Genomic DNA, 65,280 nt, shown 5'->3' with positions numbered 1-65,280 from the left:
CATAAATGCCTTTTAAAAATAGCCCTTTTAAATAGCATGATATAAAATGACAATACCTGGATAAGGTCAGGTGGCCCCGGGGACAGCCACAAGTTGGTGACATAGTGTTGATGGGCCTGGGTGAGGAAGGGACTTTTACCTAAGGCAAAGAGGGCATGTGCTGGTCAGAGCAGAGAGAAACAGATCCGAGACAGGGTAGGGGCTGAATGGCCCAGAACACCTGCAGTGCAGACCCAGTGGCCTGAGGCCCAGAGTGCAGCCCAGCAACACCTGCTGGGGTAACATGTGCAGGACCCCTATGGTAATAAAAATAACACCCACTATTTACTGACAGCTTTCTATGTCAGAACAACTCTACTGAGTGAGGAAGTTAAACCCCTCCTTTCAGACAAGAGGAGACTATGCCTCAGAAGGCTAAATGATTTTGCAGCATCACAGAGATGGTTGGTTGCAGAAATGGGTCAGCTTCATGGGTGTGGGAGCCTATATAGTCATACGGGAATCATGTTCTGCTGCCACCATCTTGAAATCCTTAATGGTTTTTGAAAAGGGCCTTGTATTTTCATGTTGCGTTAGCCTCACAAATTATGTAGCTGGCTCAGGGACGTCTTCAATAATACTAGCTTCTGGGTTTTCCTTCTTCTCTCCAGACTGAACCTGGTGTATATGCCTTATGCCCAGAGGAGCTGCCCAAAGTCTGCTAGCCAATTATGGAAACTTTTTTTTTAAGTTTTTATTTAAATTCCAGTTAGTTAATGTACAGTGTAATATTCGTTTTAGGTGTACATTAGAGTGTTTCACTACTTCCATACATTGCTCGGTTCTCATCACAAGTGCACTCCTTAATCCCCACCCCCTATTTCACCCATCCCCCCGCCCACCTCCCCTCTGGAAACCATCAGTTTGTTCTCTATAGTTAAGAGTCTGTTTCTTCTTGGTTTGCCTCTTTTTTTTTTTTTTTTTAAAGTAAGCTCTACACCCAATGTGGGGCTTGAACTCACGATCCTGAGATCAAGAGTTGCAGGCTCTACAGACAGAGCCAGGCAGGTGCTCTGATTATGGAATTCACCCGGAGGCATTACTAATAGAAAATCGATCACTTCTCTATAGATATTTGAATTTCTTGAATCCCTCAACCCTGCTGGTATTCTGTAGTTTGTGATTGCCTCTAGGAGGGGAAGATGAAAATAACTGTGGTCATGTCCAAGGAGACCTTTATTTTGCTTCTAGTGGTTTGTTATTTTTAAAATAAGTTTCTGGGGGCGCCTGGGTGGCTCAGTTGTTAAGCGTCTGCCTTCAGCTCAGGTCATGATCCCAGGGTCTTGGGATCGAGCCCCGCATTGGGCTCCCTGCTCTGCGGGAAGCCTGCTTCTCCTTCTCCCACTCCCCCTGCTTGTGTTCCCTCTCTTGCTGTGTCTCTCTGTCAAATAAATAAATCTTTAAAAAAATAAAATAAAATAAGTTTCTGATCTCAGAATTGCAAGTGAACCCCTTCTGCCATCTTCTCTCTAAAATACTTACAACATAGAGGACAAAAAAAATCATGGGAAACAAACTGAGGGTTGCTGGAGGGGAGGTGGGGGGGGGATGGGGTAACTGGGTGATGGGCATTAAGGAGGGCATGTGATGGAATGAGGACTGGGTGTTACATGCAACTGATGAACCACTAAACTCTACCCTGAAACTAATTATACAGTATATGTTAGCTAACTTGAATTTAAATAAAAAAAAAACCTGCTTCTGACTTACAGTATGACTAAGAAGGATGATTGTATCTCTTTGGACTCAGTTTTCTTATCTGTAAGGTGGACATAATCACTTTGATCAGGAAACATCCTACACAGGGCTTTGTAATCCATAAAGAGTGTTCCTCTGGGTCCTCGGGGATGTCCAGATTAAAGCCCATCAAGACCGCTAGCCTTGGGGAACTTGTAAGGATCACTCAGCCAGTGTCCTGATCTTCCGAGTGGGAATACTGAGTCAGTAAGCCGCTAGGATTGCCACCGCATGCTCTTTCTTTCCTACCTCAAGTAGCCATCGAACTTGATGGCCAGAGGTCCCCCTTGAAGTGGAGGATCTGGGAGTAAGGTGGCTGCACCATGGTGTGGAAGCTCAGACCTAACGTTCTGTCTGTAGATAGATGGTGGCCAGCGTGGTGACACTGAGGATTCCCACTGTGAGGGGTCCAGGGTGTCCGTTCCCCACACCAGCCCAGAATATTGGGCATTCCAAGCTGAAGCCTGGGTTCTACCACAGATTCTTCTTCATGCCTGGTCCTTCGTGTACCCCTGGCACCCAGAAAAGGGCTGGGCATAGAAAATGAGTTTTGATTAGAGAATGAATAAAAGCACTTGCTTCTCTCTGCATACCCCGTGTCTGTGATTCAGAGTCTGGCCTGGAGGCTGGGAGTCTCTGGGAGCAAAGAGACTCCCTCCCACAGCAAGAATCCTCATACCCCTGGGCATGTTTTCCCCCTACGCTGTATACCTAGAATTCAAATTGCTTCTAGGTTTTTCCTTTTGGCAAGGCTAGGTTGTTCTTACAGAAAACATCAAGTAACTCTGCCAACCGAATGGGCAATTTATACTTCTTCCAGTGGTATCTGAGTCTCTGCTTGCCTGTAACTTAATCAATTAATATGTGGTCAGACTTTAAGTCCCTCTGTAGCTCTATAGCAGAACTAACCTACTTTCCTTGAGATTTGCAGACCACTGGCCTTGAGGAGTGAAGGACCAGACTTTCCCAGAAGATAAGGCCTGACTATATTTGAAAACAGCCCTCGCTGATGCCAGCAAATCTGTTCAGGGTAACGGTGACGTACGACTAACAGCACAGGGAACCTGCTTCTCCTGCACGTAGCCCCCTTCCTTTTTTCCCTGCCTTCCTCTTTAAAACCCTCCAGCTGTCCTGGACTGGGAAGATGGTCTTTGAGATGTTAGTCCACCACCTTCTCAGGTTCCCAGCTTCCTAGATAAAGCAGCCTCTGCTTTCCCACCATCATTCATCTCTCGAGTATCAATTTTCAAGTGGCGATCAGCCGAACCTGAGTTGAGAACCAGTCGTCTGTCCGATAGCCCTCGTGACTATTAGACACCACAGCTTCATTCTCTCACAGAGGAACCAGGTTGAAAAAGGCTGTTAAGGGCTTCAAATACCTCTATCCATATTTGTATCTATATCCATCTCAGATTGAAATTTAAAAAATATCTATTGCCTTAAAAAGTAATGGTAATATATGGCCAGACTTTAAAATCTTTTATCAATTGCTGTATGAAAACTGATGTTCTCTTTCAGTTTGCACACATGATTATTTATGAGGCCAAATATATGTTCGAGCACTCAAATAATCATGATATAATTAATATCCATGTACTTAGTGCTGCATTAGCAAGCAACTGCAAAGTCTAAAGGGCATAGCATTGTGCGAGTTTACTTCCACAGACTCAGTGGATTTGTGGGGATGGTTGAGAGGGCATTCAAACCTTCTGTAAGTTTCAAAAGATCCATCTAGGAAGAGGCGCATAGGGAAAACCCCAGGAGGAAGGAATCAGCTGTGAAGCTCATTTCAGTGGGAGGAGATCTGGCAACTATTGTCATCCATGAGATCACTGGTAGAGAGGGGTGTGGTTGATGTAACCCTCCCTTATTTTTACCCCATTTCTCAGTCTCTATCTTCTGGCCCAATCCAGTAGGTTTCTGTCCACCACCAACTTGTCGGCACCAGCCCACCATCTCAAATGGCCTGCCTGATGGTCGAGGGATCCTCCATTCCCCTTGGAGATTGCTGGCATATTTCAGAGAACCTTTTCCAAATATAAGAAAGAAACACTACAAATCTGGACATGAATGCGTGTCCCCAAGGACTACCATGAATTGGGAAGGCGGGATTGAAACTTGGCTAATGGCTCTTCCTGGCTTCCTTCATTAGTTCATTCAGTGAATTATTCATTGTTTCATTCATTCAACATGTACCGTGTTAGGTTCCTGAACTAAACATTGTCTTTGTATTTTGTATTTATATTGTCTTTGCTTTGTATTGTCTTTGCTCTGGCGAGAACAGTTGCAGTCTACAAGTGGCAGTCATTGAGCTAGGTGCTGGGATATATCTTTCCTGGAAGCAAGACCCTGGGGCAATAATTTGAGGACAAGTAATCTATTTGGGAGTTGATGAAGGAACACTATTCAGAGAATAGGTCTGTGAGACAGGGCAGAAGGAAATTGAAAAGGGCGCGGTACTGAGAATATTGCTGGTATGGGCAATTGGGGCTCAATACTGTTGGAAAACTCTGGAAGGTAGTATAGAACCTGCCTTGGAATTTCCCATCCAGAGTGAAAAAATGGGGTATTTATCCTCCAGCTCCCATCTGTCACTGGCTGGGTTTTCTGCTCCCTGAGGTCTTTGGCTCCCCTCACTTGGGCTGAGAGAAAATCCTCAGACAGGGTAGCCCAGGTGCTTATACTAAATGCCACTGGCAGGTACTGGGATGGTGAGCACCCTGAGATTAAGGACAGGGCACAGCCAGGGTCAGCTATAAAACCTGATGGTAAACCATAGCCAAAACAATTTGGGCTGGAATCAAGATTTACTATAAAGCTCCGTGTTTTAATCTGCTCAGGCTGCTATAAGGAAACATCACAGACCAGGTGGCTTAGGCAACAGAAATCTTTTTCTTACAGTTCTGGAGCCTGGTAAGTCCAAAATCATCGCACTGGCAGATTTGGTATCCAGCGAGAGCCCTCTTCCTGGTTTGCAGATGGACACCTCCTTACTGTGTCCTCACGTGGCAGAGAGAGAAAGAGAGAGAGATCATCTTTTTCATATCTCTTCTTATAACAGCACTAATCCCATTCATGAGGGCTTCACCCTCCTGACCTAAACATCTCTCAAAGGCCCCACTTCCTAATACCACCACAATTGGGATTAGGGCTTCAACATATGGATTTTGAGGAAACGCAAACATTCGGGCCATAGCACTACAGTAATGAAGGCATTGTGGTATTGGCCAAAGGACAGACACGTAGATCAGTGGGGAGTGCAAAAAGAGATTCATGCACATAGAGTCAATTGACTGTTGGCAAAAGTACAAAGAGAATTCACTGGAGAAAAAAACAGTCTTTTCAGCAAATGATACCAGAACAGTTGAACATCCAAACGTAAAAATATGAACCTTGATCCATATTTCACATCGTTTACAAAAACTAACTCAAAATCGTTCACAGACGTAATTGCAAAAATTAGAACTATAGAAAAAAACGTAAGGAAGAAAATCTTTGTGACTTTGGGTTATGCAAAGATTTCTCAGATACAACACCAAAAATATGCTAAAAAAATGATAAGTGGGATCTCATCAAAATTAAAAACTTCTGCTCTTTGAAAACCACTGTTAAGAAAATAAGGACAGGCCACCAATTGGGAAACACTATCGGCCAAATGCATATCTGATAAAGTATTTGTATATAGAATATATAAAGAACTTCAAAATTCAATAACAAGAAAACGAACAACCCAATAAAAATGGGCAAAAAATTTGAACAGACACTTCACCAAAGAATATATACAGATGGCAAATAAGCACAGGAAAATAATCATTTCATCATTAGTCTTTAAGGAAATATAAGGTAAAAGCTCAATGAAATACACTATGTATCTATTAGGATGACCAAAAGCAAGCAAACAACAAAACCACACACACACACGTCATTACCAAGTGCAATCACTGATGCAAAGCAATGAGAACTCTGGTGAGAATCCCCTGCTGGTGGAAATGCAAAATGGTACAGACACTCTGGACATCATTTGGCAGTTTATTAGAATTAACATATGTTACCACACTACCTATCGATCCTACTTTGTGTTACTACCCAAGAGAAATGTCAACCACATGCACACAAAAAACCTGTACGTGAATACTTATAACTGTTTTATTCATAATCACGAAAAACTGGGAGCAACCCCCAAATCCTTCAACTAGGGAATGCATAAACAAACTGGGACATCTCTGCAGAGGCCCCTTTAGGCAAACAGGCTTGAGCAATGGAATCCAGACAGACCCATCAGGCGACCCACCTCAGAATACCCATAGGCCCTAACTGACCAATGGGCTACTTACAACTAGGCACAGTTACCAATAAAGGAAGATTCCATACATGGCCATACCTCCTCATATTCCCCTCCTTTAAAAGCAGCCCCCACCCACTACCCTGTGGCAGACGGCTTCTCCTCTGCTTGTCTTACCCAATGCTCCTTTGTGGTATATTCAATAAACTTCTATCTCCTTTGTTCAGCTGTGGGTGAATTCTTTTGCACCCATGCCATTGGCTTCCACCTGATTATCACCCCACATTTGGGGGCCCCATCCGATCGCGAGACACCCCATTTAGACACCACAATCTCCATCCAACACGATATTGCTTAGCCATAGAAAGGAACAAACTCCTGGGAATACAGACATTCTGCTAAGCATAAGAAGGCAGATTCAACAGGTTATGGCCTGTTCAATTCCACTCATATGACACCCTCAAAAAGGCAAAATTATAGGGACAAAAAACACATCAGTTGTTGCCAGGAGCTGAAGGTGGATCACGGGATCAACTCCAAAGGGTGCGACGAGAATTTCAAGAGGGGAATGGAGCTGTTCTCTCTCTTGGTTGGGGTGGTGGTTATGGGCCTGCACACCTTTGTGACAACTCAGAGCCACACACTAAATTGGGTGACTTTTACAGACAACATACACATAGTCTTTCCTATTTAGGACCTTATCTTCTCATGGAGAAGCATCTTCATAAACTGACACTGACAATCCTCGGTGATAATCATTAAGAGGGTGTTAAGTGCAGGGCAAGATGGGGAACAGAGGAGGGGCTCCCAACTCAGTGAGTCTTATGTCCAAAGGGACCCTATTGAAAGAAGAATAACGTTTAGTGCTTTACCTGGATGATTATACATCTTCATGGTAAGCTAAGTGAGATAATAGGCTTTCTTTTTAAATAACTTTATTTTTATCAAAGTTATACATGCCAGTAGACTCAAGAGTCATATAATCTCACAAAGCTTATTGTGACAAACAGCATTTGCTTACTAACACCCACCCCCAGAGGAAACCACTTTTAGTCTAGATAAGACATTGTCACTTATCTCCCTGTCTCTAAGTAATATTCACGTTATGTTACACTTGACTTTGCAGTTTTAGATATAATCTACTGACTTCCCATTACTGAAGATGAGATTTTTGTCCACTGCTTTCCTCCCCACACCTCTAGTATACAGACTCACCCTTCCATCTCCTCCCTCCCATTAGTTATGTGACAGGTTTTCTTTAACTAATTTATTTATTTTAGAGAGAATGTGAGTGGGGGGAGGGGCAGAGGGAGAGGGAGAAGCAGACTCCCCACTGAGCATGGAGCCCAATGCAGGGCTCAATTCCAGGACCCTGAGACCGTGACCTGAGCCGAAATCAAGAGTCGGACACAACCTACTGAGCCACCCAGGCACCCCATTTTTTTAGAAGCTGTATTTATTTTAGAGAGAGAGAGAGTTATGTGACAATTTGATGAGATCAGCACTGCTGTTTACCTCACTATGACTATGTGGACACTCATCATGGCTGAACTAGGTAATAAACCAAACTACTTTTCCTTTCTGGCACAACTTTTTCTTTGACATGAAAAATTGTCAGGTTTTATGTTTGCTTGGTTTTCTACTTACATATCACTTTTCAATCACAAACTCTTCATTGGTTGCCAAAACCTCCTCCCCGTGTTCATATGCACCAAATGTGCTATTAATTTCACCTTCCAGAAGGTGAATTTCCTGGAATCCCGTGACCCTTTCCAGTTTGGACTGGCCACCCTGTGTTTCTGGCACTCCGCTGTCACTCTGGGACCTTCTGTTACCCCATCGTGGAGGCTTCCTTCTTTTCTCCCCTACATTCTGGTTTCTCTATCTCCTGCATTTTTTCCTTGGTTACACTTTAATAGGCTTCCTTTTGATATTTAGAAATGTTCCACATGAACTTCTTGCCACTTAGCCAACGCTCAGTTGATGAGAACCTTCATTATAATTATGAAAGCACAGTGGGGGTAACTTGGGGTGTGGGAAAATTTTTGAGCACGACAAAGGGCGCGCTTTGCTTACCTGGTTGACCAGCTGACTGCTGGGAAGTGTCCTATCAGTTCATCTCAGGGAAAGGGGCTCAAATGTGGCTTCCCATCCATTTCGCTCCCCCCCCACCCGCCCCCCCACCCCGTCGCTCTGGGGCCCGTGTTCACTCTGTTCAATGCCCTTCCACCCCCTTTATCTCCGATCCTGCTCAGTGACCCAGGCAGGTAGGACTACCCCCACCTCACAGCCAGGGAGCCGAGGCCCGAAGTGGTTTGGGTTGCTGTCCGTTCTTCACCAGTCATGTCACACGGGCTCCTAGGGAAACCGCCATGGGATTGGCAGAGTGCCCAGGACTGTGGGTTTTACGTGGACACAAGTCCAGAGTGAGCAGGCGAAGGCGTCACCTGAAATCTGGGAAAGGCAGTGACGCCGGGTAATCAGTAGCCAGTCCAGGAGTGTGGGAAGGTCGAGGCAAGTAGAGAGGCTCATTTGTAATGACCTCTGGTTCTGCGTTGTAGGCTCCCTTCCGGGCCCCTCCCCAGCTCCCCCCGCAAAGACCCACGGCAGGTGCTTCCAGAATGGCCTCCCAACCAGCCTGCTGACACCTCCAAGTTCCACAAGTCCCTTCCCAGGCCTCAGGCTCCTGCCATTGATACTCGGGGGGGCGGAGTTACTGTCCTCCCCTGAATTTCCCGCTGAGCAGGGAGCAGCGGGGAGGGCCCCCAGCACTTCTGCAGGGACCACACCCTGGGAGGGTTATAAAGGGAAAGGCCAGCACTGGCCACCACCGCCCCACCTGCCGTCACTATGAAACCTGGCAGCCTCATCACCTTCACGGTGCTCCTTGCCCTCCAAATCCTCACATCCTGGACTGTGGAAGGTGCCAGCAAAGGTGAGTTGGAGACTCTCCGGCCATATCCAGGTGCCAGGGTCCATGATGGCTCAGCATGGCGGTAGCCTCCTCCTCTTAGTCCAGGGGCTGACCTTGAAGTCACCTTTCCCGTGGTCTGGCCCATGGCCCCTAATTTCAAGCATCTCTCTGAGGACTTCAGCTAAGAGCTTCTGAGCGTCCAGAAACCCACCTTTTGCCAGATGGACCTGGTGACCCCAGCCCCTGTATTGCTTATTGTTCTCTCTCTGCAGCTCGTTCTCTATTTGGTCTTTGGCTCTGTCACATTATTTGGGTCTCTGTTTAATTTTCCAAAATGTTCTCTTTTTCTCTTACTGTTTCTTTTTGAATGGTCACTCTGTCTCAATTGACTTGTCAGTTGATCTGCAATCTTTCCTTCAGGCTCTGATGACTTGCCTCTCCTACTACCGCGGTCCCTCTCTGCCTCCCTCCCAGTCAGCCGTGGGCCAGGAGCACCTGACCGTGAGCTCTTTCCAGCCGTGTGCTGGGGCTGGCTCACAACAGCCGAGGTGTACACTTTTCAAGACTTTTGTGGGCTAGTGGACATCACGTTGGTAGCTTGGAATCAGCCACGGGAGCAGTATTTACACCATGGCAATTGGCAAATACCAGCACACCACCATCTATACCTTCTTTCCTGTGCCATTGACTCCCTCTTGGTTGAGTGGCTGGCTGAGCCTGGCACCGCCCCACACCTGCCTTCAACCTGGAACCCTCACAGCTCCCTCTCTTCCTTTGGGGTCAGCTGCCTGAGTTAGTTTTCTCTCCCCTCCTGGGAAGCTGATTCTTTGTCTGGGATTATAGTCATGACTCAGAATCAGCTCCCTCCTCCTCCTTTGTTCTCACCCTTAGGAAAAGCCAAGCATGGAGTCTGCCCCTTCAGGCCTCAGGTGATGTGCTTTAGATTTGAACCCCCTCAATGCCAGAGCGACTGGCAATGTCCGAAGGAGCAGAAATGCTGTCCCGACTATTGTGGCATCAAATGCGTGGATCCTATAGACCCATCAAAGCCAGGTGAGGAAACATAGCCCGGGAAGAGGGGACCCGGGGGACTTTAGCTTGAGGACACACATGTCGGAGAAGTGGCGGGGGCTCCCCGGAACTGGGCTGGGGGTGGGGCAGAGCCACGGCTGACTGACTGCTATTCCCGGCGAGTCAGTCCAACAGCTGGGAAACCAGTCAGTCAGTTAGCTGCTCATTCAGCTCATGAGTCACTCCGCCTCTCAGACACTTACAACACTGGTTGGGGCCCCCTCGGTGGAACGGGGGCTCCATCAGGACACGCACTGGCCTCGGTTTGGGTGCCAAGGTAGAGAGGAAGTGATTTACACGCACGGGTTAGAGATAGGGTAGGAGTAGGGGTGATGCCTAGGGGGGCAAGCCTCTGAGTTGTGGCCCCATTCTCACCAGGTAATGTCAATCCTGGGAAGTGTCCAGTGGTCACTGGCCAGTGCAAGAGGCCCAACCCCACAGACAGCTGCTTGAATGACGGCCACTGCCTGAACAGTCTCAAGTGCTGCAAGGGGGTGTGTGGGAATTCATGTGTCAAGCCAGTGAAAGGTAAGATCTGGCGCAGATCCACATCCCCGGTGTGGTGCCCTGCCATGAGAAGGAGGGTGCTTAGCATCTCCCTATGCACCACTCGCCCCCCCACAAGTAGATCCACTGCCCCTTAATACCATTCACCCCCAGTTTCTAAGCAAACAGTTCCCAGGGTCACCTGTGACTAATAATGCTGGGTCGTGGGAGGAAAGGCTTCTTGGAATGAGTCAGAAGAAAGAAGCCATGATACAAGAGGCAAGAATTTTATCTTTTCATATCACCTCTGCCTCTGACCCACTGTGTGACTATGAGCAACTGACTGAATCTTTCTTAGCCTCAGTGTTGCCAGCTGTAAAATGGACACAAGTATATCCACTGGGATACTACATGTAAAAGCTCCTGTTAAACCTCAAAGTGCTGTGTGCATGGAGAGAGTGTTGCTGAGGTGATGGCCTTGATTGGCTAGGTTATCCGGAACCACAAGAAACCCCAGGGTGATGCCCAGATCGAGAGGCCATTCCAGGATGATCTAGCCCAATGCCCGGATTTTACCAGAATGAAGATGGGAGCAGTCCAAGAACAACCTGGTTTTGTTCTGGAGTCCTAGACCAAAGACCAGCACTGTTTTGACTATTCCAGCTCCATGTTCTCTCTCTTCTTATCCCAAGGGATGTAGGGCCCACTGACAGGGGGACCATCTGGCTGGAAGGAATGTAAGGCTCCCTGGGATTGTTCCTGTGCCGAGGGTCTGTTTTATTTTCTTTCCACAGATGTATTCTTGCCAGTTCAACGAGATTAGGACTTCCCGGTATGTGTGGTCTGAGGATTCCTTTGTTCCCCAAGCCCGAGAAAAGCAAGTGTCTTGATGAAGGTGTGGCTCTGTGACTAACACCTCCAGAGGGCTAAGGTTGGGCCTGTTTTATCCGTGTATGCCCAGCATCCCGCCTGAGGCTTGACACACAAGAGGAAATGACAGTTGGCTAGTGAATAAATAAATACACAACGTTTTCTCTGCATTTCCAACTTCCTTGACTCATTGCATCTGGTCTAGGATATGAGGGGTGAGGTGAAGAATGACATGTCTGCATGTGTAGGGTTTCTCACCTAAGCTAGGAAGTGGAAAAAGAGAACATTTCAGGGCCAAGCAGGTATGGTTTTGAATCCTGCATCTGTAGATCACTGGCTTTCTAATTTGGGACAAATTTATGGGACTTTGTCCCACTGAGCCTCAGTTTTGTTACCTGTACCATGGGGAGTAGAATCGCAGTGCCAATTCCATGAAGTTGAGGATGAGAGGTATAACGTGTGAAATGATGAGCCCAGTGACTGTCACCTGATGACAGGAAGAGATGAAGAGCTGCTCACGAATGGTGAGATCCCCCCGCACCTCGCCTTCACTCCCAACCTAGCTGCAGGGGTCCCACAGTCAGGCGTAAAGCCATCAGGCAGAGAATGAGGGGATCCTCATCTGGAAAAACTGAACTGATCCAGAGGACAGATCCCGCAGCAGGAGACAGGGGGCGCTAAAGATAACTAATCTTAGCGAGCACCAGTACCCACGGTGTCCACTCTTCCCTGGGCACACGGCTAGGCTGAGTTGTTCACCTCCCTTTTCAACTGAGTGTAGCTAGTTGTGCGCTCTGGTCAGTGAAATGGGAGCGGGAGTGATGTGTTTCAATTCTGGATCTGGCCCATCAAACTCTTTCAGCACCTGCTGACACCATAGAGAGGACATCAAGGACCTGGAGGAAGGAGCCCGGGGTTCTGAATTCCTGGGTGGGTCCAGCGAGTCCTCCACACTTGCCTGGGACTATGACATGAGCAAGAAATACATGTGTACTGGGTTAAGGACCTGAGATTTGGAATTTGTGCGGGACATGAATGGTACAGTTCCTGACCACTGTTTGGAGTCCAGTGTCAGCCCACTGGATGGCCTTGCTCCATTTCCTGCCTTTGAGTTCTTCGTGATGCCTCAGTTCATCATGGATCCCCTATGAAAATGTTTCGAGTCCATCTCTGGGTAGGGGTTGAGGGTGGGAAATGAAGTGAGAAGAATCTGAAACCTCAGTTTTGCTCTCTCTGGCCAGATGAAGAACTTTCCTGATGCAAATTTATGCGCCATAGACCCTGACCAGGGTTAGACATTCTCACGCAGGCTTTTCCATCTGCAGCCAGGCAGAGCTGCTAGAGAAGAGCAAAAGTGTCTTGATGAAGGTGTGGCTCCGTGACCAACACGTCCAGGGGGCTAAGGTTGGGCCTGTTTTATCCGTGTATGCCCAGCATCCCGCCTGAGGCTTGGCACACAAGAGGAAATGACGGTTGGCTAGTGAACAAATAAATACACAAGGTTTTCTCTGCATTTTCATCTTCCTTGATGAAAGGAAGGAAGGTGCTCACCTCCTTGCTCTCTTAGACTGTAGTGATGTCCCTGCCCCCTGCTCTGGGTTCTGGGCCTTTTGGGGTATCTCTGTGGATCATCCCCAGGACTCTGGAGGATTCTCCAGATGTTCCTTCCTTCCCAGCTCTCCCCCTTCTCTTCAAATCCTATTCCTTTCTTATACAATTCTTTTCCCTGTGCCTCTACATCCCCTTTTCCTGGAATGTGCCAACCCTCACTACAGGAATGCCATGTATCAATACTTTATCCGCACTCCTGAGTCCATTAAACAGCAAGCAACTTTCTCAAGTTTGGTGGGGAAGTGCAGGGCTCAAATTTCCGAGTCTGTTGATTCTGTGTGGTGCAGCGGAGATGGTCTGGAAGAGCGGAGGGAGAAACCAATCTTTTGGGGGGTGGGTAAGGTAAAAAGGTGGCAGTCTTCCACCCTGGCTCAAGCTCACTCTCGACCAGCTTATCTAAACTCAAATATCTGGACCACAAGATTAATTTTTCCCTGAAAGTCTAAGGTTTATATGAAGGAATCTGATCTTATTACGTGGGATCTATTCATTCTGACCTTATTGTGCTAAGAGAGCGTCTGGCCCTCCCCCATTCTGGATACATTTTGAAATTGCCCTACACTGACTGACAGCTCTGTACTCAAGTCACTTCTTTCCTGTCCCTTGGTTTTTCCCATTCTTAAGAAGAGGATGGAGAAAATCTTCTCTCATCCTGACCCTTTTCAAAGAGATCTCCCTTCGTGGAAGTTAGCTTGAGGGGGTATCTCTTTCTTCCAGCCAGTAAACCTTGACTCAGTCTCTCGAGGTACAGGCAGCAGGGACATTGAGAAATCACCCGGCCAGGTCTCAGGAACAGTGGTTGTCCCCAGCTCGGCTGTTGGCTCAGTGTTGACATTGGGCATGACCTCTCATTTGTGTAATGAAGGGATGGTTCAGCCAACTTCCAATGTCCCACTTTGTTCTGCTGTTTTACAAACTAATGATTCACAGATTACTTTGGAAGGAAAGCCCTGGAAAGATAGGCTACCTCATCTTGTTCTAGGAACTCCCTGAATTCCATGAACTCTCTCAATCTCTTGGCCTCGCCTTAGCCTCATCTTCTCTGGTGGCTCCGGCCAGCTTCCAGAGCACCTGCTTGCCTGCTGATTGTGACTCAGGAGTGTCCCAGTAGCCACAACTAGAAAGTCAGAGACCGTCTGTCTAGTAGCACCTTCTTAGGGTACAGATGGGGAAACTGAGGCCCAAGGAGACAATGTGCCCAAGATCACACAGCAAGTCAGTGGTGAGACTCAAAGCCCTGCATTCTTTTTCTTTATTTTTGAGTTTATGTTTTCCAGATGATATAGTGGTTGCTGTGGTGTGTTGTCCAGATCCTCCCACAGGAATGGGGCACCCAGATCTGCAGGCCCTGAGAGGACTGGCTGCTGACACTCCCAGCTGAGTCCCTCCTGGGAATTTCCCCGGCCAAAGTGAGCTGCTACATCTGAGGGTACACCCCATTCCCAGGGCAACCTGGGGAACTGTGCTGACTGGTGGATGTTGGGGCACAGAGGTCGAGCTCCCTAGTTCGATTAGGGACACCTCTGAAGGGCCCCTGCAGCTCCCGAGCTCCCGGTGGGATCGGCTGAGCCTTTGTTGTAACCGCGTCCCACATCCACTTGTCCTTCTACACAGTCCGCTTCTTGTACCTCTCTGTTGCTCTCCAAATACTCCCCAGGAAACCTCTTGCACATAAATTGCTGCCCCTGACCCATTTCCCAGAGCAGCTGACCTAAGGAAGATAATAAAAAAGACACATCCGATTAAGACGTTTACCCAAAATATACAAAGAACTGTTTAAAAATCAACCACCAAAAAACAACTCAATTAGAAAATAGGCCAAAGACCTGAACAGACACCTCACCAAAGAACATATACAGACGGCAAATAAGCACAAGAAAAGATGCTCCGCGTCCTATGTCGTCAGGGAAATGCAAATAAAAACAATGAGATGCTTTAGACACCTGTTAGAGAGGCTGAAATCTGGGACACTGGCAACAGCAATGCTGGGGAGGATGTGGAGTCATAGGAACTCTCATACGTTGCTGATGGGAATGAAAATGGTACAGCTGCCTTGGAAGACAATTTGGCAATTTCTTACAAAACTAAACATACTTTGACCATATGACTAAGCAGTCATGCCCCTTGGTATTTACCCAAAAGAGCAGAAAACTTATGTCCACACAGAAGAACTGCACAAGGATGTTTATAGCAGAGGTGTTCATAACTGCCCAAATTTGCAAGCAGCCAAGATGCCCTTCAGTAGGTGAATAAATAAATTGTGGCACATCCAGACAATGAGGTATTTTTCAGAAGAAATGAGCTATCAAGCCATGGAAAGACAGGGAAGAAACTTCAATGCTTATTACCAAGTGAAAGAAGCGGATCTGAAAAGGCTACATCTTGTATGATTCCACTGTGTGACATTCCAGAAAAGGCAAGGCTATGGAGACAGTAAAAAGATCAGAGGTTGCCAGGGATTGGGGAGGGGGAAATAAATAAGTGGAGGATTTTTATGTATAATACCATAATGATTTTTGAGCCCTCCACCATAATGATCGATATATGTCATTATACATTTGTCTAAACCCATGGAATGTACAAACACCAAGAGTGAGCCCTACTGTAAACTCTGGACTCCAGGTGATTGTGATGTGTCACAAGCCCAGGTCCATGGATTGTAACAAATGTACCATTCCGGTGGGGAATGGTGATAGTGAAGGAAGCTGTGCATGTTGGAGGGGGGGGAGAAAGTATACAGGAAATCTCTGTACCTGTCTCTTAATTTTGCTGGGAATCTGAAACTCCTCTAAAAAAAATAAATAAATAAAAACAAAAAAGCATGTCTTTAAAAAAAAAGAATCAGGGAATCAAATATAATTTCTGAACTCTTCCAATATTTTTTAATTCATTGGTAAGAGTTTCATTTTTTTTTAAAGTAATCATTATCCAAACAATTGGAGAAGAAAAGTAGAAAGACAAGGAGAAGAGCCAAGCACCACACGTGTTCTGTGTGCAGCCCAGAACTTTCTCTCCTTTCAGGGCTCAGCCTCCCCCTCCTACAAGGTGATGCACGGGCATATCTCGGCACCCTATTTCCCTGCGTCTGGGCTCCTCAGTCTGGAACCGCCCCTGCTAGATGGTCTAGGAGGTCTTTGGCATTCCAAGTTTCCCCAAAAGATCCAGAGTGAGCACTGACATAACGTGATTAGTCCTTTTGAGCCCTCCACCTGCTGTAATTTGCAGGTGATCTTTATTTTCCAAGAGTCCCGATGACAGACAGACAGACTTAAGACAACCACCCCCGCCCCGAAGCATAAACAATTCACAGATAATGCACAGTCTAAATCTACACAGAGAAAGAGAAACATTTTACTAAAAATTTTCCCATAACTTGCAAAGCCATGCTCTCCACAAAGGAGTTAGTATTCACGTTATTTCACAAAGCATTTCCTTGATTGCAATTACACCTGATACACAATTTCAAATATTCCTTTAATTTTTTTAGAGGAGGGAGGGGCAGAGGGGAGAGAGAGAGAGAATCTCAAGCAGGCTCCACACCCAGCATGTGAGTCTGATGCGGGGCTCCATCTCATGACTCTGAGATCATGACCTGAGCCGAAATCAAGAATCAGATGCTTAACGGATTGAGCCACCCAACTGCCCCTGATATACAATTTTAGATCTTCTTTTTTGGTTTACATTATAACATAATTTCCCAGTGTTATACAAACTTTATAAATATCTTGATCTTCATAACAGCAGAGGCCATGTCGATCTGCTCTATGAACCCTTTGCGCAGCACGCACTTGGATGGACAGGAAAAGCATGGTTTAGCTGAACTCAGCTAATGGCCACACTGTTGCTCATTTCAAGTCTATGTCATCATTTCTATAACTCCACAGGACAAATTCATTGTTCCCAGTTCTTGGTTTCTATTGTAGATTACATGCATATGTAAATCTTTGCACGTGAATCATTTTTTTCTTTATTTCAGATTTTTCTGCTAGGACCGATGTCTAGAAGTGCAATGTACTGGGTCAAAGGGTTTGGATATTTTTAAGGCTGTCAACACATATCATTCCCCCTCTCTGCTCCCTGCAAAGCCTTTATGAAAATCAAATGAGGCAGAGGATATAAATGATCGTGTTAGGAACTTAGGGGGGTGCCTGCCAGAGACTCAGCCCTCAAGAAATGCTGTCCACCTTTGAACAGAGACACATCACACTTACATACAGAGACACACAAGTGTGCCTATAAACATCCAGATCTGTAATACAAATGCACCCATCCTCTTGGTACAAACCTCACCCACATAAAGTATGTGGTCTCCTGAGCCTCTACAAACAGGCATGATGGGCTTGTCAAATACTAACATGCACAAGAACCATAAAATGCAGATTTGGAGGCAGTGGGTCTTGGATGGGGCCCGAGCCGCCATATGTCTTAAGCTCTCAGGTATGCCGATGCTGCTGGCCTGGGGACCACCGCTTGGGTGGCAAGCAGGTATGCCACAAAGAACAACAGGCACATAGAAACACACATGTAGACACAAGTAAAAACCCCCACATGGACACAAATTTACAATTTCTCAGAAACACACTAGGAAACAGGAGTCAGACTTCCGAGGGCAGGGATCCACGCTTGACGGAAACCATCTGTTAGCACCTACCTAGAACCCAAGAAAAGCTATGCTGAGCTCGTTAGGACTGCATTGAAACCCCTGCTGGTCCTTCCTTGCCAATAGAGCAGGGAACAGATAAAACGATGGCCAGTGTTCAGTAGTGCCAGGGTGGGGTGGGACAGAGAAGGACAGGACAATCAGGACATTCTCTCCCTGAAGTTAGTGCTCCTCCCACGAATGGGGCTTGGATTCCTCCTGAAATGTTGGATCCGACCTCCTAGAACCTGGCAGCCTTCCCTTTCTCCGTACCATGGCTTAAACGGCAGCAAGCTCCTCAGCTGCCCTGGGTCAGTAAGGCTGGCGGGGTCAGGAGGGGCACTTGGCACTGTGGCTCTGGTTCTGTCCCACTCTTGACGTCCTGTGATCTTGTGGGCAGGACCTTGCCCTTTTCCGAGCCCCAGTCTGTCCACCTCTGCACCAGGATGAGACCCATCAGCATCCCTTACCCATTTCTGACTTCCTTCCTGCCACCCCCCAACTCACTCTGCACCTTTGTGTTTCGTTCAGTTGATATTCCAGGGATCATGTAATCCAGTCTCCGCCGTGTATTCATAGGGAAACTGAGGCCCTTAAAGGAGAAAGCGCTGGTCCACATTTTTGGAACCTGCGTGGCTCCTCTCAGTTGACCTTGTAGCCCCAGCCGGTGAATTCCCCTAAGGGGAGCCTGTCTAACGAAGAAGCCAGCTCCAGATCCAGCTCCTTTTTATGACACTGATTTAACTTCTCATGTGACAGAATACCTTCAGGTGCTTGAAAGAAAGTCTGCGTTCTCTTTGAGGGGGTGTGTATGCCTACTTCTGAGATTTTTCCATATTTTTCTGGTCAGTTTTTTCACTTTCTGAGTAACTTCTTATTTCCAATACTTCCAATGTACAGACTTGATATATAATTTGCCAATATACTCATAACACTTAGGTATATTTTAATTAACCTGTTGTACAATACAGTATAGGGAGAAAATGCCTAAAACATAAAACATGCAAATGTAATGAATTGTTATAAAGCAAGCCCCATGTAAACACCACTCAGATCAAGATGAAAAAAAATATTTCTAGTGACTTAGAAGCCCCTATATGCCTGTTCCCAGCCGTAACCCCCTTCCTCAGGCAAAGGGAACCAGTAAGCTGATTTCTGGGATAATCACTTCCTTGCTTTTAGTTATACGTTGAACTTTATATAAATATTTTCAAGTCATTTGTATGCTTTCACTTGCCATTATGCTTTTAAGTTCATCCAAGTTGTTGAGTGTAGCTGTGTATTGTCCATTTACATTTATATCTAATAGTATGAATATACCACACTTTCTCCGTCATTCTCATGCATGCCGATGGACAACTGGGTTGTTTCCGGATTTGGGCTATTTTGAATGATGCTGCTACGAACATTTCTGTACCTGTCTCTTGTACACATGCAAATGCATTTATGTTGGGGTTTGTTGCATCAGAAACGATGTGTTTTCTCAAATTTATGAGATCACAACCAATTGCTTTCCAAAGAATTGCCCCCAGCTCACTCTCTTACCAGCAGTGGATGAGGGTTCCAGTTCTTTCTCATCCTTGTAAAAAAACAACTCAGGCCTGCCAAACAATTTAGTGTTGGCCAATTTGGTGGATACATAGTAGTGTCTCATTTTTGGTTCTAATGTGCATTTCCCTAAGTAGTAATGAGGCTGCACGCTCCTAGGATGTTTATTGGACATGTGCATTTCATTTTTGTGTGTGAGGAGGCTATTTGTCTATTTGGTAGATCTTTCTACTAGACCAATTATTCCTTTTTTTTTTTTTGTCAGAGAGAGAGAGAGAGAGCACAAGTGAGCACAAGCAGGGGGAGGGGCAGTGGGAGAAGCAGGCCTCCCACTGAGCAGAGAGCCTGATGTGGGACTCGATCCCAGGACCCTGGGATCACAACCCGAGCCGAAGGCAGACGCTCCACCAGCTGAGCCACCCAGGCGTCCCTAGACCGATTATTCTTGACATTTATTTATAGGAATTCTTTCTATATATTCTGCTTGCAAATATCTTCCCCCACCTGTGATTTGCCTTTTCATTTTCTTAACAGTATCTATTGTTAAATAGAAATTTTATTGTAGTTAAACTTACCAATCTTCTTTATAATTAGTATTTTTGTGTCTTCTTTAAATAACCTTTCTCTTACACTGTTGGTGGGAATGCAAACTGATGCAGCCACTCTGGAAAACAGTATGGACGTTCCTAAAAAAGTTAAAAATAGAACTACCCTACCCCCCAGCAATTGCTCTACTAGGTATTTATCCAAAGGATACAAAAATACAGATTCGAAGGGGCACATGCTCCCTGATGTTTATGGCAGCATTATCAAGAGTAGCCAAATTATGGAGAGAGCCCAAATGTCCTTCAGCTGATGACTGGATAAAGAAAGTGTGGTGTATATATACAATGGAATGTTACTCAGCCATCAAAAAGAATGAAATCTTTTCATTTGCAACAATGTGGATGGAACTAGAGTGTATTATGCTAAGCAAAATAAGTCAGAGAAAGACAAATACCATATGATTTCACTCATATGTGGAATTTAAGAAACAAAACAGAGGAACATAGGGGAAAGGGGAAAAAGAGAGAGAGAGAGAGAGGGAAGCAAACCATAAGAGACTCTCAACGATAGAGAACAAACTGAGGGTTAATGTAGGGAGGTGAGTGGGGGATGGGCTGGATGGGCGATGGGTATTGAGGAGGGCACTTGATATGATGAGCACTGGGAGTGATGAATCACTAAATTCTACACCTGAAACCAATTTTACCATATATGTTAACTACCTAGAATTTAAATAAAAACTTAAAATAAAAAAATAAATCTGTAGACTGAGGTCATGAAAATATTATCCTCTATTACATTCTAAAATTTTTATGGTTTTGCTTTTTTTATATTAAGTCTACAACCAGTTGGAATTAATTTTGCATGTGATGAGAAGTACTGATCAGGTTTCTCTTTCTTTTCTCTTTTAAAAATACAGATATGGGGCGCCTGGGTGGCTCAGTCAGTTAAGCATCTGACTCTTGATCTCAGCTCAGGTCTTGATCTCAGGGTCGTGAGTTCAAGCCCTGAGTTGGGCTCCACACTGGGTGTGGAGCCTACTTTAAAAAAAATAAAAATTGAAAAATTAAAGTACAGACATGGATATTTGTCCCAGTGGCATTTACTGAAAAGACTCTCTTTTCCCTACTGGTTTGCAGGACAACCTGTGACATAAATCAACTTCCTGCATATATGTAGAGGGCTGTTTGGGGGCTCAAGGGAGAGACTGTTTTTGTTGCTTTCCAACTTACTGACTCTCAGTTGCAAATCCATCCTTCACTGCTGGCTTGAAATACGGGAACGTCTCTCCCTTGCCGGCTGGTACACGGTTAATCAGTGGCGGGACAGGCATTGGAGACGGAAGGGGCTTCTCTCCTGCTCCAGATGTGCTTTCCTTTTTCTTGCTCCCTCATGGCTGCCCTAGTGTGTGTACTGCTACCAGACAGAGAACCGATTCCGAACTCCAGTTTGGCTGCCTGACACTCAAAAATCAGTACTTGAGAGACGAGTGATGGTGAGAAAGGAAAGGTTGCTGGCAACCTGGGAAGATGGCGGACTAATGTCTCAAAGACCATGTTGTAAAGGGGAAGGCGTGGAAAGGGGAGGAAAAGCAGGTGCCCTGGCGGTTAGTCGAAAGTCGACGTGACCCCGAACAGACTTGCTGGCATTGGAGGCAGCTGCTTTCAAATGTGGTCCAGCCTTATCTTCTGGGAAAGTCTGGTCCTTCACTCCTCAAGGCCAGTGGTCTGTGAATCTCAAGGAGAGTCAGTTCTGTTACAGACCAAGGGACTTAGGTGAAGCAGCAGGTGCATAAGCTTGAAGCAAGTTCACCCTTCAGACCAGTTGGAGTGCTCCGGTGGAGCTCACCCAGCAGGTGCATTCAGTGGAACTCTACACAGGCAGCTCCTAAAAGACTTCCTTAAATAACCGGCCGACTTCCTAAGCACCAGTCCTGCAGGTGCCCGAGCTTGCTTCCTGGTGACTTGCTGGTTACCGCTTCCCAGTTTAACAGCACCACCAGCAGAGCCTTTCTCCAGCACCCAGCAATCCCCTGCCCAGAGGCTGTGCACCAGCTCTGGTCTGGGACAACCCAGCGAACCTGTCTGCCAACCAACGGGCTGCCACCACACCCTCTCCAGTGAGTCCGATTCCTAACCTTGGAGAGGATTCACTCTTCTGAAAGTTTGTTCCTTCCTTGACTACTCTTCCTTAGCTCTAGGGTTTTCTTTAGCCTACTCTTTTATTCCCTTTTAGTTAATCCCCTGAAACATTAATAATAGTCATATTCAATGTGTCCTGTTCACATCACTGTGTTCTTTCTGTCTTCTCACTGGATGCTAATATACCATTGGTCTGAGTCTAACCTTGGCCAGTATCACAATATTTTACTTACTCTAACTTTATAAAAATCTTAATAGCTTGTAGAGTAAGATTGCATTGACTCTATAAATAAATGTGGGAAGAAAGTACATCTTTACAGTATTAGGGTTTCCAATCTATGAATATGGTATAGCTCTCATTTTACTTAGATCTTCTTTAATTTCTCTCAATAAAGTTTCACCATTTTCTACATAGAGATCATGCACATCTTTTCTTAGTTTTATTCTCTATTCGTTTGATTTTTTTTGTGCTACTGTAAGAAGTTTCATCTTCAATTTTTTCTTGCTGGAATATAGACATATAATGAATTTTTTCAATACTTGATTTTTTAAAATATTGATTTTGTACTCAGGGACCTTAATAAACTTCCCAGTTAATTTTAATAATTTATCTGTAGGTATATTTGTTTTTTTCATTATCCTTTTGGATAGTGACAGTTTTCTTTTTCCTTTCCAATTCTTATAACTTTAATTTTGTTTACTTGTCTTAATGCACTGGCTGAACATCCGATACAGTGTTGAAAGAAATGGTGATAACAGGCATCTTTGTTGTGTTTTTGCTTTCCAAAAGAAAAAAAAGTCTTCAACATTTTGCCTTTAAGTATGATTGCTGTCGGGTTTTTTAACAGATACCCTTTATCAGCTTGTTTCCATCTGTTCCTGGTTTGCTAAGAGTTCTGTTTTTGTTTTTTGCTTTTTTCTTTTAGATTGATTTATTTACTTTTAAGAGAGAGTGAGGGAGAGAGAGCATGAGTGGGGGAAGGGGCAGAAGGAAAGAGAATCTTCAAGCCGACTCCCCGCTGAGCTCTGAGGCCGATTTGGGACTCGATCCTACCACCCATGAGGTCACGACCTGAGCGGAAACCAAGAATGGGACATTTAACTGACTGAGCCACCCAGGCACCCCTGGTTTGCTAAGAGTTTTGAGTTGAATGGCCACTGAATTTTTATTAAGTGCATTTTCTGCAACTATTGAGATGATCACATGATTTCCTCCTCTATTATGTTAAAGTGAAAAATTATAGTGATTGCTTTTCTAATGCAAAAACCACCTTCTATCTCTTGGATAAACACAGCTTGATCATTATCTTTTTTGTAGATTGTTTCATTCTGTTTGCTTATATTTTAAGATTTTTTTTTTCCCCATGTTCATGAGTAAAAGTGGGCCTGTACTTTCCTTTTCATAGTGTTCTTGCTGCACATGGGTACTAAGGTCATGCGAGCCTCATTAAATGAGTTGAGAAGAGCAACTTTTCCTTTGAATCTCCTGGAAGTTTTTTTAAGAATTAACATTATTTCAAAAAAAATCCTTTGATACTTGGGTAAAACTTGCCAGCAAAGCTGAGTTAGAATTTTTCACAAATTCAATGTCTTTAATATCTATAGTAATAGTCATGTTTCTATTTTGTGTTATGTCCGTTCGCGTAAGTTGCATTTTTCTAGTGAGAAAGTAAAATTAACTCAGAAGTAAAAATCTGCCCAGCCATTCATCAGGCTGGAGGAAGGACAAGAGCTAAATCTCACGGCAAAGTTAACAAAGGCTATTTCTCCCTATGACATGCTGTAGCTGTCAAGTGCCATGAAGGACCCACTCTTCGAACAAAAGTCATTTTCTCTTTTTTTTTAAAAAAAAAGATTTTATTTATTTATTTGACAGAGTGAAACACAACGAGAGAGGGAACACAAGCAGGGGGAGCGGGAGAGGAAGAAGCAGGCTTCCCACGGAGCAGGGAGCCCGATGCGGGGCTCGATCCCAGGACCCTGGGATCATGACCTGAGCCGAAGGCAGACGCTTAATGACTGAGCCACCCAGGTGCCCCCAAAAGTCATTTTGTCACCTGGAAAACATGTTTTCTAAAATCACAGACTATCAGAAACTATACCTGAAATTTTATCTTAAGAATAAAACATCCCTTTCTTACCTGAGGCATCTAAGTTACTTTGACATTAGAGAGGCAGCCTTGATTTCCAATCTGGGTATAGAGCTTCAGATAAGGGATTTCTTGTTTCCTTAAACTACAAAATTAAGATAAATGTGAAATGTGTTAAGAAATCCCTTTCTCGCTTGAATTTCGCCCAATCCCTACCTTTCCCTCAAATCTTACGATAGCTCCATCTTCTCCTTTGTTGAGATGCCGTGTTGTCCCTCGGTGCGTGGCCCCCTCATCGCAATGAACCTGCCTTTTTGAGGGTACTAGTTTGCTCTTTCTCCTCTCAGGCAGATTGTGTGAAGTAGTAGGAATTTTTCCATTTTGATGAGGGACCAGCAGGCTGGCTGAAGACAAAGCACAAGTGGACGCCCTACAACCTTCCCGCAACCCCCACTCCTGGGTGGGACATGTGTAACATTCTTCCAGGGATGTCCCAGCTATCTTAATGTTAATACCTTGCTAGAGGGGAAAACAATCTTAACTTGACAATGACAAGACCTCTGGTATCTGATAGGTCCTCTTTAACATATGAAAGTTCTTTTGAAACCTCCCTTTTCCTTCTGGCCCCAACTCCCGACTATATAATCACCACTCCTCAAGTTCCCAGGGCAGCAGCTCTTTCTGCCCACGGGTCCTGTCCCCGCGCTTTAATAAACAACCATTTTGCACCAAAGACGCCTCAAGAATTCTTTCTTGGTCGCCGGCTCCGGACCTCACCCCACCGAACCTCACCTGTATTCCAAAACCCCATCAACGTCCACTTTTTATTTCTGATAATGATTATTTTACCTTTTCTATTATTTATTCGATCGGTGTTGCCAGAGGTTAATTTATTATGAAAACCTTTTTAAAGAAGCAACTTCTGGGGTTCCTGGGTGGCTCAGTCAGTTAAGCCTCTGACTTGGGCTCAGGTCACGATCTCAGGGTCCTGGGATCAAGCCCTGCTCCGAACCCCATGGCGAGCCCCTTGATGGGGGCGGCTGCCTCTCTCTCTGCCCCGCCCTGTGCCCCCTGCTCATGCTCTCTCTCTTTCTCTCTCAAATAAATAAAATCTTAAAAAAAAAAAAAAAAAAAACCAACTTCTGGCCCAGATGATCTCTCCATGGATCTTCCTTGTTTTTTATTTCATGGTTTTCTGCTCTTTATCATTTCTTACCTTATGTTTTATGGTTTCTTTTGCTGTTATTTTTGGAAATGCTTGAGATGGCTGCTTTGCTATTGAATTTTACCTTTTCTTCTTTACTAATATTTGCATGTAAAATATACATTTCCATTTAAGTTCTGCTTTAGGTACATCCTGTTAGTTATGATACATAGTTTAGTCATAATCATTTAGTTCAAAATATTTTCTCAATTTCATTTTCATTTCTTCTTTGACCCACAGGTTGTGTTGAGTACATTTTTTAAATTTCCAAACATATGGGCCTTTGGCTGTCTTTTTGTTATTTATTTCTATCACAGTTGTGTTTCCATCAGAGAACATACTTCAAATGATTTCAATTCTCAAAATTCTCTGATGTAACTGTATAAAATATGGTTTGACTGTGGACAGCCAGACTGTTTCCAAAATGGCTGCATGATCTATGTCCCCACAAGTCATGCATAACCATTCCTATTTCCCCACGTTCTCACCAAACCTTGGTAGGATGTAGCTTTCTAATGTTTGCTGACAAGTCCCTCTCCTGAGGTCAGACCCATGTGGCATTCAGCTGCCACCAGTCCGAGCGGATGGTAAGAGGATGGAAGATTCATGCGTCTTGTTGACCATTTGCTGTGGATTTTTGTTTGTTTGTTTTACTTCTGCCTTTAGGCATTTGATAACACCTGCTTGGGGTCCACACCATGTGGCCTCTTGGTGTCTGCCTCACTTACTACTCCACAGATCCACCATGGAACTCCCACCACCATCCCAGTGTAGGATTATCCCAGGTGGGAGACGTTCCCCATGGAGGCATAGGGTGGTCAGCAGGGGAGAACTTCATTGTCTTCTGGCTACAGATGCCCTGAAAGAGCTGGTCATCTGGCTGAACAGAAACATCGATGATCAGGTAGCCACCTTATCCGACAGCTGCTAGAGTCTCTGAGTACGGGTGACTTGGAATTCAGAAAATTCACCATGAAAGGGGAATTTGGAGTTGGAAGGAACATGATTAGAAAATCGGTGACAAAGAAATCTGGAGAAGAGATATATGGATACACCTCTCTGAACGGGCAAAAAAAATGTGAAGATATTTGTGTCCTATGTGACTGCTCACCAAAGGGTGACCTCAGCAGGAAGATTTTAATAATCAAATGAATAGCATGATCTGCTTTGTGGATACTAATCAGCCTCTTTCCTCACTTACCCTGGCATTGCCCTGTGGGCTCGTGAACAAAGTGGCCGCGGGGCAGGGATGGAGGTTAAGCATGGGCTCAGGAGCATGGACTCCATTCACCAAGGCTGACCTGGCTATGGCCACTGCTGAGCGCCCAGTCGGCCGGCAGCAGAGACCAACACTGATCCCTAATACAGAGCCATTCCCCGGCGTGATCAGTCCGCTACCTGGTGGCAAGTTGATGACATTGGACCACTTTCATCATGGGAAGAGCAGCATTTTATTCTTACTGGAATAGACACTTATTCTGGATATGGATTTGACTTGCCTGCGTGTGATGCTTCTGCCCAAACTACCACCCACATACTAACAGACTGCCTTCTCCACCATCAAGGTATTCCTTGCTTCTGATCAAGGAAGCAATAGCAAAGAAGTGTTGCAATGGACACGGGCTCATGGAATTCACTGGTCTTACCATGTTCCCCACCCTGTAGCTGTTGGCTTCACAGAACAGTGGAATTTTGGAAGACTCCGCCATAGTGCCAGCTAGGTGGCAGCACTTTGCTGGGTTCGCCAGAAGGCTGTATGAGGCTCTCAATCAGTTTCTAATATATAATGCTGCTTCTCCCATAGCCAGGACTCAGAGGCTCAGGAATCAAGAGGTGGAAATGGAGGTGGTACTACTCACGATCACCCCTAGTCACCCATTAGCAAAATTTTTGCTTCCTGTTCCCATGATTCTGTGTGCTGTTGGCCTAGAGGTGTTAGTTCCAGAGGGAGAAACATTTCCACTAGGAGACACAACAATGATTCCATTGAACTGGAAGTTAAGACTGCCACCTGGCCACTTTGGGCTCCTCGTGCTTCTAAATCAGCAAAGAAGAGAGTTATGGTGTTGGCCAGGGTGACTGATCTTGATTTCCAAGGGGAAATTGGAGAACTCTACCACAAGGGAAGTGAGGAAGAGTATGTCTGGAATACAGGAGCTCCCTTAGGGCACCTCCTAATACTGTCATGTTGTGTAACTAAGGTCATTAGAAAAGTACAACAACCAGGGGCGCCTGGGTGGCTCAGCTGTTTAGTGTCTGCCTTCGGCTCAGGTCATGATCCCAGGGTCCTGGGATCAAGCCCCACATCGGGTTCCTTGCTCGGCAGGGAAGCCTGCTTCTCCCTCTCCCACTCCCCCTGCTTGTGTTCCCTCTCTCACTGTCCCTCTCTCTGTGTTAAAAAATAAATAAAAATCTTTAAAATAATTTAAAAGAAAAAAAGAAAAGTACAACAACCCAATCCAAGCAAGGCTACTAATGGCCCAGACCCTTCAGGAACGAAGGTTTGGGTCACCCTATCAGGTGATGGAGAACTACAACCAGCTGAGGTGCTTGCTGAAGGCAAAAGAATATAGAATGGATAGTGGAAGAGGGTAGAAAGAAACAACCAGCTACAACCACATGACCAGCTACAGAAATGAGGACTGTAATTGCTATGACATTTCCTCCTTGTGTTGCTCTGAATACATTTGTGTGTGTTCTTTCTTCTGTCTCTCTTATTGCCTTATCATGCACCAGAAGCTGTGTAGACTTTATATCATAGTATTTGTTAATTTTACATTATAGTATTTAAGTTACTAGATATCAAGGAGGAGATCAAACATTACTCAAGGACTTTACCTCCTCTTTTGGGAAGAGTTAGTGTGTTTTTGGTTGTACGAAGAATAACTACCATGTTTGGCAGAATTATGACCTTGTTATTGTCTTTCTTTGGAGGGTAAGTATGGTTTAAGGAGATGCATACCAGTGCCAAGTTAACATGGGCTGGGCCTGTGGTGGATAATTTCTGTGTCAACTGGACAGGCCACAAAATGCCCAGATTAAACATTTATATCTGGGTGTGTCTGTGAGGATGTTTCCAGATGAGATTAGCACTTGAATCTGTGGACTCAGTCAAATAGAATACCCTCCCCAGGGTGCGTAGTCCTCATCCAATGCCCTGGGGACCTAAATAGAACAAAAGGGGAGGAAGAAGGAATCCCCACCCTTTTTCCTGCTTCATTGTTTGAGATGGAACATCTCACCTCATTTTCTCCTGCCCTTGGATTGGAATTTACACCATCAGCTCCCCTGGTTCTTAAACCTTCAGACGGGAACTGTATTGCGCCACAGACTTTTCTGAGTCTCCAATTTACAGACAGCAGATTATGGGACTTAGCCTCCATAACTGCGCAAGCCAATTCCTCATCATAAAGGAATGAATGAGAGAAAGAAAGAAGAAACAAAGAAACAAAGAAAGAAGAAAGAAAAAGAATGTCAGGAGAACCTTATGTTAACAATTACTATTAAACTCAGTAAAAGTTGTTAGTGTGAACTTTAAAAAAAAAAAGCCAATTGCTTTCATTATTGGTTTGAGTTTTGTCCTAAACAATTATAAAAAATTCCTCGTTACTGGGGCACCTGGGTGGCTCAGTTGGTTTAGCGTCTGACTTCGGCTCAGGTCATGATCTGAGGGTCCTGGGATCGAGTCCCACCTGTGTCAGGCTTCCTGCTGGCGGGGGAGTCTGCTTCTCCCTCTCCCTCTACCCCTCCCCAGCTCATGCTTTTTCTCTCTCTCTCAAATAAACAAATAAAATCTTTAAAAAAAAAACTCCTCCTTGTTGTATAACAAATTTCCACAAACGTACAGATTTCCTTTCAGACATTCTGTGCTGTTCCATTAGACTATTTGTTTATTCTTGTACCAACATCATATTCCATTAATTATTATAATTAATAATTAATATAATCAACACTTTGATACTTGGTCTGGATAACTCCTATTGTACTTTTAAAAAAATGTTCTTGGTTTTTTTGCAACATTTCTACTAATATATTAACTAAAGGATCACTTTGTCAAGTTGTTTTAAAAAAAATCATGTTGGGGTTTTTACTACAGTTTCATTGAATTTATAAATGATTTTTTAATGAGCTGTAATCTTTACCTTACTGAGTCTTTCCGAACATAAACATTATTTCTCTGTTTATTCAGTTCTTATTTTAGACCTTCAACAAGTTTCTTCTTTAATCCACAAAGGTCTGGCATAATTTTTAGGTTCCTTCCTGGGTGTATTGTAGGATTTGTTTCTTTGATTAATTATCTCTACCTTCTATTATTTCTGATTCATTATGAATAATGTGTAGAAATGTTGTAAAATTGTGTATACCCAGCAACTCTGATGAAAGTTACCTCATCAACTTTACTGAATGTGTTCAGTTGTTATGTAGGAAATGATACTAACTGCAAATAATGACAATTTGGTATCTTTCTTTCCACTCTTACATACCTTATCCCCTAATCTCATCTCCCTGTCTCATATATCCTTGAAAAATAGCAGTGATCCTTATTCTGTTTCTGACTTTAGTGATGATATCTCTGAAAATTCAACTTAATGTAGGTTTTGCTACAGTTTCAGGTAGATTTTCTGATTTTTTAAAAAATTAATTTCTATCCTTTCATTTCTATTCTTAATTTTAATAAAGAATTAGTGTTGGGGGCACCTGGGTGGCTCAGTTGGTTAAGCATCTGGTTTCAGTTCAGGTCATGATCCCAGGGTTCTGGGATCAAGCCCCACATCGGGGTCCCTGCTCAGCGGGGGTCCTGCTTCTCCCTCTCCCTTTGCCCCTCCCCTGCTCGTGTTCTCTCTCTCTCTCAATCTCTCTCTCTCTTTCTCTCAAATAAATAAATAAAATCTTAAAAAAAAAATCATGTTGAACTTCTATGAAAGCTTTTTAAACCTTCATGAATTCTAATTTTAACATTTCATTTAGGATGTTCCCATCTTTGTTCAGAGACAATGACTTTGCCTTTCAATGATCTTTTCTTGTACTGTCCATATTTGGTTGCAGTAGCAGATTTTTGCTGACCTCGTTGTAATAGGTGTCTATTGCTGCATAACAAATTGGCCCCAAACTTAGCACCTTAAAATCATAAACACCATCTCCCAGTTCGAGGATCAGGAAGCCAGGAGTAGCTTCACGGGATGGTTCTGGGTCACAGTCTGTCACGAGATTAAAGTCAAGCTGTGTGCTGGGACTGCAGTCCTTTCAAGCCTAGACTGGGGCTGAAACTCTGCCTCCAAGTTCCCTCTCGTGTTTGTTGGTGGGGCGCAGTTCCTCACAGGCTGTTGGCAGGACCCATTGTCTCCTCACCCGATGGGACACCCCACAGATGGCTGAGTGTCCTCCTGACACGGCAGCTGAGTTCTGCCAGAGCAGGTGATCGAGAGAGGGCACGTGCTCCCCAGATGGAAGGTGTCATCCTTTACTCATCTTGACTCATCAGGACATAGTTACCTCTCACTCTGCAATAGTTTATTGGTCACACAGACCCACCACACAAAACCATCAGAGGGGCCACACAAGGGCAGGAATCCCAAGAAGTGAGGATCACTGGGAGGCAGCTCAGAGGGCAGCTACCCCACTCACAAAATAAATAAAATGGCGCTCCCTCTTTTCCCCCTTCCCTCAAACAGTTAATTTAAATATCCTGTTGCTGCTCCTGGAACATTGGTTGAATGTAGTGTGTGGAGTGTTTTTTTTAGATCAGTGAGAGTTTCCAGGAAAGGATTGAATTACAGTTGCGTTTTGTCCTTTTTCTGTGTCACTATCCACTCAAGTTCTCGGCTTCCTTTGGAGTCCAAAGAACACAGAGAAATGGGGAGCCCGGTTCCCTGCTTGCTCTGAGCTCTGGGAGTCCAGCTCTTGTTACTCTTTTTGCTCCATGGACTAAAGAACAATATCATCCTCGTGTGGTGACTGACCAGTAGCAGGTCATAATGCGACCCACCCTGACAATCCCTCTCACTGTGGGGAGAGGCAGTCTCATGCATGCATCCCCCACTCAGCCGCATAAGAACGGCCTTGGACCTGGAATACTCACTTACCAAGAGATAAAGAGCTCACAGGCCTGTGCCAGGTTTGTGGCTGTGTGGGGGAGTACCTTCCCCCGTTTCAAGCTTCACTGTATGCCCCTCTGTTCTGTGTAGGTGTATGTGCCATATGGCATCTGACCAACCCCACTGCAGTGTCTGTCCTCCATGAGGAGGGAATGGGACCTCCTACTGGGGCTTGAGAAGGGTGTGTGGGGGTAAATTGCGCTGCATCAGCTCCTGGGAGAGATTTGTGGGCCATGGGAAATGGAGGCCCAAGGTGGAAGCTGATCTTGCTGTTCCTTTTCTATGTAAGTAAAGCATTGTTTTACCCAGTGCTTCACCGCACTGTGCTTTCCTTGGAGACTCGGATACCAAGATGCCATGGGCAGACGTGTTTGGAGTCCTCTCTCAGGACCGATAATCAGTGCATGTGGTTCTGCTCAACATTTATTTTAAGATAGAACAAATAGTGTCTTGGGAGAGAGAAGAAATGTAAGAAGCTCAAAATCACCAGAGAAGGCAAGTACCCACCATTTTTTGAGCCTGCTGTGGCCCAGCAACATTGCTATTCATTTCATACACATTATACACCCCAATGCTCCAAACATGGTGCCACTTTGCAAGTCAAGAAATTAAGATGTATGAGATAAGGTCATTTGTCCAAAATTGCAGAGCCAGTATTTCAGACTCATGACGTAGATTCATCACGGCCCCAAATCCTCTTCCTTCCACTCTGTATCTATAGGAGGGAGGCCTCATAGCCACATACTCCCTCATCACCTCCCACTCAATTCACAGCACCAGCAAACCATGGAAGCAGATGGACAGAAAGAAATTTGCTCATTTATTTATTCACCAATCAACAAGTATTTCCTGAAAGACTACTGTGTGTCAAGCTTTTCCCCAATGGAGATATTGGTGGTAGAACCAAGTCTTGACCATAGAGTGCCGCCCCATTGTTCCAAGTCCGGGAGCAGAAAGCAGAATTCTCAGACCACAGAGTAGGAATCCAGAGCCCCTTCCAAATGGCAGGAATCAGGCTATGAGAGAAAATCAGATCAGGGCTTCAATACAGGAACCAGCCAAATTATCTCCCCATTCTTCCCCCAAGAAACCCCCCAAGACAGAGAAAATAGCAAGGTGGTAGCATTGTCGAAAAAGTCTTGGTATCAGGAGACTGAGTTCAAATCTCAATTTACTGTAGGACTCTAAACTCAGAGCATTGAGCTAGATTATCCTCAAAATCCATTGATCCTTTGGGCTTTGACCCTAGATAACATGCTAGAGATGATCTTAATAAGAAATACTTAGTGTGCACACAGTGTTTTACAAAGCACTTTCAATTTCATTATGCCCATTTTAAAGATAAGGAAACTGAGACTCAGAGAGCCATATGCCCAGGGTCTTCATCCAGAGGGGTTGGAAGAGAATCAAAGCCATGAGTGATCCTACAGAAATCCTGGCCCTGGGGCCTGGGGAGCAGTGCCCTTGAAGGACAAGGGGGCTAGGCAGAAGCTGTTTTGGGGGAGGGATCAGGAGTCCCCCTGCTCATATGCCGTGGCTGCCAGGGGCTTGGGATAGAGAGGACTGGTGGGAGGGAGATGGGTGGGCCCAGGCCCCTCCTTACCTTATTCAGGGGCCACGCAGACTTTCCCGCACATGCCCCTACAGCACTTGAAGTCACTCACACACTGGTTGTCGGTCTCACAGTAGTTGGGGGGGTTGAGCATCAGACACTGGCCAGTGACCACGGGACACCTGCCAGGCTTCACTTTAACTGGTGAGAGTAGAGTCACAGGTCAGAGGCTTTGTGCCTTCTGCACCACCTTTGCTTCCTGGACCCAGCCCCAGCTCAGCCCTCGCAGGGAGAATCATTTCTTCTCCATCCCCATGACCACCTCTTCCTTCCCAGGGCCTCTGTATCCCCTCAAGGCAGGATCTGGGTCTCCTCTCATATCTCCCTGTCCACGCAGGTGACCAGTTGTCCAGTACTGACTGGCTGGCTGGCTGCCATTTGACTGCTTTTACCTGAATGGCCAGGTGACCACTGCCCAAGACAGACTGGCTGAGTAAATTCCTGTCTGGAGCAGTGTGACTCCCTGGCCAGCTGACAAATTTGACCCAACAATTCCTGGAACGGAGGAGACCTGGCAGGGCCAGCACCCAGGGCTGTCCCCCTAGGTGCTGCATTCTCAGGCTCACTCCCTCCCCATCAGCCCTTCCACCTCCTCACTTTGGTTGAAGACTTTAACAGGGTCCAGGCATCTGATGCCGCAAACATCAGAGCAACAGATCTGCCTCTCTGGACACTGCCAGTCACTCTGGCACTCAGGTTGCTCATATCCAAAAAAGCACCGAGAAGACCGTATAGAAGGGCAGGCTCCAGCTTTCAATGCTGTTGAAGAGAATGTCAAGAGTTAAGAAAGGAGCTGGGTGTTAAGTAGCCATCCTGACTCCTGGACAAAGCACCACTCTCCAGCAGAGACCCTCACCCAGATGACTGTCCACAAAGTGCAGAAAGAAATGCTTATCTGACCTCCACCAAGAGTGACAGGCTTGAGTAAGACACACGTGGGCAGATCCTGGAAAAGGGCAGAGGGCTCCCAGCTAAGGTTTCCTACCCCAGGGAAAACAAGGCTCCACAAAGGCAGAGAGGCAGTCTGGGGTAAGGGAGATGGAGAGAGACAAAGGTAAATAGAGACAACAGGACAGGTTGAGAGCTAGAGCCAGAGGCAGAGACACAGAGACTGAAGGATAGAAACAGAGAGATGGGGAACAGGAGAGAGCCAGCGACAGATGACTGCAGATGCACAGATAGGGTGGAGAGAGAGAGTTAAGACCAGAGGGAGTGGGGCCTGGGCTGACTGGATTCTGGTAAAAGGGCACATCCCAATGCTCAGAAGCCCACACAGAGACCTTGAAGCCCAGATGGACATGAACCCCCCCTGAGGGAGTTCTCTTGAAACTAAGCTGAGAGATCAGAGCCTCTAGAAGGAGACACCCTCACTCCACCAGGAGACCCCACCTCCGCTCTGCAGCCAAGATTGTGCCAGGGTGGCTTCAACTGACCATTTCCAACACCTTCTGCAGTCCAAGGTGCCAGGGTTCCCAGGACAAGAAGCATGAGAGGGAAGAGGCTGCTGGACTGCATGATGATAGGAGGTGTAGCTCTGAAGGTTGACGGCAAATCTCGGTATTTATACTTTTGCTAATGGGTGTGGCCCCAACAGAATTTCCTTGGCCCCTCCCAGCTGTGATTGCACGCACAGGAAGCTAGGTGAGACCAGCAATGCTGATACCAGAGAGATAGCAGCTCTTTCCTGTCTCAGGCAAGACTGTGAGGCCAACAGTAACCGCCAGGGAAGAAATGGAAGAGGCTGGCCTGGAAGATGTCACAGGCTGATAAGGAGGCCATCTCAATAAAGGGCTAGTATCCAAAAATCTATAAAGAACTTATCAGGGGTGCCTGGGTGGCTCAGCCATAATCTGCCTTTGGCTCAGGTCATGATCCCAGAGTCCTGGGATCAAGCCCCGCATCGGGCTCCCTGCTCGGTGGGAAGCCTGCTTCTCCCTCCCCCACTCCCCCTGCTTGTGTTCCTGCTCTCACTATCTCTCTCTCTGTCAAATAAATAAATAAATAAATAAGAATTTATCAAACTTAGCACCCCAAAAAAACAAAAAAATCCAGTCAAGAGATGGGCAGAAGACATGAACAGACATTTCTCCAAAGAAGACATACAAATGGCCAATAGACACATGAAAAAATGCTCAATACACTAGGCATCAGGGAAATACAAATCAAAACCACAATGAGATACCACCTCACGCCAGTCAGAATGGCTAAAAATAACAAGTCAGGAAACAACAGATGTTGGTGAGGATGTGGAGAAAGGGGAACACTTTTATACTGTTGGGGGTAATGCAAGCTGGTGCAGGCACTGTGGAGGACAGTATGGAAGTTTCTTAAAAAGTTAAAAATAGAATTACCCTACGACCCAGCAATTGTATTACTAGGTATTTATTCAAAGGATACATAGTGATTTGAAGGGGCACATGCACCCCAATATTTATAGAAGCAATGTCCACAATAGCCAAACCATGGAAAGAGTCCAGATGTCCATCGACAGATGAATAGATAAAGAAGATGTGGTGTGTGTGTATGTGTGTTTGTATATACATATACATATATGTACACACATACCACATCTTCTTTATCTATTTCTATATCTATATCTATATATATAATGGAATATTACTCAGCCATCAAAAAGAATGAAATCTTGCCTTTTGCAACCATGACTGGAACTAGAGGGTATTATGCTAAGTGAAATAAGTCATTCAGAGAAAGACAAATATCAGATGATCTCACTCATATGTGGAATTTAAGAAACAAAACAGATGAACATAGGGGAAGGGAAGTAAAAATAAAATAAGATGAAAACAGAGAAGGAGACAAACCATAAAAGATTCTTAACTCTAGGAAACAAACTGAGGTTTGCTGGAGGAGAGGTGGGTGGCGAGATGGGGTAACTGGGTGATGAGCATTAAGGAGGGCACTTGATGTAATGAGCACTGGGTGTTATAGGCAAAAGATGAACCACTAAATTCTACCTCTGGAACTATTAATACAGCATATGTTAATTAAATTGAATTTAAATTTAAAAAAAAAAGGAGGCTATCTCATGTGTCCATGTGAACCGTGAATGTCGTGGAGGCCCCAAGCCCATTAGCCTGGTGGAAGGAGAGGGCAAGAAGAGGCCAGCTGCAAAGAAGCTATGTAGATGTGGAGCTAAAACCACAGACGTGAACTCTCAGCTAAGACCTTGTGCAAGGCCCTCTTAATTCTCACATTCCTGGACTCTCGGGAACTGTGAAACTCTCTACTGATTGCTCAATGCAATTTCCTTCTCAAAAGTTCAGATGACATATCAGTCAACTAACAGATATTTATTTCCCTGAAATATTGACACCATTCTATCTCCAGTGCCTAGTCCATACCTGATACATGGAAAGTGCTCACTAAACAATTGTCAAATAGAGGTGCCTGGCCGGCTCAGTCAGTGGAGCATGCAATTCCTGATCTTGGGGTCGTGAGTTCAAGCCCCACAAAAGGTGTAGAGGTTACTTTAAAAAAATTAAAAATTAAATTAAATTTTAAAAACACTTATCAAATTAAAAGGTGCAGAAGAAGAACTCTGCCCACAGCAAATTTCTTTGGAGCTCAGTTTTCCCAACTGTGCAATGGGAGGATACTAACAAATCAGCCCCTCTCAGAGAGTTGTGAGATTGAGGGTCTGGAAGAGCTGGACAAAGAACAAATGAATTCTATCCCTTACAACTGAAGAACATTGAAATGAATCTGAGACAAAGGTGCAAAGGGCTTCCAGGCCACCAGAATCAACATGTAGCTATTAGTGTGTAATTGGAGATGCCAGAGGGATGCTTCCTACCCCAAAATCCCCTACAGAGCTCCCAAGATAAGAATATATATATGGCTGCCATATATTAAACTTACTCCATGTGTTACCCCATCTGCGGAGATTGCTTCTAATTATCAAGACAGTGATCATCGTGTCTAAAATTCAACCCAAACTTGTCTAACTGCTCAGCTCAAGCCCTTACATCGTGTGACTTCTAGATGCTTGGGACTTCCCCATTCATTCCTCAAGGTGAAGGTTTGTGGAAATTCAAATAGACGCGAAAGATCCGGGCATTATCATGCAACAACGGCTCCACGGGAACTAATTCATAAAGTATTCTCCAACAGTCAACTGTCAGCAGATCCCGCTGTGCAGAAGTCCCTCAACGTTTACATTCTGGTGGGAAAAGAAAAGGAAGAAAATTAGTGCGCACTGGGTAACTAGTAAGCGCCAGGTGTCCGCTCCTAGCTCGAGCTCAGTAGGGCAAGTAAGAGAGAGATGGAGGGTCTGACTTCCACCCATGGGTAATAACATCGTCAGCTCAGACACCCTGGATTTGGGCTTTCACTTCCGCCCCCGGGGTGAATTTGATTCCTCTCGCATGGGGATATGAGAGTGGGAGAATCTGTCACATTTCTCACTCTCTGCTGCTTCCTATCTTCCTCAATGCCACACTCAAGAGAGTGTCTGGAGTCTTATAAATGTTTGCGTCTTAAAGGGTGAAAGGGGGAATGCTCCAGCTGGAATTCTCCATCTGTGATTGATTATAAAAGCCAACTCCTTTCCGCTCAGAAAGGAGTCCTGTGATCAATTAGCAATGTCTGCCATGGGCGCCATAGGAGGATAATGACATTGTGTGATCATTTCTGTCCTTTGTACCATAGGTTCTAAGTCTTTAAATCACAGACTGTTACAATTAAAAGGGATCTCAGAGGTCATCTAGACCAGGGGTCAGCCAACTACAGCCCCCTGAGCAAATCCAGGCAGCTGCCTGTTTTTCTAAATAAAGTTTTATTGGAACACAGCCATACATTCATTCATGTATGTATTTCTGCGGCTACTTCCCCACTACAAATGGCAGAGTAGTTACAGCAGAGACTTAAACTTACCGCAAAGCCTAAAATATTTACTCTCTGGTCCTTCACAGAAAACGTTTGCTGACTCCTGATCTAGACCAAACCTCCAGCTCGCAGCAAGGGATTGAGGCCCTCAGGAGCAGGTACAAGCCCAGAGTTGCATAAGGACTTAGTTACACAGCGCCAGACCGCGATTTTACGAAAGCCAGTTACTCCCATGCTGATCCTCAGAACCTGTTTGGTGGCGAACACTTCCCCTCCTAACCCCGGATCTCAACCTGAGACTGATTCACGGAGCCTGCGTCACACAACCTCTGTTGCGTCTCCTAAATACTACGAATTCATTCATTCAGTTCATGAATTCTTACTTCCTGCCAGGTGCTGTGCTGGGCCCTGAGGCTGCAGTGAAGAAGACACATGGAGTCAATACCACTGTCATTAAGAACCTAAACATGTTGGGTCAGAGTTCCCTGGGCTGGAAGAAAGTCGCTGAACCTCTCTGAGCCTGTTTCCTCAGGGTAGTATTGGTTTCTCCTACATCACATGGCTGCTGTGGGGGGGTTTTGGCAAGCACTCAGCACAGGTCTAGTCCACTCAGAAGGGCAGACATGGTTCTCATTGTAGTCAGTACACTGGGCACACAGGATGCTGGTGGGCTTGAACGACAGCCCCTGACCTTGGGCCTGGACCTTTCCTGCTCTGCCCCATTAAATGCCCGACTGAGCCTTCAGGACAGAGCTGCTTCTAGGACACCTGGGGGCCCGGGCAAATATTTCTTGAGGGCCCTCTATCTATATAAACAATGTGATTAAAAAATATATTATAGGGGAGCCTGGCTGGCTCAGTCGGTGGAGCATGCAACTCTTGATCTCGGGGTTATGAGTTCAAGCCCCACGTTGGGTGTAGAGATTACTTAAAAATTAAAAAAAAAACTTAAATATGTATATATTTGTAATATTAATTAATTATCTATAATGTGTAATAGTAATTAAGTAGATATATTTGTAATATATATTTGTAATATATATTTTAATTATACTTTAATATAATTAATAATAAATTAAATTTTAATTTTAGTTATATATTTAATTATATTTTGTTATATATAATTATAATTAATATATATATTACAAAATTCACTACGCCCATGACAGGCACAGTGATTTATCCAGGAAAATTTGGAATAGTGAGAGGGGGTGCCGGTGTATTGGCTTGTTGTCCAGTGAGAGCACATGAAGTTTCCTCTGTGTCCAGGCATCATTTCTTCCTCCACGGGTCCAGAAACCAGCCCTTCATGTTCCTTATGGTCCGATGTGACTAGTTTCAGATCTCCCGGGGGAAGGAAAGATGGCAGCCATGTTGTGACTCGGAGCGCCAAGGCTTTATAACGTTTGTATTAAAACAATGTAGACCTTTGTTGTGATTAATTTGCCCTGTTGTTTGGTCAAACACCAGTCTAGGTATCGCTCTGAAGGCGTTTTTTAGATGTGATTAAACCTTTAAATCAGTAGCCTTTGAGTGCAGCAGATTCCTCTCCATAGAGTGGGTGGGCCCCATCCAATCAGTTGAAGGCCTTAAGAGCAAAAACAGGTTTCCCGAAGAAAGTATTCCCTAAGACTGAAACCTAGAAAGCTTGCCTGACTCTCCAGCCTGCTGCTCTGCAGAGTTCAGGGGCAAGACTGCAACCTGAGCTCTTGAATTTCTAGCCTGCCTTGGGGGTTTCATACTTGCCAGGCCTCAGGATTACATAAGCCAATTCCTTGAAATGAAATGTCTCCTTCTCTCTCTCTCTTTCTCTCTTCCCCCCTCTATCTATCTATCTATCATCTATCTATCATATAATAGTATCATGTATATTATGTGTATAGTATGCAATATTATACATGTTAATATATGCATATATTATATTGCTTCTGTCTCTCCACAGAACCCTGGCCAATCCAAGCCCCTTCCCTCTGCATTCCCAACATCATTTCTTCAACTCCAGTTGCACCACTGCCCTGAGACCACATCATCCCATATGCCACCCCTCGCTACTGGCTTCCAACCGGTGCTTGGAAGTTTGCTCTTTGTTGTTAGCACCGGGGGAGCCAGTGGGCAGGGGGCCTTGTGGCTGGTGGGTCCTGCCCACCGACATGCTAGTGCAGCAGGGACCCAGGGCGCCTGTGAGGTTCTGCCCTCTTCCTATGCAAATCCCTGAGGGGCAACAATATGACATGACAAACAAAAACTACCAAGACCAATCACAGAAGAAAGGGGAAAGTGGGGTTTTTGGTCCGTTAGGGGTATTTCAATGCCTTTAATGGCACATTTTCCCTGCTTTTGAAAAAGGGCCCACATGCTCACGTTGCCCTGGGCCCTACAACTTAGGTAGCCAACCCTGCAGGGGCTCATGGGGGAAGTGAGAGGCGCAGTCCTTTTGCACAGGAAATGTCTGTTCCTCACCCAGCATGGCTCAAGTGTGACCCGGGAGAGCACCGGTCAACCAGAGGTAAAAACAACAAAAACCCTACCCCGAGCTCCCCATACTGATCCAAACAGCATCTTCGCCTTTCGCTAAAATTCATTATCTTTCTCAGTCTCAAAACCAAAAACCAAAACCAAAACACTTTCAGAATCCAGAAGTCAGGAGGCCAGTTTCTCGTGGCTCATTCCTGTATGGATAAGGCAGCCACTGGCTCTCTCTGTGACTCAGTTCCTCCATCTGTCCCAAGCTGATACCGTGACTCTGTAAGTAGCAATGTCACCCTGCTTCCTTCCAGGTCATAAACACACCCCAGGAGTCTCAGCCCATGTTCTGACTTTTGCAGTTGTCTTTATAACTTAACTTGAAATACTCCCTCGAACAGAACACACACCATATGCAATAATGACTGAAGGGGAATGGAGAGGCAGAAACCAGGAGGGCTGGAGAAACAGCCCGATGGGGTGGTGAGCATATCGGGGAAGAATACCACCGAGCTGGGACAGAAAGAGCAGACTGAGAAGGAATTAGAACAAGGGCAGGGCGGGTCATTTCGGTCACCTTAGGAGATCCACGGGTGACAGAGGTGGCAGCCAGATCTCCCCACACCTCAGAGAGAAAAGATGGCCTGGCCACTTCCACCCAAGAACATTTGAGTTTTACAATGTTTGAATTTCCTTCCCCAGCCACTCGTTGGATTCCTGACACAACTGGGGGAAATGAACCGTTCTTTTAGGCTCAGATGTGAATGGGTGGGGACCTCCCAAGTTAAGCAGAATCCAGGCAAACGTGAAAAATGGCCGTCCATCCAAGATGGATGGAAATAACCAACAAGGGTAGATCTCGTGTGTCTTCCTACCTACCCATTGAAGAGGTGGTTGCTGTGTAAGTCAGGGCTCTACAATTTATTCCTTCAAAGGCTGAATGTCTCCCTAGGAGAAGACACCGTTTTCTGTGAGGCCGATGAATCAGAGGTTGTGGTTTGCCATGAGGAAATGCTTATGGGCCTGGGAAGACAAAAAAGGAAACAGGCGTTGGACATGAAGTCACCGTGAGCAAGACTACCTGTGGAAGGCATGGAGGGAAAGAAAAACCGAATTTTTAAATTCTGGAGCAGAGCTAGAAGCAGCCTGGGAAAACATTTCCCCGCATCACTAGACTCCAGCTCTGCACATGGAGTGTAGTATGGTCTCCTGTAAACGTTACAGACTCCGAAATCAGTCACAACGGGGACTGATCCTGGCTTCCCCACTTAAGAGCTGTATTACTTCAGGCAGTTGCAGTCACCATCCCAAACATTTACTGGGAAGCATTTATGGAGGGAGTCACAGGGTTAAGTGTTTTGCATACTTTATCACATTTAATTTTCCCGTGGTACTGAGTAGGTACCGATGCCGTCCTGTTTTACAGATGAGTCTCCGGGAAGTTCTCCCTGCAGCCTGCCACGCAGTAGCAGGATATTGGGGGAACTGCAGCTGGAGGCTTCTGCATGTCCAGGCCTGAGATCCGTAGAGAGCATCTCGGTGGCCCAAACAGAGCAGCGGGCCTGAAGATGATGGAGGACCCCCACTGGACAGCATCACTTCTGGCCCCCAGGGCCCTGTGGTCCTCAGGAGATGCAGCTGGAATCCTTCACTCAATGCAGGACCTCTGCTTGCCCTGGGCCTCAAATTTCCACATTTGTAAGATCAGAGCATTGGAACAGATGATCCTTAGAGGCGGCAGATCTAGAACTTCGGCCAGGATTTGGCCTTAGAAGAACCCCACCCCCACCCGCACCATACTCAGGAGGCAGAGAGACCAACCTTCTTGGAGAAGAATTCTAGAAATAGACACGATGCATACAGAGTCTCACAGGGAACCAAGTACTGTCACAGCCCATCTTAGAAGAAAAGGGAACCTCAGAGAAGTAAGCCCACTTGCCTAAGATAATATCGTAGCAAGTCAGCAGCACAGTGGGTCTTCAGAATTCAGCGACGTGCTGCCTCATTCTGGTGCCTTCACTCCCAGCCCCAGTCTGGAGATGCCCGAGATAGAAGCACTGCCCAGAGGATCCTTGAGGCTCTAAAATGGCAAGCAAGAGTGATGCAGAAAGGCAGAGAGAATAGGCAGAAGCCCTGCTGAGGGGTGAGGTGTTGGGCAGCCCCCCGCCCGTGGGCCTGGGGTACCAGGACCCTGAGACCACCGGGGGCATCGATTAGAAGAAGTTAGATGACCTAAACCAGACCTCCGCCTTGCAGCATTCCTCCTGACGTAGGGGAGAAGTACATTGCTTTCCTGCATGTTCCTTGTGGCACCTGAATATCCTTGGCCCTGACCACTCTTTCTTCGAAGTTTGGGGTGATGAGCTCCCTTCCTGGAAAGGCACCACTGAAAACTCTCCAGGCTTCACCTCATCTGGAAAGAACAAAGCCACAGGCTAGAAACCAGAAGTCCTAACACCCACCAAGCTACTCCAATTCCTGCCTGGGGTGGTGGACATCATCCCTGCCACCCACCTTAGTCCCAGGGCCGGCTCTATGCACTCCTGGAAGCTGAACGGGCCACCAGTGAGTACTGGAGCACATCTGGCTGGCAGGCTGCCTGGGACACTAAGGGACTGGGTAGCGGGGTGGTGGGTTTGCTGACTGACCAGCTGACCATGGGATGACAGACTGAGGTTTGCAAAGCCAGGAGAGAAAGGGCAGTTTCTTCCGTACCCCTCAGTCCACCTTCCGTGCTCTGAGATTCTATGACCTCAGCCTCGGGCCTTCCCAGTCCCTCTTTGCTCAATCAGAATCGAATCACCTAAGCCTAGAATGTCAGGGGACCCTCATATTTGCAGTCACAAGTATGATGTTGATATTCCTGTCTCTCCAGCAATTCTAGTCACTCTGGTAGTTGAGGGCGTGGCATTTGGGGAAGAAGAAGCCAGATTCTGAAAAGGCAGATCAAAGATTCGGGGGATCATTGAGGCTAAATCACTGTTCTTAACCCGGAACATTAGGACATACTTCCCAGAATGAGAGGGAGATGACGGCCAGCCTCAAAGTCAAGGGGACACTCAGGACTCTGGGGAAGGAGGAGTGAAATCAGCCAGTTATCTGGCTAAAGGAGAAACAGTGCCTGAGAACAAGTACAGAGCTCAAAGCCAGGGGTTCAACCCAGGGAAGGTCAGAGACTCACAGAGCTGGAGAAACAGAGAGCAGCAGAGAGTACCAGAGATGGGAGAAAGTCAGAGAACAGCATTATGGTGCAAGAACAGAATAACACAGACCGAGAGTTAGCGGCAAAGACAATAAGACAAAGATCATGAAAGAAAAAGACAGAGCAAACCAGTGAATGATCCAGACTGAGAAGGAAGGGGACAGATCTGGAATCGGGACAGGGTGAAGCGATAACGAGAGAGAGAGAAACACAGATTTAAAAGCAGTTAGACATAGGCAGAGAAGAAGAGCCACAGAGTGGGAGACGAAAACTTCTGGATGCTCAGAAACACCACCAGCAGAAGCAGGCAGTCCGCTGAACCTGCAGGGGCTGTGGGGCACGGAGAATGAGCCACCTGCCTCTAGCCAGAGCCTCTTCCATGACTTTGCAACCATTACTGGCAACTTCCACAGCCTCGGGCACCGGGATTTCAAGGTTGGGAATCACCACAAAGGGTTTCATAGTGGGGGCAGATGCAGTGGTTGTGATGGCCCATTCCCAGCCTTGTGACATCTGCTTTCCTTCCTTCCCCTTCCAGAACTGGCTAGGCTTTTCTGAGCTGATGCTACATAGTTAGGAAGCTCAGCCAGACACCCACAGTTCTGGCTCAGAACAATGATAATGGCTTATCTGCTCCAGGGAGGACCCTGAGGCCTCAAAGAACAGGAAGGGGTGGGGGAGAAATGGAAAACATTTGAATGGGGGATCTCGCTGGAATGAGGAGACCGCCAGCTTGCATGGCCAAGTTCGGAGTGTGATGGAAGACTGTGTCAGAACTCATTGCGCTTGAGAGGAAAATCTAATTCACACAGGCATAGGAAAAAGTAGGATTTACTGGCTCAGGAAAAACTGAGTAAACCAAGAACAGGTGTTATTTTCAGGTGCAGTGTGATCAAGGGGTCAAATGATAGTTCCCAGAAGATTCTCTCCACTCCACTGCCCTTCACTGGGAGGCTCCCTCCTGGTATTTGTCAGATGACTGTCGCACTCCTTCCATCTTCTCAAATCCAGGTCCAGGAAGAAAGCCTGAACTCTTCTTCTGGGTAACCCAACCGACTAGAATTGACTAGAACCAAACCCTTGAACCAATGATTGGGGCCAGGGACATGGATGTACAGATTGATTTATGCCAGAGTCACTGTGCTCCTCACTGGGTGAAGCCCCGAATGCAATTCGATTTTCAGAAGTGGGAGAGGGAGTGATTCTTCAGGGGAAATTAGGGCATAGATACCAGAAGGGTGAAAGGGTGCCCAGTGGTAAAGACAACAGTGATCTCTAAGGTCTATCCTTTATGGCTACTGAAATCAACGTCATCGTAAATTCACATCCAAACCCTCCCCAAATCACCAACACTCACATAAAGTGCACTCAATCTCTCTCCCAGGAACGACAACAAAATGTCTCTTCTAGCACCCCATTCATCTCCAACTCCGGAATCTGGATGAAAGCAGTTCTCTCAGTGAAGTCCAGGGAAGGCTCTCCATAGGCTTTACCGATGAAGTAAATATAATAATTTTAAATAAGTGTAACCACTTTGAATGTACCCAACATAAAAAGGTAGGATGAGAACAGAATAACTGTCCTGAAAACTCCTATTTGCAAAAGAGAAACATGGGAAGCAACATACAGGTGGTCACTGGCCCGTAGTGCATGTTGTGTATCCCAGAAGACAGAGGTGTTAGGAGTTCCTACCTGGTGGCAGAGTGACTTTCTTGTTCAGTGAATCTGGCTGATCCAGCTCTGCAATCTGGGAGCCTCTCCCTTGCCCAATGCCTCCCATGGCCATAACTAAGGGAAGCATTGCAGAGGGTGCCATTTTGGGGGAGGAGGGTCTGCACCTTTTTTGAGGAATTCACTTCATAAGGGTGCAATAGAAATAGTCAGAGAAAGACAAATATCAGATGATTTCACTCCTATGTGGAACTTAAGAAACAAAGCAGATGAACAGCGGGGAAGGGAAGGATAAAATAAGACAAAAACAGAGAGGAAGGCAAACCATAAGAGACTCTTAACTCTAGGGAAAAAAACTGCGGGTTGCTGGAGGGGAGGTGGGTGTGGGTGGGGAGGAAGGGGTAAGTGGGTGATGGGCATTAAGGAGGGCACGTGGTGGAATGAGCACTGGGTGTTATATGCAACTGATGAATCACTAAACTCTACCTCTGAAACTAATACTACACTATATGTTAATTAAATTGAATTTAAATAAAAATTTTTAAAAAATAAGGGCACAGTAGGATATCCATTTTGGCATGAGCCATCAGTGACCGTTGCTGGTGAGGTTTGTGTTTATTTAGTTGACTCCTGGTCCATTTGCTTCAATAAGAGCACAAGTTAGTAGCCATAGTCAGAAGTCTTACCAAGTCATGTTTGCCTTTTATGTGTTCTGCTCAGTCCTAAATGTGCACTTTTAATCTAAAGATGCATGTCTTTATTTAATTCTGAGATTTTTCTTCCATTTATCTATTTGAATGTTGCTTCTCTGCCATCTTCTTCATTCTCCTTCTGGAGCTTCCATCGGCTAATTGTCAGACCTTCTATTTTTATTCTCCATTCATTTTTTATTTCCAGAATTACTATTTGGAATGTATATAATAATAAGTATATATGTATTATATATGTATATAAACACAGAGAGAAAGAGAGAGAGAGATCTATCTCCATCTGGGAAATCTAAATGATGTGCATTTTTCTGCTACCCTGTTAGTAAATTAAGCAGAACAACATTTTGAGCAATTATTAGGTATATTCATGTCCTGAACATTCAGCATCATTGTTTATTTTAAATGAAGTCAAAAGAGAACTAGTTTCAGTCAACAGGTACCTAACAATAACTGTCTTATTTGGTATTATTTTTCCTCCTGTGAATGAGAATCAATTATCGATCAGTGGTGCTTCCATGTGAATTTAATTTTAGGATCCTCTCCAATCAGACAGCTAAGCAAGAGTCATTCCTTGCGGGCACCTGGGTGGCTCAGTTGGTTAAGCGACTGCCTTCGGCTCAGGTCATGATCCTGGAGTCCCGGGATCGAGTCCCACATCGGGCTCCCTGCTCGGCAGGGAGTCTGCTTCTCCCTCTAACCCTCTCATGCTCTCTCTATCTCATTCTCTCTCTCAAATAAATAAATAAAATCTTTAAAAAAAAAAAAGAGTCATTCCTTGCAAAAAGAAGACACACGGGTTATATATTGGTGGAGGTAGAAAAGGAAGGAGATCAGCATGATTTACTAACCTAGTGTGTACCTTACAGTTTTCACACAGGAAATGCAGATTGATATCTCTATTCTGGTTTCTGCCATTTTTTATAGGTTGTTGGGGTAGCCATGACCTTGGCTTGATTTCTAGTTCTCACCATAACCACCCAGAAGGAGAGGGTCAGAGGCACTAACTCTTCCTGCTGACCTGCAACCCTTTCCCTCTCCCTGTCCTCTAATAAATTCATGCACACACCTTCATGAGGTTTGGAGTTTGGAATTGTCTAATATTTTCTTCTAAATAGTAGCTCTGTTGATGCACACAAACTTAAAAGAGTCTGTCACTGAGCGGTTGGTAATGGCTCTTGAACTTTGAGAAGAACTCATAAGACAGCATTGTGCTTGATTAGTGATCAGTGAGCACAGAGGATGGGACAAAACCAGATATCTGTCATCTGTAAGCTGATTACAACTGGTTCTGATCTTAAAATCATAGACTGTTTGCACTGAAATGTATTTCAGAATAGATTGAGGCCAATCTGCTCTACAGAGGAGAAAACAGAATCCCATAGGGAGGTGACCCATCCATAGTCACAGGTAAATTAGTTACACATGTGAGATGTGGTTTCTCTGAATTTAGTCATCAGAGCCTGTTCTATTTGGCCACACCCTTCCTGGCCTGATCCGGAGTCCAGATTCTTACTTCTCCATCCATCCCCTGTCATCTCCTCCTATATCCTGTATCCTGTAAGATTATTGAGTCTTAAGGACACTTATTCATCCACTCACTCAAAAAAATGTGTTGGGTGTCTACTATGAGCAAGGCACTATGCCAGGCCCCGGGGCATAATTTATAGGAAACATAGAGGCAGTAGAGTGTAGTGGATAAATGCATGAACATCAGAGTTCCCAATCTGGATTCAAATCTTGGCACCACACACACACACACACACACACACACACACACACTGGAGCTCACAGAAAGATATCAGGTCTTCCACCAACTGAGATTATTATATATTGGAAGATCTTACTCAGTCCAGTTAACTGTCAACCTAATTTACTTCCAGATTCTAGAGCTTTTGTCACTGACCCACTGTGTGACCTTGGTCAGGACATGGTGGCTCTGGGAGCCTCAATTTCTCCACATATTTGTGAGAAAATTGAACTAGGAGAAGATGAAAATCTCATCTAGAACTTATGTCGCTCAAGACCCCCAACACAGGCTGAGGATGCCCCACCCCACTGCTAATGGCCTGTCCTGTTCTCAAGAGCCTTCTTGGCTCTGTTCACAGGCTGGTCTCCTAAGGTTTAGGGTGGGAACAGAATGCAGGAGAAGATTGTGGCTGTTTCTTCTTCAGGGAGGTGGTGGTACCTCATCTCTGGTTCCTCTTGGCCCTGAGACTCAAGCCCATGCCTCTGTCTGATGAACTTTCTCTCTTTCACTCACAGATACCATCTGCCTTGCCATCCATTGGTGTTGGGGTACTAGGGGTTCTCTGACTCTCTCTTTCTGTGTTAGATGCCCCTCTCTGTGCCTCATTTTATCTACCTCTTTGCCTATTGATTTGTATGTCTCCACTATGATCTCCTGGAGGCTACGATCTCCTGGAGGGAAAAAAACTTGTGTCCATTTTGCTTTTTATTAGTACTGATAGTCAGTAGGTCTCAATAAATGTAGGTAGTAAATTCCATGAGTTTACAAACTGTCTATATGGTTCTTTGTTGTATACCCACCGCTTAGCCCAAAGCCTGACATGTAAGGACAACTGAATGAATGAATGAACCACTGAGTAAATGAATGACTGAGTGAACGAACCCAGGAAGAGGCCACCGGCGGCCATCCGTTCATCTCCAGTCCTCCCTAGTTTTCCTTTTCCCCCCTGAAGTGAAGAACCCTAAGGCCGGAAGCCCCAGGGGACTGGCTAGATGCAGGTATGGGAGTGGGAGGTTCAGAAAGAAAAATAAAAAACATGCAGACGTGGGACAGAGAGAGGCTGAGGAGGGATGAGAACATGGCAGAGTCACCATGTCCAGGCATCCAGAGCAAGCTGGGTCTTCAATGCTTTCCCTTGTCTTGAGTTTTTGCTCTTTATCCAGGTTGGATCCTTCCCTGCAGTGCTGGGGAGATTGAGGAGGGTTGTTCCCCTCAGAAAATAAATCAGTACAAAGGAGGGCTAGAGACCCCAAGGGGGAGGACAATGAGGGGGGCTGGGGGCAGGGGCAGGCAATGTCTGAATCGGAAGTAGAAGCCGGGGAGCGTCCATGGCCAGAGCATCTGAGACCTCACCACGCTAGAAATGATTTGTGACAATGTCAGATTTCAGACCAGGAGTTTCTACCACTTCTCCCACAGGGCCTGGCTATCTCCCAAAAGGAAGGCATCTGTTTACTCTGTGACTGGCAGAAAAGAAGCTTTGTGACCCGTCCATAAAGAAGTGGTTTGGGGGCTTGAGAAACCAGATTGAAAACGATATGGTCTTGGCGGTGGTGGTGGTGACGCTTATGTTTGCCTTGTAATTACCCCTTACGTTGTCCTCTTATTTTGTGTGTTTTTCCGAATGCGTGTTTATTTTACAATGTAAGATGCTGGGGAGAAAAGCAAGCATTGGAGACGAGGCGATTGTCAGCTACACTAGAGCGAAAAGGAGCCGTGAAACTCCAGAGCAAGGAGATGCGGACCCCAGGCTCCAGGGAAACATCCCCCAAACGACCAACTTCCAACTCCTCCTGCTTGATTCCAGGAACTTCCGTTAAAAGATCACAGACTTTGGAGTTAGACTGACCTGCTTTTAAATCTTGACACCCCCCCCTTAATAAATATGCTCCTTTAGATAGTTACAGCTAATAGTTACTGAGCACCCAGCATCGAGTTCTTTGCCTGACTGATCACTTTCAAACCTCATGACATTGTATTGAGTAGGTGCTACAGTCATCTGATTTTACAAACAGCAAAAATAAGGCTCAGAGTTGGCCTCCCATGTAACGTGAGGGGAGGAGGGAACACTCTGGATGAGGTTGACAGAGGGCTGCCTACAGGCTGATGCTACCCATCCAAAGCTGGGGGTCAGAGGAGAGAACGCCTGGGAGGGTCACCTCTGTAGTTTGTGCAGCTGATGCTGGGCCCCGTGTACAAATGGTGAATGAGCTCCAGAGAGAAGCATCGAGTAGCATAAATTTGTCCTTTGTGTCATCTTTTAAAAAGGATATATTTTTTTTATTTTGATGTGGCCAATTTCATCCTCCCTTTCTTTTATGGATTGTACTTTTTATGGCAATTTTAAGCAGACCATCCTCACCTGAGAACAATCCCCTATATTTTCTTTAAACCTTTTTAAAAGTTTTGTTTTCCACATTTCATCATGAATCTATCTGGAATTTATTTTTTGTGAAAGGTTTGAACTAGGGATCTTGTTTCAATTTTTTCCAGTATGGAATGCCGGTTGTCCCCCCCTCCCCATCTCATTGATCTCCTGTTAATTTATAAAACCACATCTGTTTTGTGCCAAGTTTTCATTTATAGACAGACTGTTTCTGCACTCTGTTAGGTGTTCTCAGTCTGTCCACACTCAAACCAGTCTTCTTTGGTCCTCTTTTATTTTAATTTTTTTTTTTTATTTTTTAAAGATTTTATTTATTTATTTGACAGAGAGATAGAGAGCACAAGTAGGCAGAGTGGCAGGCAGAGGGAGAGGGAGAAACAGGCTCTCCGCCGAGCAGGGAGCCGGACGTGGGGCTCTATCCCAGGACCCCAGGATCATGACCTGAGCCGAAGGCAGCCACTTAACAGACTGAGCCACCCAGGCACCCCAGTCCTCTTTTATTTTTTTATTTATTTTTTTTAAAGATTTTATTTATTTGAGAGAGAGAGAGAGTGAGAGGGAGCATGAGAGGGGAGAGGTCAGAGGGAGAAGCGGACTCCCCACTGAGCAGGGAGCCCGATGCGGCGGGACTCGATCCCGGGACCCCAGGATCATGACCTGAGCCGAGGGCAGTTGCTTAACCAATTGAGCCACCCAGGTGCCCTGGTCCTCCTTTAATTAACACATATGTTTTATATATCTTGGTGCTTTGCGGCATACTTTTTTCCTGTTTCACTTATTCAGAATTGTTTTGGCCTCTCTTGGCGCTTTTACTCTACCACATAAACTCTAGAATCAATATTTCAAGGTCCTTAAAAAAATCTGTTGAGATTTTCATTATAGTTACATCAAAGCTCTAAATGACTGGGGGCAGCCAAAATATTTACCACAGTAAGTCTTCCCAAATGAAAAAACAATGAGCATCAGTCTATTCAAGGCCTCTTCAAGTCATTCGATAAAGTTTATCATCTGAAAAAAAAAAAACGTTTTATTATCTTCATATAATTTTTGCAAACTTTGCCTTGGTTTATTTTTAGGTAGTTACCAATTTTAAGATTACTGTGAACATAGGATTTTTTCCTCTTTTCACATATTTAGTTGTTTCTGGTGTGTAAGTGTGCAATTAATTTTTTTGTATACTGACGTGTCATTACACACTCGGTGTATTTTCTCACGAGCTTTAATGGTTTCTCGTTTCCATCACTGGAAACCTATACTTTCCACTCCTCTTCACCCATCTTGCCCATCCCCCCTCCCCCGGCAACCACATAGATATGCCTCTTCATTTTTATGTCCTGTTTAATTGCATTGGTCTAAGATCACGAATATGATTTTGAATGAGAGTGACCATCGAGGGCATCTTGGCCTTGTACTGTCTTTAAGGATGCTGCTTCTCTAGTTTCACCACTGAGTATAATATTTGCTGTAGGTATTTGGTAAATACGCTTTACCACGTTAAAAATGTTCGCTTTTGTTTCTAGCATAGTGTGTATTCTTATCATGAATGAACATAGAACAATATAGAATGATTTTTATAAATCGATGTAAAGACTCATTTGACTTCTCTTCTTCAAACTTTTAATTTGCTTGATCACACTGAGAGATTTTCTGTTCTTGAACTACCCTTGCATTCCTGGGATGTACCCTACTTATTTATGAGGGATTTCTTTTTAACACACTCAATATCCTAACACTTACTATACTTGTCTCTTTGAAATAATTTCAAATGCATAGAGAAAACTGGAAGAACAGAACAAAGAACTGTCATATTCCTTTCACACAAATCCACTAAATGTTAACGTTTTGCCGCATTTGTTTTATTATTCTCTTTCCTCCATGTGTGAGCGAGAGAACATAATGTTCTGTATTGTCCCTTGAGAGTAAGTTGTATAAATCAGATTTATTCATGAGTACTTCAGGATGTATTCTCCATGAATAAGGGCATTCTTCTACATAACCATAGGGCAGTCATTGACTTGAGAAAACTCAACATCAACAATTTCCTGACATTTTAATTAGGGTTTTCCCATCATATCTTCATAAGAAAAAAACAAGTCTAGGGAGCACCTGGGTGGCTCAGTCGTTAAACGTCTGCTTTCAGCTTGGGTCATGATCCCAGGGTCCTGGGATCGAGCCCCACATCGGGCTCCCTGCTCCGCGGGAAGCCTGCTTCTCCCTCTCCCACTCCCCCTGCTTGTGTTCCCTTTCTCGCTGTCTCTCTGTCAAATAAATAAATAAAATCTTTAAAAAAAAAAAGAAAAAAACGAGTCTATAATTTTCTTCTCAAACTCTAACTATAATATCAAACACATGATATAAAAAATAAAAGCCACAAAGTTTCTATCCATGCTTTCTTTGTTCTAGTCTCTGAAATAGCTTGGGATAGAAATTGTCTCTTTCTTATAAGTTTGGTAAAAAATTAATCTGCCACCTATCATTTCCATATTTGAAGAGAGAAATTTAATCACCAAATTGAAATATTTTAACCTATTTCATTTTACGAAGGGAGAAATTTAATTACCACTTCAAATTCTTTAATGATTATGGCTTTAGTCAGGTTTTGAATTTCTTCCTGAACCCAGAAAGGACAAAGAGGGAGGAAGACTGGTCATATCTGGTCCCCACTAGAACAGTTCAGTGCAGACCCTTGTTACAACTCCTGAAAAATGAAATCAAGGAGCATCACACCCCTGTGTATGCTACCTTAATTTCTGAATAAAGCCCAATAGAATGTCCTAAACCTGACCGTCAATAGCAATTAGTAACACTTTCAATCGGAGGTGGAGTGTGCACTGGTGTAGAGAAACTGGAGCTCATCCTAAAGGAAAATAAATATGTACCATTATTGTCTACTATCACTGTGTACTCATCTCAGAAACATAACATCTTTAATGCCCACCACCATAGAAGAAAGCAAGTATTATTGACCATTTTACATACCTGGAAATGGAGGCTCAGACAGGTGAAGTCATGGGCTCAGCATGTGAGTGCTAATAATGCACGACTATGATTCAAGCTATGATCTGTCTGACTCAGAGCCCTCTGTTCTTTCCACTTCTCATGCTGAGAGAGGAAGAACACAAATCCCATTACCTCTCCCACCTTTCCCTCTCCTTCCATCATCCCACATGTCCTGGCCAGACTTCTGTCCCAGACAGAAACTGAACGTGCAGAAGGCATGTACTGATTCACTGTGTGCATTACCCAATACGTACCTGGCCCTAAGTTGAGTGCTCAGGGCATGCAGATGAATGGAGTCCAAAGTTATTCTTGAAGGATGTGCTCACACTAGGGACAAATCCTCTGCTTTTCCATCCAGGGAGGAGAAAGAGAGTCTTTGGACCACAGGACAGCACACTGTACATCCATTCATTCATTCAACAAATACATGTTAAAACCAACTATGTACCAGGCACTTTCCTAGGCATGGGGAATTCAGAAGTAATGAAAACTCTAAGTCCCTGTCCTCTTGAACCTTGTAGAAAATGAGGAGATTATGTTCTACTGAGAGCAGCTTCCACTCTCTCCCGCTGGTGGTGGGAATCAGGTTTGGGGGATGCAATCAGGCCCATGCTTCAGCACTGGGGACCTGCTGTGTTTTCTTCCCAAACTTAGGGTTCAATGGGATGGATGGAAGCTCAGCACAGAAAAACCATTAGCTTGGGTTGGAGAGAGGCAAGTTCTAACCTGGCTTCACCTGACCCCCTGTGTGAACAAATAGCCTTCTCTGGGCCTCAGCCTCTCTATTCACAGGACACTGAGATCCCATCCATGATCTCAGTGGCAGTGGCAAAGCTCCAGAGGACTTTGGAAAACCTGTAAAGGTGTTTTTGGGTTTCAAAATGATTGTGGAGACGTACTCACCTCTAGTGGATGAAGGCTGAAGATGGCAGACATCATATGTTGCACAGAAAATCTTTCACACCTAGCAAGTGTCAACATCTTGCATAACTTTCAAAATGTCCCATAGCTGTGAGTCATGCTGCTAGAACATTCATGTATAAGTATTTGTTTAAATACTGTTTTCAATTATTTTGGGTATATACACACCTAGGGCAATATTGCTAGGTCATATGGTAATTCTATGTTTACCTATTTGGGGAAGGACTGAACTGATTTCCACAGTGTTGGTACATCCATACAATGGAATATTATTAAGCCATAAAAAGGAATGAGGTCTTGATCCATGCTAGAATGTGGACGAACCTTGAAAACACTAAATGAAAAGCCAGACACAAAAGATCACCCACTTTTATGAATCTGTTGTATGGAACTTCCAGAATAAGTAAATCTATAGAGACATAAAGCAGACCAGTCATTCCCAGGGGCTTGGGGGAGAGGGGAATGGGTAGCAACTGGTTAATGGGGGGACAGGTTTCCTTTTGGGGTGGTGTCTCCAGACAAAACAGAGGTGATGGTTGCACAACACTGTGACTGCCGAAATGTCACTGAATTGTGCACTTGAGGATGGTCAACAGTAAATTTATCTTATATGAATTTTACTTTCATTATAAAAGTTTTTTTTAATGTCTTGCAAATATTTTGAAGGTGAAACATCTGTTTATATGAGCCTGGTGCTAAACTCACATTATGTACAAGCACAAAATATTCTTTGTCCAGTTTTAATAACCACTTTTTTTTTTTCAGGAACGCAACCACCATCTAAGTTCAGGGAAGTTTATCTTTTGTTCAGAACTTTATCAAGAGCTGTTGACCACTTACAACATGATATCCGCAAGAGAGACACTTCCATAATCTTTGAGTTGTAACTATAACCATCTGCATTTGTGGACATCATATCCCAATATAACATAAGATCTTGACAACATCATCACATCTCTGAGTAGCCCTGGTGGGGCATTTAAATATTGGAACACATATCATTTTACTATAAATTTCACTTCCCTTTCACTTAATTTCTATCATTATTGTTAGTACATGATAGTGACCTGTTTCTGGTATTACACATGTAGATTAGTTAAGGGGATGTAACAAAAGATTTGTTACTAAAAGGGTGCAGGACATTGGGTCCATAGGGTTGAAAAGCACTTATTTAGATCACCTCCAGAGGGACTCTATGAAACGGGTTTGGGCTTGACTCTAGGCAGCAAGCCCACACTCATTCCCAACCCACTCAGAGACCCCAGCAAACCACTTTTTTGTGGAGAGGAGAGGCTAAGGCAGAATCTGTGGATTGACTCACTCACCATCCATTTCAACCTCTTTCTTTCTGGCATACCTCTCAACAGCACAGAGGCTGGAAAGCTAAAAGCTACATTGCCATGATCCCCAGAGCTGGAGTTCTGGCTGTGATTTGGGTTTCACCAACCACTGCACTTTCTAAAACATTGAACCAAAGCTTAGTTGGGAGGGACACAGAGCGCAGGGCACAGACTGTGGTTGGCAGTGTGGTTCTCCAGTTGTTGCTTCCTGAACTATGCCAAGGCAGAGTGACTCAGAGGAGGAAATTTTCCCAGAAACTCAGTTTACAGCCTCTGGCAGCCCTCTGAGAGATTTTGTGGGATACCAGTTTCTGATAATAAATTACTCTCTGCTTAAACTAGCTAGAGTGGTTCCTGGTTTTGCAACCAACCCTTAACCAATATTGACAATAAGAGAGATACAGGGCTTGCCTGAGGTCAAATGCCAGTTAATGGCAGAGCTGAGGTTCAAATCCAAGGCTCTTTAGGATGTGGCCTCCATCCCCCAGTCCCAAGCAGCTCTCACTCCCAGAACCCCAATCAGAGGGGACTGGGGTAGAAGTGCTTCTTGAGGAGATCCTGTTGGTGAAGGAGGGATTCCTGCCCTGGAGTATGAGGATGGTCAAACCCATAACCCCCAACGCTGGACAGATGATATCAACAGCAGTTTACCAGTCACATACACTCATAGCTTGAGGAGGACACCACATACCGCACAGTGACACGTGGTGGTGGCACTTGAAAACAGAGCAAACCACCAAGGGTTGTGGGAGGATGGATTTGTAGTATCAAGAGGATGGGGTGTCCCCTGGTTCCCATGTCCATAATTGCAGGGAACTGAAATGGGCTACTCAGGAGTAAGCAAGAACTGTGCCTGGTTCTTTGATAAAGGGGTTGTTTAGCTCAGAGACTTTATCAGTGGGTGCAGAGTGGGATTGAGGAGAGACTGAGGTTTGGACATTCCAGGTTTCCCCCAATCTTACCAGTCGTCAAGGCAACACATAATATTGAGTCTTAATTTGACACCCTACACCACAGCATCTTGTGCAAAATTGTTGAGGTGATGGAAGAAAGTGTTGAAGATAGAAATGCCAGACAGGTGCTCCCCTAAGAGGTAAACAGGCAGATGATCTCTTATCCATGGCCCAGGGCACCAAAGACTGTGGTCATAAGTGAGATGCATGAGACCAGCCTCCTCTGGATCTTTCACAATGGGAACACATGTCTGTCCACACACACACCCATGCAGCCCTGGCCTTTCATCTCACAGCTGTGTGGGGGTTCGAACATCATATACTCACCTCTGGGTACTTCCAGCCTTCCTTCATCACAACAGGAAAAAGCAAGACCACAGGTCATCACCATCACTGTAGGTCTTCCCTACCTCTCCTGTAGGTGCAATAGATCCTGAGGATTGCCTTCTAGAATGAGCAATGCCCCTGTGGGCCAGTGTTGGAACTTCCCTGCCAATACAACCCATAACTTTAGTCAGTTTCTGGTCCATTTGCTTCCAGTCAATGCTGTGCACTTGTACCCAAAGCCAAGTATCTTGTTGCATAGATGTTAATTTATCCATTCCGCTCCATACTTGATGTATGCTTTCAATGTGAACACTCACATCTTCCTTTGATTCTGGAAAATCCTCTCCCATTGCTTCTTTGCATTATCTCTTCTGACTTTTCTTTTCTCTCACTCTACAACTTGAGCTGTGTGTGATTTTTTTCATGTTTTTTTCTTTCTTTTTCCCATATCCATCAGTTCTTGATTCATATCCTCCTATTTTTATTTTATAATCTCTTGTTCTCTTTTTGTGAATGTTATTCCTTTTATCCTCTCAAGGGTCTTAACATTCTTATTTCAAAGTCATTTGGGGGATTAGACTGTTATTTGCATTTTGCCTTTCTTGAACTCATCCTTTAATTGTTAAATTTGTTGGCTGTTTTTTCAAGAGATCCTTCACCAAAATGCCTTGTATAAGTCTGAGACCTAACACTCACAATAAAACTGTTTTTCTCTCTACTGGTTTAAAAATAAATTAATAGAGGGGTGCCTGGGTGGCTCAGTCAGTTAAGTGTCTGACTTCAGCTCAGGTCATGATCTCAGGGTCCTGGGATGGGACCTCACGTGCGGCTCTGTGCTCAGTGGGGAGCCTGCTTCTCCCTCTCCCTCTGCCCCTTCCCCCACTCACACTCGCTCTCTCTCCTCTCAAATAAATAAAATCTTTAAAAATAAATTGAGTATAACAATTAAACAATCATACCAAGATCCTTGCTCATTTTTCAGAAATATAAATCTTACATGTAGCAACAACTAGAACATGAAATGATTACAAAGTATCCACAAGAAGTTCCTCTGGGCCAACACTGGGCCAGCTGGCTGATTTGTTTAAGGTGGAGAAAGAAAACAGACTCTGAAGACAAGGGGCCTTGCCCAGGTCACCTGCCAGGTAGATGTTACTCCCAAAGCCTGGTCTGTGCTACCATACCTCTCTTGACCAGCTCTAGCTCCTGGAATCCAACCACGGCTTCTCCACCCAGCTTCCAACACCTCCTCCTAAATCTTCTTTCCTCATTCAATCCCTCAAAAATGCCTCCGGCATGCCTGGCACTGTGCACTGGGGATGCAACTGTGAATAAGAAACACATAGATGCAAAGCAGCTCAGAGGTAGACTGTGGGTCAGGATGGCCTGGACTCCAAGCCTGACTCTGCAACTTGTTTCCTGTGTGATTTCGGCACATCAAGAGACCTCTATTATTTCTGGGAACCTCTGTAAAATAGACATCAACATTCATCCCTTATTTAGGGCCATTGCTTGAAATAAGTGATGGGACAGTCATAAGGCCTCCAGCTCAGTGTCTGGCACGCAGGGAGTCGAAAACAGTAGTTCTCATTATTATTACAATTTCATTCCTGCATGCCTGGAGCTCCGTGGGGGGGGGGGGGGGGGGGGGGGGTCAGGCTCTTCTGTCACCTCAGAGCCTCATCTCTGAGGCAGCCTTGCTCAGGCCAGGTGACCATCAGTCCCGTCTGGTCCTGTTCTCTATCTAAGTCTACAGTTCTCTCTCCACAGCCTAGCAGATGCCGTCTTTAACCTTGACCAGAGTCCCATCCTCTCTGAACTGGCAGCTCAGAGACCCGGATCCTTGAGATCTTGTCCCTGACTCGCCTCACAATCTTCACATAGGCGCTGCCTCTCCCTGAGCCTCAACTTCCTCACCTGTACAAAGAGCGTGTTGGGTTGGGTGAAGGTGAAGACCCCTCCTCACACTGACACCCCTCAGAGTGTCGGAATTACCATGCTCTCTGCATCCTCCCAGGCCCCAAACTCAGGATGGTCAGTCTCCCAAGAGAGGAGAGCCCTCATGCTCCTGGGTCTACATTAGCCAGCTTCAGGGAGATTTCTCAGAAGCAAGAGGGCAGAAGGGATCCTCCTTAAATGGAGGCATGCTAGCTAACTTCTGACTCCAGAATGGCCGTGAGGCTCTACACGTCTGCGAAGGCTTCTTTATCTGAGGTCCAAGGATCCCTAATGGGATCTATAAACCCCAGGAAATGGTACGCAAATAAACACTTTTCAGAGGAGTGAGTCCATACCTCTATATCTCTCGTCACAATCCCAAAATGGTTTGGACTCCAAAATGGTTAAGACCCATGGAAGCCTAGTGCATGCCTCTATCCCATAACCTCAAATTTCCTTGTCCATGTTGAAAGGCAGGACCTGGAATCTGGAGTGAAGGTAGCAAAGGTCCACCTCTGTGGTAGAAGAAGGAACAGACTGGGAGAGCTCGAATGCCTTCCCCCCCAATAACCCCGTCCAGAAATGATTTGTGAAGATGTCAGAGATACACCAGGGCATTTCTGGCAATCCCTCCAGGGCTCAGAAGAAAGCATCCCTTCTTCAAATTGCAAGCGGAAGACGCTGCAGTCTCTCACGAGGAAATGATCTGGGTCCCTGACAAGACTGAGAGGAGATCATTGAGGATTAAGAATCTGTCAGCCAGAGCTGGACGCTATCCATAAGAGAGGCCTCTGAACTACAAAGCAGCATCAGTGATTTATCATTTTTTTAAAGATATAATTTATACTCAATAAAATGCACAGGCATCAAATGACTATTTGATGGGTCCTGATAAATGTGCACAGGTTAAGTAGTGTCCCAACAAGATACAGAACATTTCCGGCAACGCAGAGAGTTCCTTTATAATCAATTTCACCACTCTCCGTGGTCCCAGCCCTAGAAAGCCAATGACCTGCCTTCTTTCATTATAGATTAGTTTTGTCTGTTCTGGAATTTCAGGTATATGGAATCATATTTGTGGAGTCTTTTGTGTCTGGCTCCTTTGGTTCAACATAATGTTTTTGAGATTCATCCATGTTGTTGCCTGTGTGGGTAGTCTGTTCCTTTTCACTGCTAACAGTATTCCATTGTATGGATATATCACGATCTGTGTATCCATTCTCTTGTCGATGGGCATTTGCATTGTTTCCAGTTTGGGGCTAATATAAGCAGAACTGCTGTGAATGTTCTTTTCAAATCTTTCCATGGATATTCGCTTTATATTCTTTTGAGTAAATACCTATGAATGGAATTTCTGGTCATTGAGTAAGTGTATATTGAACTTTATTATAAACTGCCAGTCTTCCTAAGTGGTTGTACCATTTTGCATTTTCTCCAGAAGAGTAAAGAATTCTGGTCGCTCTGGGGCACCTGAGTGGCTCAGTCGGTTAAGCGTCGGACCCTTGATATCAGTTCAGGTCATGATCTCAGGGTTGTGAGCCCTCAGAGCTGAGCATGGAGCCTGCTTAAGATTCTCTCTCTCCTCTCCCTCTGCCCCTTCCCCCACTCCCCCCACCCCCATGCTCTCTCTCTCAAAAAAAAAAAAAAAAATTCTGGTTGCTCCACATCCTCACCAGCACTTGATATCGTCAGGGTTTGTTGTTGTTGGTTTTTTTTTGTTAGCCATTTTAGTGCATATGATATGATATCCTATTGTGGTTTCAATTTGCATTTTTCTGGTAATTAATGATATAGAGCATCTTTAATGTGCTATTGGCCATTTATATACCTTCTTTTGTGAAATATCAATTCAGGTCTTTGTGTTTTTGTGTGTTTAGTCTTTGATTGAGTTGTAGATGCTCTTTATCTATCCTAGTAGTTTATGTGTACCCTTTGTCAGATATAAGTATTCCTTGTCAGGTATGTGTATTGTAAATATCATTTTCTGTCTACCTGTATCTGACCATCCTTCCTAATGGGGGGAACATCCTTTACATAGATGTACATGTCCTGCTTTAGGAAAAATGTCCCAGATAGAACAGTAAGTGAAAAGGACAGTTTCAGCTAATGTGTGGAGTGTGATTCCATTTTTTAAAAAGAAGTTTAGGGGCACCTGGGTGGCTCAGTAGTTAAGCGCCTGACTTTGGCTCAGGTCATGATCCCAGGGTCCTGGGATCGAACCCCTCATCGGGCTCCCTGCTCGGCCGGAAGCCTGCTTCTCCCCCTCCCACTCCCCCTGCTTGTGTTCCCTCTCTCGCTGTGTCTCTCTCTGTCAAAAAATAAATAAAATCTTTAAAAAATAAATAAACAAAAATAAAAAGAAGTTTATAGGAGATGACAAGTGAAGTGTGTGCATTTTTGATAACTGTGTACTCTTCTGGTGACTGTACAATGTGAAATACCATTTTTTATCAAGTTTTATAAAAATGCAGAATTTTCTTTTACTTTTTTTTTAAGCTATGTCATTAGCACACCGAACGCTTCATTGTTGTTTTGGGGGGAAGGGCGTATGTCATGATGCAATATCTCCAAAGCTAGATTGAATCCAAGGGGAAAAGCCTCTTTCTAGTTTTGAGGAACTTCCTCTTGGTTCACAGAAGGAAGGATTCCTTGATGTTGACACACATAAACCAGCTTGGCACAGATGCCTTGTGGTGTGGAAAAACTAAGATTCATTTTTTATGTCCTCTACTCCCTGTCTGCCTTCCACATAGACTTGAATCCCTTAAGCCCAGAGACCTGTTGGAACCTGACCCCAAAACCTGGTTCCCCATCAGGTATTCTGGACTTTCCAGTGTCACCATGGAGAGGGCATACCTCCAGAAAGTTCTTTTTTTTTTTTTTTGGCTTATGGATCTTCAGATGGATAATTCTGCCATTTTCACCTCATTTCCTGAAAGTCAGGGTCGGCTTGTGAAAAGTTATTGAACAACATGCCAAATGTGAAGTGTCAGCCCTCACTCTGAACTTTCCCTGTTCAGAGCATCACGTGAAGACTTCATCGGGTTTGAAGCCACTTCAGTGACTTTCTGATGGTGGTAGTCCACTGAAGAAGGGAATTTGAAAGTTGTTGTCTACTGTTGATGATCGTCTGCCCATGTCCTGCCCCCCCCCAAAAAAACATGATTGCTTATGAAAAGTATCTTTAATAAAGCTGGATACAGTTTGGCTTGGAAAAAATAAAAATAAATCAAAAGAAGTTTATAAAAATACATACTGAAATCACATATACAGTGCTGCCTGGATGGCCGAGCACTGAAAAGTTTACTTGAATTAATTTATTTAATCCTCAAGACAGCTCTACGAGGTCATACTATTATTAACTCCATTTTATGAATGAGGAAACTAAGACAACTGGTCCAACACATTCGGCAAACAAGAAACAAAGTTAGGATTCCAAACCAAGCACACTGGCTTCAGAGCCCTGCACAGGTTGCCTCCGGGAGCACAGGAAATGTCTGGAAAGAATCACAAGGAACCATTGTCCTGTGGTTACCTCCCGGGAATGGGATTAGGAGAGCCAGGGGATTTTTTTTTTTCACTTGATACTCTCTGTGCTATTCAAGTTTTATTTAAGCAATGAGCCTGAATTACCTTTATAATTACAAAAAAAAAATTTTTTTAATACAAAGAATTTATTTACCAGTTGTTTTTTTAAAAATCTGTGTATGTGGAGCTAAAAGCGGAGCCCGTCCTGGGGGGAGGAGGCTCTGGAGGACGGTGAGCTCTGTCAGGGGTGGGGGCTGGGGACACTGGGGGGGGATATGTGGGGGGAGCCGTGAAGGAGGCTGAGGAAGAGGAATTGAAAGCCATCACTCTTGGGTGCAGGTCACCGCCCCGGGGCGGGCGGGGGGGCGGTACTGTGGAAACGCGGATTGCGGGGCCCACTCTCAGAGGGGTGAAGCAATAGATCTAAGGTGGGACCTGAGAATATGCATTCCTACAAGCTCCCAGGTGATGCTGAGCCTGGGACCACACTCAGAACCAGAACTCTATCCTTCTCTCGTGGGCAGCATTTTAAGTTTAGAAAGCATTTGAACGTCACCTCGTCACCTCGTCTCATCGGATCCTCCCCGCCCCTGAGAGAGAAGGCGGCAGGCAAGGGAGGGGCCGCAGAGGTGCGGACGGAGCAGGGCCTCCAGGAGCACATCCAGCGCTGGCGCAGCCCAGCTCCCCTCCCCTCGCGGGGCATCTCTCTCCCCACCTTCAACTCCCACCCCGCTGTCCTGCCCACCAAGTTCCAGCCCTGGGGCCTTCTTTCCTTGGCGCTGGGGTCACTGGGCTGGTTCACCTGCAGCCCGGCATTTACACTCTCGCCCCGGAACACTGCAAGGCTGGCCCCCTTCTCCTCACTCGGACCTCAGCTCAAAGATGACCACCTGGAGCAGTCTCCTTTCACCACCCCTTCCGAAGCCCTCCCCTCTCTCCCTCCTTACGCTGCCCCATACAGTAACCAATAACCACATGGGGCTGTTTAACTTGTAATTAATTAATTAACTAATTAAGACAATATTTAAAATTCAGTTCCTCGGCCACACGAGCCACATTTCAAGTGCTCAGCAGCCACATGCTGGCTACTAATATTGGACAGTGCAGATATATACGTGCTGCCGAAGCGAGCACTGGACAATGCAGATACAGAACATTTCATGGAAATTCTACTGGACAGCACTGCTCATACCTTTATTTTATTATCTTCTTAGTATTTACCACTATTTGAACCTTTATTCATTTACTTATTTGTTGTCTGCCTTCCCCTCCTAGAACATAAACTGAAGACAAGGAGTACGATCCTCTTTTTTACCATTGCATCCCCACTGCCTAGTGTAATAGCTGACATATCTCTGAACTAGACATTCAAGAAATACTCACTGGGAAGGTATTTTGTGAGCACCTGCCAAGATTAGGATTAGTTGTCCTCTATCAGAGGACAGAGGCCACCCTGAAATTCTCTTGTTCATCTGGGAGAAAACGGACCTGACTGTCCTCCGCGTATTGTATGATGGCACTGGTACTTTCCTCTGCCAGTTCCCTCCGCGACTCCCCACCCCCAGCTCAGCCGCAGGGGAGAACTTCACCTGCCTTGGGCCCCCTGATGGGGGCGGTGGGAGTCCCAGGGGGCAGCGGAAGGTTTTATTCACTTCAGGAAAAAGACTCTCCCTGGACCTGGGAAAGGCAGAGCAGGACGTGGGAGCAGGTAGAGAGGGGGCTGCCCAGGGCAGGGCGAAGAGCAGGAAGAACAGTGACTCACCAGCCTGGGAGTTTTAAATGTGCTTGAGATACCCCTCAACGAAGAACCACCATCCCGCCCCCTCTTCCCTTCCATACCTTGGGCTTTGCTTTGGCCTGCCTTGTAAGTTTCCCAGTAAAAGTTTATTTGAAAAAGTTCAGCTTTGTCCCCAGGGACTTGAAGGGTAGAAATGTGAGTGGGCACACTCTGGGATCAGGGACACCTGGGTTCAAATCCTAGCTCTGAAGCTCTGTGAACTTGACAACTGGACACTTCGAACCTGTTTTCCCTTCTGTAGGTTGTGGGGTTTAAACAAGATGGTGCAGGGCGCCTGGGTGGCTCAGTTGGTTAAGCGACTGCCTTCGGCTCAGGTCATGATCCTGGAGTCCCTGGATCGAGTCCCGCATCGGGCTCCCTGCTCGGCAGGGAGTCTGCTTCTCCCTTTGACCCTCCCCCCTCTCATGTGCTCTCTCTCAAATAAATAAATAAAATCTTTAAAAAATAAAAAAAATTAAAAAAATAAACAAGATGGTGCAGGTGCAAGGCATAGCATGGTCCCTGGCACATTGTAGGTGTTTTGTGATTGATAATTCTCTTCTTTCCCTTTTCTCGCTATCTTGGGTCCAAAGACCCAGAAGAGTAGATAACCCTTGAAGAGAGCAGCTTTGCTAACTGGAGAAACTGAGAAGAGCTTTGAGCTAGAATAGAAAGATAGAAATACCAAAAATCATGGAGAAACAGAGAGGGGTGGAATTCAGAAAGGTGTCAGAATGACTGGCTGAGGCTGCAGCCCTTCCTACCCTTGGCTTTCCCGTCCGAAACCAGGTCTAGTGCACGTTACCAAGGATAAGAAACAGCTCCATGAGCGACCTCTCGATCAACCACTGCAGAAGATACTGTCCTTTTTAAATATTCAAATCTGCAGGGAACCAAGAAGGCTGAGGGCTCTGAGTTCCCTCCAGGACACCTGGGCTCAAGAGTCCCCCAAAACATAATTGCCCTGTGGCCAGACTTATCAGATTCTGAGAGCCACATAACCTCCCTGTTTGCCTGGACTCAAGGAAGACCAGTGTCTGTTCGGGCTCCTCTCCTGAAGACCAGTGTCTGTTCAGCCTCCTAAGCTTGCTTGGCTGTGTTACTCTTCCTCCACTGTTACTTAGATTCTGGTTTTCTGTTCTTGGGTTAATGGATATTTGTTTTGCTGAACCGATGAGCCCTTTGGAAGTCTTCTATCCTTTGAAGGAGGAGGGTGCAAACAAAGAAGCAAGGGCTAGCTATCCATCCGTGGGACATTCTTTCTTATCCAAAGGTTAAAGGGGATAAGAGGAAAGGGAAATGAGAGAGAGGGCAAGTTGGGAGATGGACGAGGGAACCAGCAGCTGTCAACACCTGATACACAGCTGGTGAGTAGCAGGGCTGGTCCACAAATCCAGGGGTGTATGGCCAGTGCCTAAGGAACAGAAGCAGCTTCTAGGCTGGGGTTGTGGGTCTCTCAGAGCGGGGAAGGGGTCTCAAAGGAAAGGAGGATCTTATGGAGAAGAGCAGACCTGGTTCATTAGTCCAAGCGCCAGGTGCCAAGAGCCTATTAGCGCTCTGGGACCCAACTCCAAGTCAGAGCTCCGG

At 45.2% G+C, this 65,280-nt stretch overlaps 2 protein-coding genes across 2 annotated transcripts; one reads left to right on the top strand and one right to left on the bottom strand.

Moving 5' to 3' along the window:
* The first annotated feature begins 8,878 nt into the window (after nt 1–8,878).
* LOC116641913 (antileukoproteinase-like) lies at nt 8,879–12,845 on the top strand. Its single transcript, XM_032419925.1, has 4 exons — nt 8,879–8,993; nt 9,864–10,025; nt 10,422–10,571; nt 12,709–12,845. The coding sequence occupies exons 1-4, from the start codon at nt 8,909–8,911 to the stop codon at nt 12,843–12,845; spliced, it is 534 nt and encodes a 177-aa protein (XP_032275816.1). The 5' UTR covers nt 8,879–8,908.
* A 19,227-nt stretch (nt 12,846–32,072) lies between these two features.
* On the bottom strand, nt 32,073–34,418 carry SLPI (secretory leukocyte peptidase inhibitor). Its single transcript, XM_032419982.1, has 4 exons — nt 34,319–34,418; nt 33,483–33,644; nt 32,877–33,026; nt 32,073–32,289 (listed from the first exon to the last, which is right to left on the bottom strand). Exons 1-3 carry the CDS (start codon nt 34,398–34,400, stop codon nt 32,878–32,880), a joined length of 393 nt encoding a protein of 130 aa, XP_032275873.1. The 5' UTR covers nt 34,401–34,418; the 3' UTR covers nt 32,073–32,289; nt 32,877.
* Nucleotides 34,419–65,280: the final 30,862 nt, after the last annotated feature.

This window comes from Phoca vitulina, unplaced genomic scaffold, assembly GCF_004348235.1.
Source record: "Phoca vitulina isolate PV1807 unplaced genomic scaffold, GSC_HSeal_1.0 scaffold22, whole genome shotgun sequence".
Taxonomy (NCBI): Eukaryota; Metazoa; Chordata; class Mammalia; order Carnivora; family Phocidae; genus Phoca; species Phoca vitulina.
The sequence above is the reverse complement of the archived record's forward strand: the minus strand, read 5'-3'. Positions and strand labels throughout refer to the sequence as shown.

Excerpts from the sequence above, each read along its gene's own strand:
- SLPI (XM_032419982.1), bottom strand. The coding sequence starts at position 34,400 with ATGCAGTCCAGCAGCCTCTTCCCTCTCATGCTTCTTGTCCTGGGAACC. Across the intron at positions 33,645-34,318 it reads TGCAGAAGGTGTTGGAAATG|CATTGAAAGCTGGAGCCTGC; the intron begins GTCAGTTGAAGC and ends TCTCTTCAACAG. Across the intron at positions 33,027-33,482 it reads TGTTAAAGTCTTCAACCAAA|TTAAAGTGAAGCCTGGCAGG; the intron begins GTGAGGAGGTGG and ends TACTCTCACCAG.
- LOC116641913 (XM_032419925.1), top strand. The coding sequence starts at position 8,909 with ATGAAACCTGGCAGCCTCATCACCTTCACGGTGCTCCTTGCCCTCCAA. Across the intron at positions 10,026-10,421 it reads TATAGACCCATCAAAGCCAG|GTAATGTCAATCCTGGGAAG; the intron begins GTGAGGAAACAT and ends CATTCTCACCAG. Across the intron at positions 10,572-12,708 it reads ATGTGTCAAGCCAGTGAAAG|GCTTTTCCATCTGCAGCCAG; the intron begins GTAAGATCTGGC and ends ATTCTCACGCAG.